This window comes from Trichosurus vulpecula, chromosome 6, assembly GCF_011100635.1.
Source record: "Trichosurus vulpecula isolate mTriVul1 chromosome 6, mTriVul1.pri, whole genome shotgun sequence".
NCBI lineage: Eukaryota > Metazoa > Chordata > Mammalia > Diprotodontia > Phalangeridae > Trichosurus > Trichosurus vulpecula.
In genome coordinates this window covers 242,110,697-242,182,785 of record NC_050578.1, presented here as the reverse complement: position 1 = coordinate 242,182,785, position 72,089 = coordinate 242,110,697, and positions in this window count along the sequence as shown.

Below are 72,089 nucleotides of genomic sequence, written 5' to 3'. Positions count from 1 at the left end.
CTCTAAAAGATGAGGGTCTCCCCTTTTCCGCCAGTCAGCACTTACTCTGGGCCCCAAGGGAGCTAAGCTGCATTTCTTTCAAATCTGCCCCTTCACTAATCCCCATGGCCTTTCTGAGAGTCGAGGGATGGCCAGCCTTTTTTGTTGGTTATTAAAGGAGGCAATTTAGAGGCTCATGAGATCAAGGTTTACAGAAATTTTCTAAGCGTGCCTATTCTTGCCTTCTTGCATATCTGCTTGGCCAGGTACGTAGAATGTTTTCAAGTTGAGAAATCCAGTTCAATTCGACAAGTGTTTATTCAGCCCATAAAAGGTCATCTGCTAGGTACGGGGATGCAGAGATGAAAAAAGGCCCATTTCTTGTCATTAAGGAGCTAACAATCTAATTCTAAGGTCATTGTGGGGTAGGATAAGCTAAGTGCACCAATAAATATTAGAAATAAAATGGTCAAAAGACATGAATGGAAGATCAGAGATTTAAAGCTGGGAGGGACCTTAGAGCTAAGTACAAATCTCTCATTTTACAGTTGGAGAAACTGAGGCCCAGTGATCAAGTGCTGCATAGGCAGGAAAAATCTTAGGTAGGATTTAAACTATCAGGCATAAATAAAATGTGTAAAAAATGAATACATATCATTAACAGATATTTATAGTTAACTGAATTTGGAGTCAGAAGACCAAGACTTGAATCTTGGTTCTGCTACTTATTACCAAGGTGATGAAGGACGAGTCATTTTGCTACTCTGTCCCTCAGTTTCCTCATCTGAAAAATGATGAATTCGATATTTATTTGATCCAATTTAAGAATTTAAGGCTGAATAAAGGAGAGCTTAGGGAAAGCATTCTTAAATAGTATTTTATTTTTTCCCAATCACATGTAAAGATAATTTTTAACATTCATTTAAAAAAATTTTTGTCAAATTTCCTCCTCCCTCCCCCTTTCTTCTTCCCCTTTCCCTCTTCCCTTCCCCTCCCCCCTCCCTAAGACAGTAAGAAATGTGATATAGGTTATACTTGTGCAATCATGTAAAATGTAAGGGAAAGTGTTTTAAGACAATTTGGCTAGAAAGATAGTGGTGAATAGAAAATAACCTTTTACAGGGATGGCAAGTAAAGAGGCAGTTGTGCTGTAAGAGAAACTGATCCTGGAGTCCAGAGACCTGGCTTCCAATTCTGGCTCAAACACGTGTTGCTGATGTCCCTCTCAGCTCTCAAGTTCTGTGATTCTGTGACTTACAATTTTCTGTTGTTGTTCAGTCATGTCTGACTCTTCATGACCCCATTTAGGGTTTTCTTGGCCAAGATACTGGAGTGCTTTGCTATTTCCTTATCTAGCTCATTTTATAAATGAGGAAACTGAGGCAAAGAGGGTGAGGTGACTTGTCCAAGGTCACACCACTAGGAAGTGCCTGAGGCCAGATTTGAACTCATGAAGATGAGTCTTCCTGACTCTGGTGCGGCAGGCTCTCCACTGTGCCACCTAACTGTACTAATACCTATTGATTGATTATATGATTGTTGCTATTACCTGGTGGCCCCATTAGCCGTGTAGCCATGGCCCAATCCAAACCACTCTGTGGACCTATAGCCACAAAATTATAACTTGCAATTCCCCACTAGTGCATTCACCTTTGATAGTTCAGATTGATATACTTAGCTTGGAGCAAAGGTATTTACTGAAATGGCATCTATAAACAGTTGTAACAAGCGTTCCCACCCATAAATTTGGGGTGCATGCTCCCCAAAACGCACATGTTGGTGGGAAGACTGGGCACCTATATTAAGTATACTAGTAGAAAGATACACATACAGGAAACATACATGGCCAAGGTAACTCCCACCTCTGTCATCCCAGGGCCTGGATGGCTTTTCTTTTCTCATGGTGTTCTTGTGCTGCTATTCCAGAGAACACTGGTGTATCTACTGCCCAGGTCACTCCACTGAGGTCTCTGGGCATGCTCCTTTCCATAGCTAAACTTCTCTCCACAGAGGCACTATTTGGTCTGCTCTCTATTAGGCACAGTGTCTCTTCCTAGACAAGTTTCTCTGCTTCAGGGTGCTATAACCAATGGGAGTGAGGAGAAAGAAAGCCCTCTGCCCCCCACCTCTGAACCCTGGAAAATGTATAAGGGTAGGCTGATCTGATGGAATTCTGGGTGGCCATTAAGCTGATGAGAGTTCTTAAATCTTTCAACGGTTTCTTTATAATGTTATCATGTAAATGATTTTCCTGGTTGTCCTCTTTTTATGTATCAATTCATAAAGGTCTTCCTAGGTTTCTCTGAAACCTCTTTTGTCATATCTTAAGGTACAACAGTATTCTCTTACATTGATATAATTCCCAAAATTCAAATCAAATAAACTCTTAAGATTCTACCTCATACCCCTCAGATCAGCAAAGGTCACTTAAAAGAAAAATGTTGGAAAGGCTGTGGGAAAATGGGCATGTTGATGAACTGTTGGTGGAGATGCCAATTTGTCCAGCTGCTCTTGAGTCTACCAGACTGAGAGAGAAGGGGTTCATTTTTTTAAGCACCCACAAGCCATTTGTGCCAGTAAGAAAGACCTTGATTTGAATCTTGCCTCAGGCACTTAATAGCTATGGGCAAATCTCTGTGCTTCAGTTTTCTCAACAGTAAAATGGGGGGGGGGGGTGTTGGATTTAGCAGCTTCTAAAGTTCCCACAAGCTCTAAATCTATGTTTCTATCTATAGAGCCTAGTCTGATGCATAAGGTGGGTGTCCAAACTGATTAATCTCTGTTTCAATAACAACAGCAAGATGAAGTGATTTTCTTGTGTCTCGGGAATATTGGCTCAAATGCTATTTCCAAATAATTGGGGCAGGGAAGTAAGAGGAAATCTACAAATATTTTGGGCATCAGCAATATCTTTGGAACAAGCATGCCATTTCCCAAAGGGATTACGTTGCAGCACACATTACATTTGGTTGTGTGAAGAAACGACTCTTGGAGGTGGGCACAGCTTTCTGTGACTGAACTCCAAAAGTTTTCTTCTTTCTCTTTCCCATGACCTAACACCAATCTTAGTACTGAGGGTCAGTCAGCCAATCTTAATTCCATGCATTCAACTAAGATAAGGTCTGTATTGTGAAAAAGGCAGCATAGGGTAGTGGAAGGAGCCCTGGATTTGGAGTGAGAGGAACATAGGTCAAGAGTCTATTTATTTTTCACTGGCTGTCCTCCACACTTGAAGTGCCCTCATCCCTTACCTCCATCTTCCAGCTTCCTTAAAATCCTGCCTCCTGCAGGAGGCCTTTCCCGTTCAATCTCCCTCTGTGGCCCTCTCAGTTGCTAGGGTCATCCCTTTGATAATGCTTTCAATTTACACCGTATATATCTTGTACAGGCATAGTTATCTGGATGTTGCTCCTTCCATTGGAATATGAGCTCCTTGAAGGCAGGGCTATTGTTTTCGCCTTTCTGAATGTTGTCTAATCTTGCCCTCTCTCCCAAAGCCAAGATGCTATATAGCCCCTTAAGATTCTATGGTGCCAAAAATATTTATAGTAGTTCTTTTAGTGGTTGCAAAGAATTGGAAATTGCAGGGATGGCCATCAATTGGGGAATGGCTGAACAAGTTGTGGTATATGAATGTAAAGGAATACTACTGTGCTATAAGAAATGATGAGCAGGTGGATTTCAAAAAAACCTAGAAAGACTTAGATGAACTGATGCTGAGTGAGGTGAGAAGAAGAACCAGGAGAAAATTGTACACAGTAACAGCAACATTGTGAGATGATCAATTTTGATAGACTTAGCTCTTCTCAGCAGTTCAACGATCCAAGATAATTCCAAAAGGCTCATGATGGAAAATGCTATCCACATCCAGAGAAAGAACTATGGAGTCTGAATGCAGATCAAAGCATACTATTCCCCTGCCCCCCACTTTTTTGCCTTCTTGTAGTTTTTTTTTTCCTTTTTTTTGCTTTCTTGGGATTTTTTCCTTTTGTTCTGATTCTTCTTTCACAACATGACTAATGCGGAGATATGTTTAATATGACTGCACATGGATAGACTATATCAGATTGCTCACCATCTTGGGGAGGAGGGAAGGGAGAGATGGAGAATAAAATTTGGAACTCAAAAGCTTATAAAAGTGAATATTGAAAAATATCTTTACATGTAATTAGAAAAAAAATAAAATACTGTGAAGTAGGGAAAAAAAGATTCTATAGTACCTTGAGTAGTTGAGAGATTTCCAATTGCCATCATCTTGAGCCCCCACCAGTTATGTTTGTTTCTGCATTTGTTAGGAGTTCAGTTACCAGCATCCCAGTTTCATATAACTACTTAACATATATTGGCTCTTGCAAAAAGATTTTTACTGCAAAGATTTAGAAGGAGGGTATGATTTCCTGAAAGATTTCTAAACCATTCCTTCTGCTATACCACCTTCGTCTCTAGGGGAATTGGCTCAGAATTAAACTCAGTTCCTACATAGCACTGGTCCCACCAAGTCCATGTTCAGAAACATCCTGATTTCTGCATGATCCTTTCCAGAAGGCTAAGGTCTCAAAGGTGGGTCCCAAAGATTTATCATTGCTTTTCAGGGCATTGATGCTGGGTTGGCTGCAACATCCAGCCTGTATTCCAATATCCCAATTCTGACTCCCAAATGCCTGTGCCTTGTTCACCCATGATTAGAAACTCTTCTTCCCATACCTGCAATGAAAAGGAATGAATGAAAAGGCTAAGAAAACCCCATTTCTCAGGAGTTGTATGGCCTCACAGAGGGAAGGCCCCAAGGTCCTTCCTCTTCTTGCATGGTCCCTCCCTAGACAAAGAGCTCTCCCCCCTAGATAGAATGAAGCAAAGAAATGACCCTAGCTGACTCAAGTTTTTTGGAAGACATAATTCTGGCTATGCAGCTAATAGTAAAAGGCTCTTTCCAATCCAACTACGTTGTAGAGTAAGAACCAGTTCCAGAATGTCCTTGGATGTTCCACAGTCTCTTCAAGTCACATCCTTTAAATGTCCCCACAATTTTCCTGAAAGCCTTCTTCCCATATCCTCCATGGGAAGAGGTTATAATAGCAGAGGAAGCTGTGCCTGCACTGGCATCCCCTCCCCTGTTACATCTGTATGCATGTACCAGTGACTAACACATAGGAAGTATTTAATAAATGCTTATTGATTGATTGACTGATTTTGAGTCTCTGACCCCTAATTTTCTCACTTATAAAAAATAGTAAATTGGTCTAGAAAGGTGCTAAGGTCCCTTCCAGCTCTCCACAAAACTCCTATGTATTAAAAGAAAGTAAGACAAGATAAGTTCCAGCGTTTCAGATGAGAGATTTTATATAGGCATAGACAAGTTCTATTTGGTTGATCAAATGTCTTCAGAGGGAATAGCACTGAAGAAAAGGCATGGGTTTGGGTGTCAGAGGACATGGGTTCTTTATACTGCATCACTCTACCTCTCTGGGTTCACATCCCAATTCTGCTGTTTGTCAGTCAAATTAGCATTTATTAGGTGCCTACAACATGCCAGGCGTTATGCTAAGTCCTAGGGATACACAGTTTAAAAAAACCAAAAATTAAATAAACAAACTAAAAATAGTCCCTGCTCTAATTGAGTTCGCAGTCCAGTAGGAGAAATAACATGAAAATAATTATGTATGAACAAAATATACAAAGAATAAAAAATAAGGGGTATATGGGATGTCTGGGAAGGACTAGCATCTCAGATTGAGGGCTTGCCAGGCCCTTTTCAAGACTGCTCACCCACTTTTGGTATCTACCCAAGCTCTCACTTGTGGCTGCAAGAAGCCATAGCATGCACAGCAGCCACACTTCAGTAAAATTTGTCTCAGTAGATGAGCTATATACCAGGTTGAGGGTAACAGACAGGCTTCAAACCTGTTGGTGAGTTGGGGGGAGGTTGCATCTACCCTAAGTATTAGAAGACTTTCCCCAGTGGGATGGATGGATGAGAACAATTTGTTCCAACAGCCAAGAAGGCAGCTAAAGCATGTGCTGTGGAGCACTCAGAGCTTGATCAGGCATCAAAGATTGCCAAGGTCATCCACTGCATCCTGAGTCATTGCCAGCCATCTTAACTTTTGTCTTTTCACTGAACTTCACTGACCCAGGAAGAAAGAGTGAGGCTGATGATAACTTTGCACAGCTCTGCCTCACTTAAATCCAATTTAATTGCAAGTCATGGCATCATCTTCCTGATGTCATGGTCCTCTTTGAGAATGCAGGACAACCACAACCAGAAGCCAAGCAGAGCCATTTATATTTAATAGTGGAGGTAATAGGGAGCCACTGGAGTTTATTGAATAGGTTGGGAGGGAGGGACTAGGTCAGAACCAGTGCTTTGTGTCCTTGGGCAAGTCATTTTTTTGACTCATTACTAAAATGAGGAGTTTGGACCTAATGACCACTAAGCCCTTCTGGTTCTAAATCTGTGATCTATGCTTTATGCTATCTGCCTTTGCCCTTCTCCTTCTTTAACTATCACACCCAGCCTAGCAAGGGTCAAGAGTAGGAACAACTCAGCTCCCCATGCCCTCTACTCCTATTACTTAAAAAAGAAAAAGATGATTTAACAGCTCTCAGGCCAATAGTGGATGCTTTCATATGGATGAAAAAGTTTTCCTACAAGCTAATCAGTCATTCCTTTCTGGATTAATTCAAGTTATTAATTGCCCATCTGCCCACTCATCCTACCCTGGATAATCAGTATTTTTCACCCATAGCTAGTATGTGTCAGAAATGGAACTTAATCCTGGTCTTCCTGACTCCAAACCCGGTCCTTTACACATAACGCCAAGTTGCCTCTGGGTAGGGGATACGAAGAACAAGAATTGGAGAAAAGCCATTTCTCCTCAGGCTGTGTAAAGTTTGTATGTTTGTTTTTTAAAATCAGGCTCATTCGATTTAATTGAGATGTTTAAAAAATGATCAAGGAACTAAACTAGGTGCTGAGCATATAACGAGGAAAAAAATACCAGAATTCCTAAGTTCAAGGACCTACATTCTACTGAAAGAATGCACATCCACATGTAAACAAAAATAAAGCAACTCTACCACATACTGGCTGCGTGACCCTGGGCATGACACTGAGCCTTTTGGTGCTTTAGGCAACACTCTAAAATTTTAAATGGCAGGTAAGGAGCTGACTACTATTGGTAAAGAGTTTTGCTCTGGGGGGGTTCCCCATGCTAATGAAATCACAGGTCCAGGTACTACTTCCTATGCAAATTCTATGCAAATTAGTACAAAGTAATTTCAAGAGCAAGAGAGTACCAATAACTGGGGGGTGTCAAGAAAGGCCTCAAGTAGGAAGTGCTACCCAAACCATACTTTGAAAGAACCTATGGTTAAGTGAGGTGGAGGTTACTTATTACTCTCTGGTCACATTTAGTCTTCCTCATCTCTTTCTATCCACTCTTTTCTACTTCTCTGAGTGATTTTACATATTCTAGTTCCAAAATAAACTTGATGTTAATTGGCTTCTTTTGACAGAGGCGGCACCTAAACCGTCTGAGACAGAGTATAACAGGCTTCATTGTTTCTCTGAATAGCTATGAACCATGAACTCAGCAACTAAATTTCCCAATAAAGAATGATCAGAAAGGAGATTTAAAAATGGAATATTTATATGACATTATAGTTTACTCTAAGCATTTTCTTTTATGGCTCAAATCCTTGGTCCAAAATAAATGATCCAAAATTCATTATTTTGGGTACAGCGTTTTTTCTTAGCTCTTGTGACAATATTCAAATTTGCTTAAGCATGAATCCCTTTCTGTTCTTTTGCTAACCTTTGTCCTAAGAGTCAGAGTCAGAATCTAATGAGCAAGCGAAACTTGATAAGGGGCGAGAGCTCAATGACAAAGTGATATCAGAGATTTTAATGAGAGAAAATACCAGAAGGAAAAATGGCAAAAAGTAATGCACAATTAGCTTTAAAATAACTATAAATATTTACATAGAGACACTGTAGAGTCAAGTCAGACCAAATCCTCATTTTTGGCTCCTAAAAATTAGCTTTCAAGTCTAGTTACATGGACATCATCTGCAGCTTTTTGTGTTCTCCTGTCTTCAGTGTGGAACAGGGAATGGAGTCTTGAGCTTAGAATTAGGAATGTGTGGTTCGAATTCCACCTCTGACAATTATTGGCTAAATGACCATGGATAAGTTATTTTTTTCTTTCAACTTCAATTTCCTCAGGTATAAATTGGGGATCATGAAACCCATAATACCTAATGACAGGGCTCTTTTGAAGTCCAAATAAAATTATATAAAATAAAATATAAAATAATAAAATATAAAATATAACACTTTGCAAACCTTTACATGCCATATGCATATCAATTATTGCTGTCACCACCCTTACTGCTACTTTTATCATCACCACCCTCAAATCTTCTTCTTTGTAAGTTTCTTTGATTCTGATGACCTGGTCTCAGTGACGCTGGAATGCTGTTCTTGGAGTCTAGATACCTAGATTTAAACGCTGTTATCTACCAGATGTCTTATTGTGGACAAGTCACTCCCCATCTTCGACCTTCAGTTTTCTCATTTGTACAATGAGAAACTGATCTCTAAGATCTACTGATCTCCAGAATCTCACCTCCTTCAAGATCACAGAAATCCTGACACTCTTATACCTCCTCAGTAGCCCTTCCCCCAGAGCCCATTTTCCCTCTAATTAGACAGAAGGGAAGATGGATAGTGAAGAGTTCCTCCCAAATCATCCATTTAAGGATGTCTCCCAGGGCAGCCACCTTATCATTTCCCATAAGGCTTTGCTCCTCTGGAATTTGTTACCCTTATCAGCTTTTTTTTTTTTTTTTAGTGTTGTTTTCCACCATTATTTTGTGAACTCCTTGAGGGTAAGGACTGTCTTTGGTTTTCCTTTGTATCATTTGCATTATGGGACAACTAGGTAGCACAGTGGGAAGTCAAGAAGACTTGAGTTCAAATTTGGCCTCAGAAATTAGTCACTTAGCTCTGTTTGCCTCAGTTTCCTCATCTGAAAAATGAGCTGGAGAAGAAAATGGCAAACCACTCTATTATCTTTGCCAAGAAAATCCCAACTGGGGTCATGGAAAGTTGGACACAGCTGAAAAATGACTGAACAATACAGTGAAATTTCTTTGTATTCCCCAAGTTTAGTACAGTGCCTAGCATATAGTAGCTGCTCACTAAATATTTATCAACTAACTTCTGGCTCTAAACTTGATGAGGAAACTATAATAAGAACATGCCCATTTGTCTACACACCCTATGATACCTAAGCCAAGGGCACAGTAGGAAATGTTTCCCAGGATTCCATTTCCCTTGAAACTCAGTGCCAGTGACTCCAGACAACTGCATCACTGAATACAGGTTTATTGTTAAAGGAGACTTCTGGACTGGAGGAAGAAGAGACACATGAAACAACACAGTAATGGCGTTCTTCAGGAGCCCAGAAATCCCAGTGTCTTGAGATGAATGAATCAAGGAAAGGAGAGAGATGGGCTTCAGAGAGGAGGCAAGCCCAGAAGGATGTTCCAGGCAGAGATATGGGTACTCCATGGACAAATATGATCAACCCTTGTTCCCTGGGCCAGACTTTGCCAGACCTAACCCCATACCAGAATTTGAGTTTTTAGGGGATTGTCTCTTAGTTCTTACTACTCCCCACCCCCGCCCCGCCCCGCACCATCATCATTGCTAGAATTTATATAACACTTCAATGTTTGCAAAGTGCTCTATATATGCTCTCTCATTTGCTCTTTACAATAACCCCGACAGATAGATGCTATCATTATCCTTGTTTTTCAGATGAAGAAACTGAGGCTTGGAGAAGTTAAATTATTTGTCTAGGGCCACATAGCTAGTAAGTATCTGAAGCAGGACTCAAAATTCAGTGTTTCTGATTCCAAGTCCAGGGCTTTATCCACTATGCCAATCAGCTGCCTCACCTCATTATATGGCAGATCTGGGTTCAAGTTCTACCTCTGATATATACTGGCTGGGTGACCCTAGGCAAGTCACTTTTAAGCACCTCTCTGATTGCAGAAGAGGTGCTAATCTACATTGGCAGAAGGTGTGTCCTCCCCCAGAGCCTGCACCCATGAGATCACAAGTCTATTCCAAAAATCTATTTCACAGGGTCGATAGGATGAAAGTATCTCGTAAATATTAAAAACACCAGAGAAATGGGAGCTATTTTTATTATTCTTGCTTACCCACCACCCTCACCCCAAAGGCATTCTTTTGTTTTTAATTAATATTTTATTCAAATGTTTTGCTTCAGTAACTTACCTTCAAGAAATTACCTTTTTGTATAAAGTTGCTGGTTCCTAAGGGAGCATATAAATAGATGCAGAAGTTGTAATTCAACTGAAAGTTCATTTAGGGCATGAAGCATCAAGGAGAAAAAAGACCATCCACCGAAAGGGTGTTTTGTTTTATCTTTTTAACCAAGAAAACCAGGGTTGCAATCCAATTACCCAGAAATAACCCTCCTAAACACACACACACACACACACACACACACACGCCCCACATTAGGAAAGATAGATCCTAAGGCCCTACTGTTGAATTCCCAGAGAACAACTCAGACTTGAAGTAAGAAGTAAAAGTAAGGCCATAGTTCATGACACCGTGCTTTCAATCTTTGATGCCCAGATACTGACCATTATGGGGAAAACGAAACATGGAGCATCACCTTCAGAGCTCAATGAACAACCCAGAAACCCTTATTTGTTGTGTAATTAAAGGCAAAAGGAGCATTTTCCTTCTCTCTCAAATCTCAAATATTCTACCAGTTATAAAATTGAGAAACTGAGGGTGATGTTATTCCCACTCAACCATCCCTCCACAAAGGAAGTTTGATTTGGGGGTAAATCAAGCAAATTGTGCCAATGTTGAACCCCTGTCTAAATTTTCATTGACCTTTCCTTGTAACCAGTTCAATAAGTTTACACCACATAGAGCCATGTAGATGTAACTTCAGACTGACATCAGAAGAATATTGAAAAAAGGATGTTCTTTTGTCTGCCTCAGATTTCTGGGGGGGGAAAAGCCCTTGGCTTAGGTCTGTGACATCTTTTTCATAAAACATTTAATGATCTCCTCTCCTCGACAGCTAGATGCCAGTGGCCCTCTCCTTAAAAATAATCTTTTATTTACTGTGTATTTATGTTGTCTCTCTGATAGAATGCAGACTCCCAGGGCAAGGGCTGTTTTATTGTAGTCCTTGAATCTCTAGACTAAAGACAATGCCTGGCACAGAGTAGGCACTTGGTAATAATGTTTATTGATTGATTGATACGTTTGGGGGGGAAATGTCTTTTCTGTAAATCAGTGAGGAGCTTCAAATAAACATTGCCTAATGACAAGGTGGCCACTGGATACAAAGACAAATACTTCCTAACAATTGGAGTCAGAGTCAGAATCAATAAACATTTATTAAGCACCCTTTATGTGCCACACATTGTTCTCCACTCTGGAGATATTTCTTTTTGAAGACAGTCCCTAGCCTCAAGGAGCTCACAGTCTAATAGGAGGAGATAATATGTAAAAAGATACTGAAAAGTGGTGGAGGCTAGGAGAGAGAGGGTACCCAGCTGGGGGTGGGAGGGAGTATGATGAAATCCGGCAGCCAGGATGGGAGGTGATTTGAAGAGATGAGAGTTTCAGATGGAGCTCTTCCAATATGGAACGAGCTGCCTTGGAAGGTGGAGGGCTCCCATATTTTTGGGATGTTGTTGAGGGTATTATTATTATTCGGGGAGATGCTGGACTAGATTGCCTCCAAAGCCCCTTCCAACACTTCAATTCATGGACTCTGTATGAGTGGTATCTTCTTGAGGAGAGGAGCCCCTCTTATTTATTTTTATACTACCCCTTGCCTTGTGTCTAACTTGTACTTTGAGATGAATTCTTCGAGGAGGCACGGTTTTATTGATGAGGGTAATCCCTCCAGCAGCAGAGATTGCAGGCTCTCTGTGCCTCGGTGTTCTTTATAAGTTTCTGTGACTGAAAAATATCATTACTTGATGACCAGCTTGGTGGTGAGTCTTTTCAAATTTAGATCAGCTGGTCCTTGGATAACAGACACACTGGCTAGTGCTGGACTGTGACCAGTCTTTCCAGCTTGGCTGGACCTTTCAGAATGTCTGTACCTGAGGACAAGAGCCCCATCTTATCTAACTTTAAAACAGTCTTCAATAATAACTCAAGATCAATTCATTGGTGCCATGCTGAAGCATCAGAATAGGACTTTAATGCCCGGCACAAAGCAGATACTAAATCAATGTAGGATGAATGTGTGGATGAAAGAATGAAATCGTATCTGAGAGCATCAATCCTTTCTCTGTGTAAATCCTTTCGCAATTGAAAACAATTAGCAACTTCAGGGTCCTTGCTACTAGTCTGGAGCCTATGATATACTTGATGCATATTCCAATAGAAAAGGATGAGAGAGTGGAAATGAGGAGGCTTATTTATATTCTCACTAATCATAGTGATTCTAGTTTGTTTGTCTTTTTACTACTAAAAAAGGATTTAAGTGAAAATCCATTAGGTCCACCAATTTCCATAGCAGAAATAATAACATATTTTCAGCAAGGTTGGTGTCCTTGCAAATCATGCCCAGAAAGGATCTACTTTTTAAAAGATACATCAGATATCACTGTAGAAAGAGGTAGGTATGCATGCCTGAAATTCATAACACATAATTGTAGGCGAAGAATTTAAGACAATTTATATCCACATTTTCTTGAAAAAAAACGTGTATATACACAAATATATACACACTTGTGTGTATGTATGTGTGTATGTGTGTATACACTCTTAGAATATAAGCTCAGCATATTATATACTGAGGAGAAGACTGTGATTTCAAAGAACAGGAGGCTTCTGGGTAACTCTGGAATGCTGCTAATTAATAAGGAAACATTGACCTGGAAGGCAGTATCCAGGACAGAGATTTCCATTTAGAGGATGATCAGTCAATCAATAAGCATTGGTTGGTTGGTGGCTAACTATGTGCCAGGCATTATGCTAGATGCTGAGGATACAGAGGAAAAAAATTAGCGTCTGCTCTCAAAGAGTTTACATTCTAGTGAGGGGGAGGAGAGAGAGAGAGAGAGAGAGAGAGAGAGAGAGAGAGAGAGAGAGAGAGAGAGAGAGAGAGAAACAGAGACAGAGAGAGACAGAGACAGAGACAAAGAGAGATCTCACAGATATATGAATGGATACATACAAAGTAGATAAAAGGTAATCATAGAGGTTACTTAAAGCTCTAGCTCATGGGAGGGACTAAGAAAGACTTTCTGCAAAATGTAAAACTTAAACTAAGTTCTGAAAGAAGCCAGGAATACCAAGAGGTAGAGGTGAGAGGGAAGAGTGTTCCATTCATGGAGGGCAACCAGGGCAAAGGCATGTGGGTAGGAAATGGACAGTCGTCTGTGAGGAACAATGGGAAGGCAAATATAGCTTGATTTTTAAAAGACATGCAGGGAAATAATATTCCAGAAGCTTATAAAAATGGGAAAAGTCTAGATTGAGAAGAGAATTAATGCCAAATAGATGAGTTAATAGTTAATCCTAGAGGTCATGGGCATCTACTGGAGTTTCTTGAGTAAGGGCGTGACATTGTCAGACCGGAGCTTTGAGATCACTTTGACAACTATGTGGAGTATAGATTAGAGAGAAAATGGCTATTTCATTCCCTTAGTTTGAAGTTTGAGGCATCTTTGTCCTTATGAAAGTATACCAAGTCTAATATCACCAGTGTTAGGAGAAGAGGGTTCTTATATTATCTCTGCCAATAATAATAGCAATAACCATAACAATCATAATAACTCTCTCAAAGCCCAACTACAATGTTGGGAATACAATGGAGACTGTGTTTACCTTGAGATTGTTAAGGTATACATTACAAGAACTCTGTAGTACCAGTCAACTGTACTCTCACAGTACCACTCAATGGGTTACCATTCTGCTCAGTGTGATCTGGTGATTCCAAAGAACCAAAAAACATGTATAGTGGGTTTCAGGCCAAATCTGGGCCATTTTGAGTGCTGCATGTGTCTGACTTCAGGTGGGTGTGTTTTTTAGTGGGAATGATTTTAAAGAGGAGGCATTGCCTCAATAAGGCAGCCCAAGACTTTTCCATCTGATTTTTTTTAATTTATTTTTTAAAATTTATTTATTTATTGAACATATTTGGTTTTCAGCATTGATTTTCACTACAGTTTGAATTACAAATTTTCTCCCCATTTCTACCCTCCCCCCCACTCCAAGATGGCATATATTCTGGTTGCCCTGTTCCCCAGTCTGCCCTCGCCTCTATCACCCCACTCCCCTCTCATCCCCTTTTTCCTTCCTTTCTTGTAGGGCAAGATAAATTTCTACGCCCCATTGCCTGTGTATCTTATTTTTTAGTTGCATGCAAAAACTATTTTTTTTTGTTTTGAACATCTGTTTTTAAAACTTTGAGTTCCAAATTCTCTCCCCTCTTCCCTTCACCACCCACCCTCCCTAAGAAGTCGAGCAATTCAACCTAGGCCACACGTGTATCATTATGTATAACCCTTCCACAATACTCATGTTGTGAAAGGCTAACTACATTTTGCTCCTTCCCAACCCATCCTGCTTTATTGAATTTTCTCCCTTGACCCTGTCCCCTTTCCAAAGTGTTTGTTTTGATTACTTCCACTCCCATCTGCCCTCCCCTCCATCATCCCCCCTTTTATTTTTTTTCTTCCTCCCTCTTCTTTCCTGTGGGGTAAGATACCCAACTGAGTATGTATGGTAGTCCCTCCTCAGGCCAAATCTGATGAGAGCAAGGTTCACTCATTCCCCCCTCACCTGGCCTCTCCCCTCTTCCCACAGAACTGCTTACTCTTGCCACCTTTATGCGAGATAATCCACCCCATTCTATCTCTCCCTATCTCCCTCTCTCAGTATGTTGCTCTCTCATCCCTTAATTTCATTTTATTTCTTTTAGATATCTTCCCTTCATCTTCAACTCACCCTGTGTCTGCTCTCTCTCTTTTACATATATATATATATATATATATATATATAAACACATAAATATACATACATACACATAAATACATATACACATAAATATATACATACATACACATTCACTTATATATATACATAAACATATATATATATGCATATTCCCTTCAACTACCCTAATACTGAGGGTCTCATGAATCATACACATCCTCTTTCCATGTAGGAATGTAAACAAAACAGTTCAACTTTAGTAAGTCCCTTGCAATTTCTGTTTCTTGATTACCTTTACATGCTTCTCTTGATTCTTGTGTTTGAAAGTCAAATTTTCTATTCAGTTCTGGTCTTTTCACTGAGAAAGCTTGAAAGTCCTCTATTTTATTGAAAATCCATATTTTGCCTTGGAACATGATACTCAGTTTTGCTGGGTAGGTGATTCTAGGTTTTAATCCTAGCTCCATTGACCTCCGGAATATTGCATTCCAAGCCCTTTGATCTCTTAATGTACAAGCTGCCAGATCTTGGGTTATTCTGATTGGGTTTCCACAATACTCAAATTGTTTCTTTCTGGCTGCTTGCAGTATTTTCTCCTTGATCTGGGAGCTCTGGAATTTGGCAACAATATTCCTAGGAGATTTCTTTTTTGGGATCTATTTGAGGAGGTGATCGATGGATTCTTTCAATTTCTATTTTGCCCTGTGGCTCTAGAATATCAGGGCAGTTCTCCTTGATAATTTCTTGAAAGATGGTATCTAGGCTCTTTTTTTGATCATGGCTTTCAGGTAGTCCAATAATTTTAAACTTCTCTCTCCTGGATCTATTTTCCAGGTCAGTGATTTTTCCAATGAGATATTTCACATTGTCTTCCATTTTTTCATTCCTTTGGTTCTGTTTTATAATATCCTGATTTCTCATAAAGTCACTAGCTTCCACTTGCTCCAATCTAATTTTTAAAGTAGTATTTTCTTCAGTGGTCTTTTGTACCTCCTTTTCCATTTGGCTAATTCTGCCTTTCAAGGCATTCTTCTCCTCATTGGCTTTTTGGAGCTCTTTTGCCATTTGAGTTAGTCTGTTTTTTAAGGTGTTGTTTTCTTCAGTGTATTTTTCAGTCTTTTTTTGGGTCTCCTTTAGCAAGTCATTGACCTGTTTTTCATGGTTTTCTCGCATCCTTCTCATTTCTCTTCCCAATTTTTCCTCTACTTCTCTAACTTGCTTTTCCAAATCCTTTTTGAGCTCTTCTATGGCCTGGGGCCAGTTCATGTTTTTCTTGGAGGCTTTTGTTGTAGGCTCTATGACTTTGTTGTCTTCTTTAGGCTGTATGTTTTGGTCTTCTTTGTCACCAAAGAAAGAATTCAAAGTCTGAGACTGAATCTGGGTGTGCTTCGCTTCCTGGCCATATTCCCAACCAACTAACTTGACCCTTGAGTTTTTCAGTGGGGTATGACTGCTTGTAGACTAACGAGTTCTATGTTCCACGTTTGGGGGGGGAGGTGTCAGCTCTGTCACCCCAGCACTCCTCCTTCCCCAAGAACCCCCAGCCGAACTGGGCTTAGATCTTCAGCAGGCTCTTCACTCCTGCTCTGATCCGCCACTTAATTCCTCCCACCAGGTGGGCCTGGGGCCAGAAAGCAGCAGCAACTGTAGCTGCCCCACCTCCGCTATGCCCCCCGGGGCTGGAAGCCGAACCGCGAACTCCTTCCACTCCCGCAGCTTTTCCCACTAACTTCTCTGCAGTCTTTGGTGTTTGTGGGTCGAGGGTCTGGTAACTGCCGCAGCTCACATATTCAGGGCACTAGGGGCCCCATCCGCCCGACTCCAAGTTTGTTCCACGCCGCTCAGGCTGGGCTCTGCTCCACTCCGTTCCCAGCTCCCAGCTCCCAGCTCCCAGCTCCGTGTGCAATAGACCTCACCCAGAGACCATCCAGGCTGTCCTGGGCTGGAACCCTACTTCCCTCTGCTGTTCTGTGGGTTCTGCCGTTCTAGAATTGGTTCAGAGCCATTTTTTATAGGTTTTTGGAGGGACTCCATACGGAGCTCATTCTAGTCCCTGCTTACCAGCTGCCATCTTGGCTCCGCCCCCCTTCCATCTGATTTTTATCAATGACTAAGATCCAAGAATGGAACCAAAATTACTATGATGGACTACACCACAACATCACCTCCCACCTATACTATTGCAATGGCCTCCTAATTGGTCTCCCTGACTCCAGTCTCTCCCCATTTCAGCTTATCCTTCACACTGCTGCCAAAAATAATTTTCCTCAAACCTAGTTGTCATATCACTCTCTTACTCAGTAAATGCCAGTGGCTCCTAATTGACTCTGGGGTAAAGTATAAATGCCTGTTTAGCTTTTAAAGCTTTTCACAACCTTGCCCCAATAATCTTTCCAGACTCATTATACATTACTCCCCTTCCTGCATTCTTCTATCCAACCAAACTATCCTCCTCACTGTTCTTTATCCACAACACATCCATCTCTCCTCTCTGTCACACCTTTGTACCAGCTATCCCTCATAACTGAAATGTACTCCCACCTCCCCTTAGGGAATCTCTTTCTTTCTTTAAGCTAAAACTCAAAACCACCTTTCTACAGAAAGCCTTTCGTAGTCCCTTCAACTTCCCTAGTGCTCTCCTTTCCCTGCTCCCTTGTATTTATCCTCATTATGTCTTCTGATGTATTCTCTCTCCAACCCACAAGGAAAAGGATTTCTCCTTTCACAAGCTCTCATAGTAGTGAGTACTGAGTAATCACTCCCCCAATGTCTTATGCAAATAGGCTTGAGCCCCAGGTTACATTCATGTATGTTCATGTTGTCCATCTAGTTATACCACTGGCTCCTTGAGAGTAGGGATTATTTCGTTCTTTGTATTTGTAACCCCAGTGCCTATCACAATCCCTGGAATCTAATAGGTACTTGAGAAAGCTTGTTGACTACCTGATTGATGGATGAGATAGTCTCCTGTCACAGAATTATGGAATCTCAGAATTGTGAGCTATCTCAGAGATTCAACCTATTTCTAGCCAAAAATGTTCTTTAAAGAACATTAATGATGGATGATGTATCGTTAATGCTTATTCTTGTTGAATATCTTTCCAACTATTGAATAATCTATCCATGTCCCATTTTCTTCCTATATTGAATCAAAATTTACAAGGGACTGGCTTGAATCAGAACAGATAGGTAGAATTATTATTATCAATAGAACTATTATCAATCAAAAGAATTATTATCAACATTTTACAGATGAAGAAACTGAGCCCCAGAGAAGTGGTCCATCAGAAAGAATGATGGATCTGGAGTTAGATGACCTAGATTCAAATCCTGGTTTTGTGATCTTGGACAAGTCACTTTCTCTCTCTCTCTCTCTCTCTCTCTCTCTCTCTCTCTCTCTCTCTCTCTCTGTCTCTCTCTTGTGTGCATGTTTTTTTCTCTCTCTCTCAAATGAAGGGGGGATGATGATGTAAGTGTTCATTCAGTTTCTTCCTGAAAACCTTAAGCCTATGCTACATGAGGATGGATTGAAATAACTGGAGATGCATAGTTTGGAGAAACAAAGAGTTGGTGGGTGTGTTGGAAGAAAGGACATGGAAGATATTATTACATGTGTTGAAAGAACTTGGGCTCCTTTTCACTGGAGGCCTTTAATTAAGGGCTTAATGATCACTTGACAGGGTCAGAGAAATTTCTTGCCCAAGTAGAAACTGGCCTTAATGACTCCTGAGGGTCCTTCCAATTCTGAGCTTCTTTGATTCTGGGATTAGATGATTTCTTCCACCATTTCCCTTTCTAAATCCTATGATTCCTTTTCTATAACTAAAATACTAATTTTTCTACCTTCCAAGGCCAAGGCATTTTTTCGTCATGAGCATGTTTTCCTGAGAGATGGCAAATCTACCTAATTTTGCCAAAATGATAAGGTAAGACAGATAAAGACCTCTTAATAATAGCTCACATGTTACAGCTCATTGCCAAGTAAACAGAACTTGTAAAATTAGCAAAGTTCCTTTCTTTTTATTTCCATACTTTTGCTTCTTGCTGGGAACCATTGTTACAGGGGAGGCAGTATAATAAAGTAGAAGGATCTCTGGGTTGGTAAGCAGGAGACTTGGGTTCAAATACTAGCTGTGCCAATTACTACCTGTTTGAGCGCTGGTAAAGTGCATACATTTAAAGCTTAAAGGAACATCTGAAGCCATCTATTACAACCCCTGGCCCCTTCATTTTAGAGAGAGAGGAAAAACTGCAACCCAGAGAAGGGAAGTCACTTGTCCAAGGTCCCAAAGGTGAAAGGACTGGGATTTGAACCAGGGTCCTCTTCCAGATCCAACGTTGTTTCTGATAGACTACTTCTCTAGCACTTAACTTCTTTACCTGTAAAGTAGAGATAATAATACTTATTCTACCTATCTGTTCTGGGTTGGGCCTGACTTGGGCCAGTCCTTTGGTAGTTTTGTTTCAATATAGGAAGAAAATAAGACTCTTCTAAGTCATTCAATATTTAGAAAGATGTTCGATAAGAATAGACATTGAGGACCTTCAGCTGCCTGTAGCTCCCTTACCTGAGTTACACATCATGATTCCCCAGTCTACATGAAGAAGTAAATTCACTTGCCTGAAATCATAGTAATAGATTTGAGATTCGATTCCACATCAAATTCAGTGCCAATTCCCCTCATTAGAGTCAAGACAAAGCAGAAATTCCACCAATAAACAGTCTACCAGTAAATCTCTACTTATTTCTATCTCTGCCTTAACTCCATCTTTTCATCTAATAGATGATCACCACCCTTCTTAAGTTTTGGCAGGACTAGAGATTTAGTTCACCCATAGAACAGGATAGAGTGCCCTGAGCTCAGAGGCCATAATAGAAGCTTGTCGATGATGCTGTGCTTCACACCTAACAGACTCTCAGTAACTGCTTACTTGAGTGATAAATCAACTATGACAATGACATGGGAAATAATGAGGCACTTGCCCCTTAAAGACTCATCTCATGGGCCTACAATGACCTCCCCAAATCAGCATAACACGCTCATGCTCACTTGAGTGGAACAATCCTTTTGTTAAATTATTGTTGGTTTGTTTTTGTATTTTGGACTTGAGCTGTGATTCCATTGGTGTCCAGAGTCTCCGATGAGAAATTTCCTTTAGCAGTGTAGATCAACACCTATTTTGCCATTTATGGCATTGAGGAAGACCCTTGGGGCACTAAGGACTAAGTGACTTGCCCAGAGGCACACAGTCAATATATGTCAGAAGGAGGACTAGAGATTTGGTTCAATTTTATAGCTGCATGTGACCTTATAGCTCATCCAGATCAATCTCCTCATTTTACAGATGAGGGAACTGAGGCCCATAGAGCTAAAGGTCTCAAATTAATGGCAGAGTGCCTGCCTCTTATAATACGTCGCTTTCTTCAAAGTTTAACTTAAGACACCTCCTGTAGACTTGACATATTTTTAATATGTAATCATGTGTGTGCATACGATTTCTACTAATAGACTACTAGTAATAATCCTTGAGGTCAAGGACTGCTTCACTTTTGTCTCTGTATCTCTAGTAATTATCACAGTGCTAGCATGTGGTAGGCAATTTAAAATTGCATCTTGCTCAATTGACTGGAACCCAGATCTTCTGATCCTTGAGGACTGTTGCTCTTTCTACCACTACATCCTCAGTGATTCAGAACAGCGATCCCAAGACCACACCAGAGAAGACCTTTGGCCAGGAGGCTCAGCCTTCTCCCTATTGCTGCCTCAGTATGGAGGACACACCACTCAGAGGCTTCTTTCCATGATTCCTGGAATATTTCAGTCCTGAGGAGAATCTATAGGTCAGGGCAGGGCCACCATGAGGGCAGGTTCCCATGCAACAGATGGAGCATTTCTTGAGAGCTCTAGCATTGTACCAGTTAGCAACACAATGTTAATATTGCATTGTGGGTTTTCTAGGATAGACACTGAGACAGGTAGCATGGTGTATTGGAAACAGAACTGGATGTGGAATCAAAGACCTTGTGTTCAAATCCATGCTCTGATTGTTGCTATCTGTGTGACTATGGGGAAATCCCTTCCCCTCTCTGAATTGCAGCTTCCCAACTAGTCCATCAGTAAAACAAAAATATTAAGCATCTACTATTTGCCAGGCACTATGCTAAGCACTGGGGATACAAAAGGAGGCAAAAGACAGTCCTTTCCCTCAAGAAGCGCACAGTCTAATGGAGGAGGCTCGTAAACAAATATATAGAAACAAGGTATGTATAGGATAAATAGGCAATAGTTCAGCTGGAGAAGGGTTGAGAAAAGCTTACTGTAGAAGGTGAGATTTTAGTTGGGACTTAAAGGAAGCCAGGAGGGGAAGATGAAGAAGGAAAGCATTCCAAGAATGAGGAGCAGTCAGAGAAAATGTATAGCACAGCCAGGAGGCCAGTGTGACTGGATTCAAGAGTAACTGTTTGGAAATAAGGTATAAGAAGACTGAAAAAGGCAGGGGAGGGGCTAGGTATGAGGGCTTTGAATGACAGAGCATTTGTGTTTGATCCTGAAGGTAAGAGTGAGCCTCTGGAGTTTATTGAGTAGGAGTGTGACATGGTAGGAGCAGTGCTTTAGGTAAAAACACGTTAGTGGCTGATGAAGGATGGATTGGAGCGGGGAACGTTGAGGCAGGCAGACCCACAGCAGGCTGTGGCAATAGTCCAGGTGAGAGGTGATAAAGACCCACAACAGAGGGGTTGCAGTGTTGGAGGAGAGAGTGGCAAATTCAAGAGACATTACAAAGGTGAAGGGAAGATTAAGGGAGGCAGTGGTCAGAAGCAAAACAGACTTTTGAGAAGGGATAAGATATAAAAAGAGAGAGAGAAGGATAAACTGTAGGGAAATACACAGTTAGTAAATGGGATGAATTCATCCATAAGACAGAAGCAGATAGCAGAATGGTTAAAAACCAGAATCCAACAATATGTGGTTTACAAGAGATATGCTTGAAACAGAAAGACACACACAGAGTTAAATAAAGGCTGGAGCAGAATCTATTACAATTTAGCTAAGGTAAAAAAAGACCAGGATAACAATTATGATCTCAGATAAAGCAAAGCAAAAATTCAATCAGTCATTTTTCAGTTGTATCTAATTCTTTGGTGACCCCTTTGGGTATTTTTTTGGCAAAGAAAATGAAGTGGTTGCCATTTTTTTCCTCCAGCTCATTTTACAGGTGAGGAAACTGAGGCAAACAGAATTAAGTGACTTCCTAGGGTCACACACCTAGTAAGTGTCTGAGGCCAAATTTGACTCCTGAAGATGAGTCTTCTTGACTCCAGGCCCAGCACTCTATCCATTGTACCACCTAACTGCCCTAAAAGCAAAAAGACCTAATTAAAAGAGATAATCAGGAAAGCCACATTTTGCTGAAAGGTACCATAGACAATGAAGTACATCAAATATTTTACAGCAAGATTCTCTAATAAAAGCCTAATTTCTCAACTATATATGGAACTCAGTTGAATTTATAAAAATTAAGCCATTCCCCAACTGATAAATGTCAAAGGATACGATCAGTCAGTTTTGAGAAGAAGAAATCAGAGCTATTTATAATCATACAAAAGTGTTTGAAATCACTATTGATTAGAGAAATGAAAATTAAAACAACTCAGAAGTACCACTTCACACCTATCGGAAATGATGAATGCTAGAGGGGAGGAGGAAAAATAGGCAACTAATAAACTGTGGTGTGCTTCAGTATTTGACCTTCTAATGAGTAACCTAAGTTAATTTCTTTAAGTATTGACTGATTTGATCTCCTAGCTAGCCAAGGGACTCTCAAAGTCTTCTCTAGTACCACAACTTGAAAGCATCAATTTGGGATGCTCAGCTTTCCTTGTAGTCCAACTCTCACAGCCATACATCGCTACTGGAAAAAACCATAGCTTACACTAAACAGACCTTTGTTGGCAAGGTATGGCTATGCTTTAAGTACACTGTGCAGATTTGTCATGGCTTTCCTTCCAAAGAGCAAATGTCTTTGAATTTCATGGCTGTAGTCGCCATCTGCAGTGTTCTTAGAGCCCAAGATACAAAATCTGACACTACTACTTCCATTCCTTCTCCTTCTATTTGCCATGAACTGTTGGGACCAGTTGCCATGAGCTTAGTTTTTTCTTGATGTTAAGCTTCAAGCCAGGTTTACATTCTACTCTTTCAACCTCATCAAGAGGCTTCTTAATTCTTTACTTTCTGCCATCAGAGTGGTATCATTTGCATATCTGAGACTATTGATATCTCTCCCAGCAACCTTAATTCTGGCTTCTGATTCATCCAGCCCAGCATTTTGCTTGATGTACTCTGCATATAAGTTAAATAGATCAAGTGGCTCTGCACAGTGTTGTCTTCCTCCTTTCCCAATCTTAAACCAGTCAGTTTTCCATGTTTTGTTCTAACTGTTGCTTCTCGACCCACATACAGGACTTGCCATGTTTTTTGTGATCCACACAGTCAAAGGGTTTAGTATAGTCAATGAAGCAGAAGGAGAGCGTTTTCTGGAACTCTCTTGTTTTCCTCCAATAATCCAGTAAATGTTGGCAATTTCAGTTTCTAGTACCTCTGGCCTCTTCAAAATCAGCCTGTTCTGGTAATTCTTGGTTCACATATTGCTGAAGCCTAGCTTACAGAATCTTAAGCATAACTTTGCTGGCATGTAAAATTTTCAGTAATTTGAGCATTCTTTGGCATTGCCCTTCTTATGACTGGGACATAAACTGATCTGTTCCCAGTCCACTGGCCACTGTCTAGTTTTCCAAATTTGCTGATATATTGAGTACTTTAAAAAGCATCATCTTTTAAGATTTTAAATAGCTCAGCTGGAATTCCGTTACCTCCACTAGTCTTATTATTAGCATGCTTTGTAAGGCCCACTTGACTTCATTCTCCAGGACACCTGGCTCTAGATCAGTAACCACATCATGGTGGTTATTGATGATCTTAAGATCTTTCTTATATAGTTCTTCTGTGTATTGTCACCCTCTTCTTATTTCTTCTGCTTCTGTTAAGTCTCTACCATTTTCGCATTTTGGTCACACTCATTTTTGCATGAAATGTTCCCCTGATATCTCTAATTTTCTTGAGGAGATCTCTTGTCTTTTCCGTTCTATTGTTTTCTTCTATTTCTTTGATTGCTCATTTAAGAAAATCATATCTCTCCTTGCGATTCTCTGGGATTCTGCATTCAATTGTTATAATTTTCCATTTCACTTTCTTTAGTTTGGTATTTTTTATGTTAAGCTTCAAGCCAGCTTTTATACTCTCTTTTTTCAACCTCATCAAGAGATAGCTAGGAAAAAGAATTTTGTCAAGATAGCTTGCTGGTGATAGGAAACACTCTTGTTCAACAACCCCAAAGACAATGTCTATGCATAAAGTTGTTTTTGGAATCATTGCACAAGAGTGTTTGCTATGACCAGCAAGCTATCTTGACAAAATTCTGTTACCTGGCTATCTCACACTTCAAATATTGTTACTTTGCTGTAGTAGTATATACTTTAACCCATCATTCGCACCATGGGGCCAGCTATGGCACACTGGGAAGATCTCTGGATTTGGAATCACTGAACTGAAGCTCAATCTCTTACTATCCATATTATCTCAAGAAAGTAATTCATGTCTATGGGCATCATTTTACTCATCTGTAGAATAGATAAGTTCTAAGGTCCTTCCATCTCTAAACGTGATCATATCACTTAGAGCTCTAGATTAACCTGGGTCCATGTTTGATCTTGGATGCTTATCAGCATTAAGAATATTTTCTATAATCTCCATATTGCTTTCCAGGCTCTGTGCCTTTTCATTGGCTGTGTCCCATGCCTGGAAGTATTCCATCTTCATCTCTGCTTTTGGATTTCTTCCCTCCTCATCCACCCATGGCCAGTGCCTACCCTTTGAGGTTATCTTCTCATTTACACTGTACAAGGTGTCCCAAAGGTTTTGCTGAAGTTTGAGCTTTGATAGCTTAAAAAAAAAACTAGAGATCTTGCATTCGCAGCACTAGCACTGTGCCTTGCACATAGGGCAGGCATAATAAATGGTTGTTGAATTAAATTGCTTTAAGCTTTATGTTGCTTCTTCTATCAAAATGCAAGACACTTAAGAAAGGCAAAAACACAGTCCTTGTTCTTAAGTGGCTTGCATTTTAATAGAAGAAGCAACATACAAAATTGTGGATACAAAATATATACAGGGTGTCTTAAAGTCTTAGTGAAGTTTTAAGCTATTAAATCCAGAATCTGGGTTGGGGATAGGATTGTCAATCTGGCTCACTTCCAACTTCTCTTTGTGTCCTCAGTACCCTTGCAAACACAAGCCAATAAGGCATGGGGACAGAATAGATTTATTACACACAGCAGCTAATGTAGAATATTCTCATACCAGAGCTCATGGAGAGTCAAAATATATTTCCCTTCAGTGAGTCGCAGCTTCCCAAGGGACCTGTATAGTCACCCTTAACTTCTAGTTCCCCATCCCAGAGTTGAGCACTTCTTCCCCAAATGGAGAACTTGGTATATCAAAAGAGTCAGTCCTCTTCCCTCAGACCTATACAGTCCATAATACTCACAATACTAACAAGAGTAAGATACAGAATTACTCTTCCACAGTACAGCTTGGGTCTTATTGCTCCTCATTTTTGGCTTCCAAAGTTGAGCCAAGAACACTTCTAATTAATCTGCTCTTGCTATTCACTCTAGCCACCCATTTCTGGCTACTACTGGTATTTCTCAAGCATGGGCTTATAGATCTCGGGCTAGAAGGGACCACCTATTGGACAAAATTCCCCTTTTCATAGAAAATACAGCTGAAGACTAAAGAAGTTAAATAATCTACACAAGGCCACATAGGCAACAACTGTTATAGGCCATAATTGAATCTGGGGTCCTCTAACCCCATAGCCAGGACTTTTTCCACTGACCAAAAGCCAAAGACACTTTGGGGTGGGATTGTTTTCTTCTTCTTCTTCCTTTTTCTAGAAGGACTCTGAGGTCTGCACTTTTTATACTATGACACAACTTTTTGCTGTCTCCATAATACTCATCTATCCTTGTCAAAACGTGGAAGCCCCAGAAAGTTTTTTTGGTTTGGTTGGTTGGTTGGGATTTTTGCAACATGTTGCTGCTCTTTTCAAATGAGACCATCTGGGTCAATGACTTCTGGGGCTATTCACATGTTTCCAGGTGTGTTACTAGTTAGGACTACAATCCCGCCCCAGTTAACTCACACAAGGGTCTCTCAGGCAGATGTGCCATCCCACTCACGTGCCCTTCTAAATAGAGATCCCTGGTTTTCCACTTTTAGAAGATTTATGGTGACTTGCTTCCATCCATCTCTTGCCTGTCTTAGGGTTCTATAACTGAGAAATGGTGATAACGGTGGAAAGCAGATGGTAACAGGAAAGAGTAATGGCAGACTAAACAGAAGTATTTTGTTTCAACCTGGAATTGCAGAAGTCAGACCTGAGTAGTGATGAAGCACAGAACTCATCCTCTTCCTGCTGAATTTTTTTGAGTATGGAGGAAAATGCATTCATAGCCCCTTTCCATCTCCTGTCACCTCTCTCCCTCACCCCATGGTTAAAGTCAGGCTGTGAGGTTTGGAGAAGTCAGAAACACTAGGAATATGGGAGATGAAAGGGCAAAGCTGTTAACAGAAGGTACCCAAAGTGGAAAATGGTCACACCTTTATCATGTTGCCTTCTTCCCTAAATGAGGTAATCTATGTAAAGTGTTTTGCAAAGCTTAAAGAGCTATATAAATGCTAGGTATTATTAATAACAATAATTCATTAATAATAATAATATTTTATGAATACTTCACTTCTTCCTAACTAGATTGTAAGCAGTCTGGGAGAGATAAAAGTGTCTTCCCCCAGTGGAATATAAATTTCTTGAGGATACTTTTTGGGGGGGAGGGTCTTTAGATTTTCAGTACCTAGGACTGTCTCTTAGATCATAAATGCTCAATAAATATTGTCAAATTGCATTGAGTTGTATTTGGGGGAGGGGAGGGAATCCATGATACGTAGCACCGTGCTCTTCATGTCAAAGGGGATTCAATGGTTCTCTTATCTGTGGCTATATCTAGGACACAACATCACCTAAAAAAGAAACTCCTTCCCCAAATGTGAGAGATTAGGCCAGTCTCCAGAATCCATTGAATCTTTTTTTATTCTATAATGACAAACACTAACTGTTGTGAGGTTGGCATCTGCCTTGAACTGAACAGAGACCTCCCTTTTATTCCATCATGATCCCCAAGGAACCATCACACTGGAATGACCTTTGGGTCACTGCCAGTTTGGGGTGGAGTCAAACCAGTGACTTAGAGAAGGAGGAGTGAGGGAGGAGGGAGGCCCTCTTTAGTCAATTGCCAATCCCCAATGCTTTCCAGACTCACTCTAATGAGCATGTGTATTTAAATATTTTATTAACCATAAGCCATCCAGAAGAGGAACCACGATTTTCTTTTTAAATTGAACTAATATTTGGAAAGGGTGAGCACCACTGAGCCACAAGCACACTGAGAAGGGGCTGGATAGGGAGACAATTGTGTTTGGTGCTTTCTCCATAAAAGGAAGCAGACAGTCTGTTCTTTGAAGTATTATAATTATAAAGCAATTTGCCACTCCTAATGGGAGGACTTTTCGTTCATAAAATATTAACAAAATATAATATCGGTGCAATAGGTTAGAAATAGTCTTCGTTTCTCCATAAAAAGTCAATTTGTAACCACCAGGAACATCTTCTTTAGGACGACGACGTCTGAATAACATCTCTGTGCCCATATCAAAATGTAAGCTTAGAATTAAGCACAGCAAACCTCGCCTCTCTTTGGCTTATTTGGAGCTTAGTGCTTTCTCCCATAAACATGCTAATTTGTAATATTGTTCTGTTGGGTGACAGAGCACTTCTCAATTGAATGAGCATTTCAGTCCAAGGCAGTTTTGTCGTAATGAACATTGCCAAAGAACTAAATTGTCATCATGTAAAAGGACTCGATTTTGGGCTGGGGACTCTAGTATGCACACCACCAATCTCTCTCTGAGCTGGGGGAGCAGTTGTACTTTTTCACATAATGGAGAGAAATGAGATCTGTCTATGAGACTGCCTTTCTCTCATCAACATCAGTACTCAATTAAACAGAAAAACATGGGGAGAGCTACCCAGGATGGTAAACTCGGCAATAGGCTTTCAGTACAAAATGGGTTTATATGAGGAAATGGGGCAATTCACAGATTAATTAATTCTGGGGGCGTTTTTCCTCCCATTTTTTCCCTTTCTTCCTATCATTCATCTTTTCTGGTTCTTTGTTTTCCTCTCTTAGTTATACCTTTAGGTACCATCCTTCTAATTCCTATGCAATGCTCCTAAACTTCCCTCATCAATTGTATGCTATAATAGGAATTAGAGGAATGGTACCCAAAGGCTTAGCAGAGGCCATGTGCAGAAGTAGCTAGGGCACCGGGAATAGAGTCAGGAAGAAATGGGCTCAAATCCCTCATCTAACACCTAATTAACTTTGTGCAAGTAACTTAACCTCTATGTGCATCAAGCAACTCCTTAGGATTTATCTGCTCAGTTTGTATCACTGACAAGAATCACAGCCTTTTGGCTACATTAGCATTTTATTACTTATGTATTTATTAAGAATGGAAAATATGCTCATATGAATCTCTCTGATCTTATCAGGGTGGATACAGCCTCTAAAGATGCAGACCTGAACCCAACCATACCTCCCCATCCTTGTCCAAGTCCTCCCATAAATTTAACATAGGGGGTTCAGTTGATCCAATATATACTGGGGACCTTTCTCACTTTATCTTGAGGGATAACCAACAGCCAGCCCATGAGTTCCTCTGGTACTTTCAGGAGATGAAGAAGGATCAGGAAACATAGAATTGCAAATGATATAGTATAAGTGGAAAGGAAGGGAAAGAAAAGTAAGAGAAAAGGAATTGGAAAGAAATTCACCTGTCAGTTAATTCTTCTTACTCTTGCTAATCTATTCTGCACTATATGCCCATCTCAAAACTGGTTATTATGGGCAGCAGGCTGACGATGGTTTTATACTGGTAAAATTGTATCAAGTACTATAACTTATAGTATATTATTTGTCTAGCAGATATAACTCCATAGACTACACATGTCTAGTCATGCCAGATGCTTATTTTCTTAGAAGAGTCCTAAAGAAGAGTGATAACTAACGAAAATGTCTAACCCCTCCCAGGACCACTGCTCACCACTGTATCATTTTTCATTGATGATTCCAAGTAAAGAAACAACCACCCCTAGCAACTTTATTTTTCCACCTTCTCCATTAGAAATAATGTATAGAAAATCCATATGTGGTCATTTGGAGATAGCCCAAGGGCTGCATCCAGGACACACATACCTTCTCTAATTTGCATTTCTTAAATGGATCATCAAAACATATTGATCTTAATCAGCTCACAAAACCCAATACTTAAAGAGGCTCCAAATCAACCAGGCAGGTTTACAGAAAGTACAAACAGTATGTGAAGGTCCAGATCCTGGAAGAAGTCAACCATTTCTTAGACGACAGAAGATGCACTAGAGAATGTGGTCTGAAAGTGGAGAGCTGACACTTCTGTCACTTCTGGCCCCTAGCGATCTATAATTAGGTGACCTCGATCAAAGATCTACATTTAAATATTAGCAACACTCAGTTACTAGTGTGCTAGCAGGGGGAGGAAAGGGACTATGCTTCAACGAAGCGGGAAAAACCATTTTCTATGAAATGTCATGTGTTCTGAAACACTTTCCCAAGTCTGTTATTTTCCAGAAATAGAGTCTCACCGGTGTATACTCAAGTTTATCCGGCAGTTGAAGGTGGCAAGCAGGACTTGAAGAAACATGGCTCCAGCTAGGTGCTGGTGGGCTGACAAAAAGCATGTTGCTATATATCCCTGTCAGCTGCAGGCCCTATTAACTATTTTTAATGAATCACCACTGCTTTTACCTTTGCCATCAGCCATGACCTTCACCATTTAGAAACACATGGTCTCTCATAAACGATAGCCCACGACATATAAACTCGAGAAGAATTCTATCACGGCTCAAACCACAATATCTATCACTAAAACAAACTGCTCATTCCGGCTGAAGAGACACTCATATATATCACCGAGCCAACCTTCCATATTTTGAAATTTACTACCCTGTGTTGGGCTGATTTTTTTTAAGGAGGCCAGGCAACCTTGCTCACTTAATACTTTTGATAAACTTCTGCTGACAAGGAGTTTGATTAATGATGCTTAAAAGAATTGAATCAAGACTCGGAAAGACAGGGCCGAAAAAGCAGACTGCTGGGCTGATGGAAACTAACGTCTCTACAGAAATATATGATGGACCCTCCTTTTTGCCATGCCAAGTAATTACTCGCACAGGCCTGTTGTAATAATTCCTATTACTGCCCAAACGGAAAAGTCAGTAACTCACAGCCCTGGGACAAGGTGAAGGGAAGGCCAGAGTAGCATGGATCAATATTTCATTTACTCACTGAGGTTACCTTCTATGCCTGTATCAAATTCTTTTACAGAAAGCCATGAAAGGAATGAGGTTTGCTGCAAAACACCAATACAGGAGCCTCGTTTCCTTGGGGGTGCTTTTGGAGTAAGCAGAGAAGCAAACCTTTCAGCAAAACAATATGCACTCAAGGTCACTCATTACTTGCTACTGTTGGGAAATAAGGTGCCATTAGCCTGATATGAGTAATGGACATCAATCAACTACAGACCAGAAAAAGTAGGTTTTCAACTTGGTTGCATGGCTGAAAATGAATGAGCCATTTTAACACTTTCTGAACAATCTGGCAATTGTGAGAAATCCTTCTCTGGATGTTACATCATCTGTTTACAAATTTCAGGAAAATTTATCCGCTCCCTCCAACCTTCTGTAAGGGCCCCCGATGCCACCCAGAAACTTCACTTTTCCCCCCATTTCCCTCAATCCTGTAATTGAATATAAAAGGAATCCTATAGGATAGTCATTGAAAACTGGGATCTTGCAATAGTTTTTCCCTTCTTCCCCATTGTTGCCCACAAGCCTTTAAAATAGTTGACAATTTGTGCTTCCCATCTTCCTGTAAGTTTTTTGGTTTTCCTGCTGTCTATTTCTTTGCTTATGTTTTGATAACAATGGCTAGAAAGAACATTTAGCTCCAATCACTTCAAGGCCCCATAGGGATGCTGTAATATGATTTTGCCTCTTTCTCATTCTCACAATTTGATCCTACGTTGCTCTTGCATAGCCCAAGCAGATATAGAAGTCACAGAGCCATAGAATTGCATAATTTCTGAGTTGGAAGAGACCTCAATGTCCATCTAGTACAATCCAAACCCCTGAAGGAATCCTCACCGCAACGTGTCTGCTACATGTTCATTCATCTAGCCTTTACTTCGACATCTCCAATAAGAGGAAAGTTGCTCTTTCTTGAGGTGGCCCATTCCATTTTGGGATAATTCTACTTTATCAGTTCTGTCCTTATGTGGAGTTTAAATCTGCCTTTATGCAAATTCTACCATCTGATCATCCTTCTGCTTTCTAGGGACAACCTGAACAAGCCCAAGGCCTAGTCAACGTGACCTTTAAATATTTGACGAGTGCCGCCATGCCCCACTTATGTCTTCTCTTGGCTAAATAGCCTCCTTTCTTTCAATCTAGCCTCATATGGCATGAATCTCAATGTGATTCACTCGCCAGTTTGCTCTCTTGATATTACCAATGTGGTTTCTAAGATGGGGTGCTCAGAACCCAGAACTTTAGCTGTGATCCTGGAAGAGGTGAAACATACATTGACTTTGGAACTGGAAGTTAACTTCCATTTTCATTATACGGCATTTTAGAATAGAATGGGTTTCAATGATACCCCAGGCCTCCTACAGGTTTGGTATAATAACCAATTTTGTCAATGAAATCCCACAGCATGATTACTCCTGTGACACTCTACTTTGACACCACCCATAACCTTGGTGCAAGCCCTCATCCTTTTATACCTAGTCCATTCAAAAGCCTTCTGGTTGATCTCTTTGTTTCAAGTTTCTCCCCACTCCAGTCCATCCTCCACTCATCTGCCAAAGTCATCTTCTTATTAAATTATCAAATAAATGCTTTAGCATAGGTTTGATGACAACCACTTCCCTATTCAATAAACCAGTGGTTCCCTATCACCTCCAGGATCAAATATAGAATCCTCTTTTAAATATTCAAAGCTGAATGCCCCCTCTACCTTTACAATCTTCTTAGACCCTACCTCATCCTCCATTCCCAATGCATGTTCAGATTCAGTGACTCTGGCCTCTTTGTTGTTCTTCTCACAAGACACTGGGCATTTTCACTGCTGTCCCTCATGTCTGGGATTCTCTCCCTTTTAATCCTCACCTTGGCTTTTCTGGCTTCCTTCAAGTTCCAGCCATAATTCTACCTTTTACAGGAATCCTTTCCAAATCCCCCTTAATTCTAACTCCTTCCTACTCTTGGTTATCTCCTAACTATTATAGATAGATAGATAGATAGACAGATAGATAGATATAGATAGATAGATGGATAGATAGATAGATGGATAGATAGATGGATGATGGAGGGTAGATAATATAGATATTATGTATGTATATGCATATATACATACATGCATATTTATACATATACCTATGTTTGTATATGTATATATACTATAACATATATAATATTTAAAACACATATAGGCATGTATACATACATACATGCACATATATCCTGTTTCCACAAAGTTTTTTTTTTTCCATGTTGTCCCTCCATTGAACGGTGACCTCTTTGAAAGCAGGGGCTGGTTTTTGTCTTAGCTTTGTATCCCCACTGCCTAGCACAGTGCCTGGCACATAGTAGGTGCTTAATAAATGTTTATTACCTGACCAGCCTGTACCATGTATTTCAAGGATCAAAGGCTGCTTCCAGGAAAGTGACTCCAGTGGTTTTACCATGTTTGTCTACCCTTTCAGTGACCAAGCATAAGATGGTGTTGTGGCTTTCTCATCCCTATTTTTCTGGGATACTTATATTCCTAGAAAAGTGACTATAATACCTAACATGAAACACGTGATGGGCTTATTGACAAAAAGCCTAATATTTTCTTCCCACCTTTTATGAAGGAAGCACACTTTCATTAGTAGTTTAAGTCTCCACTGTACTAGTTTGTATACCATATAGATCCATTATATTGTGCTTTTCAGTAAAAGTATCTTTTAGTCCATTATCATATGGAAACCTCACATTAATCAAGGAATTCAAGCATTATCATTCCCACCTTACAGATGAATAAACTGAGGCTTAGAGAGTCTGAGTGGTTTGCCTGAGATCATAAATCTATCCAGCAAGGAACAGGACCAGAACTTGAATTCAGGTATCTGTAACCCTAATGCTCTTTCTGAGAATAACTCAGTTCTAACCCACAATTTCTTCCATGTCGTGAAAGAAAATTTCAATCTGGGCCAGAAGGGCTCTAAGCTGCCAGTTGGACCTCAGATTCCCTCCTCCTCATGGGAACCAAAGGTCAGCCAGCTGTTGGGGATGAGCCCATCCAGTGTTCAGTTCAGTATCTCTGAAATCAGTATCTCAGAATCAGTATCTTACATTCCTAGCATTAGGAGATCTGCAGGATATGTGTACTCCCCCTGCCCCTCACTGCTGACTGGGACCCTAGGAGTATTCCAAGGGAAATTTAATCCACATGTGCCTGATTCATGTTTACTTAACTCATTGGCATGTTGTAGTCCAGGAGTTGATTGATGTACAAGGAGTCTTCTGACCTTTTTGCCTGAACCTTCACAAAGCTGCCTGCCTTTGAGCTGGAAAACTGCCTTTTGGAGGGAAGGGGTGGTGGTAGTGATGAGTGCAACAGAATCTCCAACAAGAATGGAAAATTCTCTGCTCGGCTGGAAATGTAGACCCAGAATCCAGGTGGGATTCTAAACTTGCCAGTTGTGGTCCCAAGGCTTTGGAATGAGGGAGTCTCTTCTCTGCCTCTTCTGTTTCATGTGGATGCCTGTGGCCAGCAAAGGATGATGACATCCATCTTTCAGAGCATCAGCTACATGAGCCTGGCTGAGTCCACCTGTCTTTGTCTGTTGGTTTTTTTCTTTCTCTTCCCCCCTACCCTCATTTCTTTAAAGTGGTCCTGAACAAAAGAACTTCCTTTGGCAAGTTTAAAATGTGAGCTGAAGTCAGCAGCTGACTTGGAGCCCTGCTTTGATTCTGATGTGAAGCATCTCAGCTTGGCTGTCACTGCTTGCTAAGCATTTCAATGGCCTTTCATCAGAGGAATTCGTTTGGGATTATGGCAGGAGATCATAAAAGTGATCAAGGCAAACGACTCTCTCCTTTGGCCCTGTTGCGCTATGGGAACTAGGACAAGGATGCTGCCTGGGACTATAGGACCTAGAGCTGGAAGGGCCCATAGTGCATCTGGTCCAATTGCCTCATTTTGAAAAGGGGAAAACCAGGGCTCTGAGAGAGAGAGAAAGACAGAGAGAGAGAGAGACAGAGACAGAGACAGAGAGACAGATAGAGACAGAGAGAGAGAGAGACAGAGAGACAGAGACAGAGAGACAGAGAGAGAGGCAGAGAGAGACAGACAGAGACAGAACAAAGACAGAGAGGGCATGTCCAATGCCAAAAGTCACATGGGTAGTTAGCAGCAGAGATTGGATTTGAATCCAGACTCTTTAGATGCGTGCTCTCTAAACTCCATTCATCATGTACCCCTGCAGTTAAAAAAAAAGTATGCACCCTGATATATATTATTGAATTATTTATAAATTATATACATGTGCAACTGTACTAATAATTATATATATATATATATAAAACTTACACCAAAGTAGAAATTGTTAAAAAGGACCAGGGAGAGGTGAAATAATATTTGATCCCATAGTCAATAGGAGGTCTCTGAAGTTGATTGAGTAGGGAGCTGACCTGGTCAGATCTGCACTTTGGGAACTGTGTAGAGTAGATCGGAGTGAAAGGGATTTGAGGCAGCCAGGCTGATTGGGAGCTTATTACAAATAGTCCGGGAGACACTTCGGAATTAGAGAGGTGTCTGTGGGAGCAACAAGAAGGGGACAACTGTGAGAGGTCTAGTGGACGGAGAATGGACAAGATTCGATGACTAATTGGCTATGAGGGAGGAGTTGAGGAAGATTCAGAAGTTGGGAGTCAGGTCACCTGGAAAGGTTTTGGTCACTTTGAAAGAAATAGGGAAAATGACAATGACAATGGCGATGATGATGATGATGATGATGATGATGATGATGACAATGACTAATATTTATGTAGCATCTACTATATGCCAAATATTATGCTAAGCACTTTAGAATTATCTTATTTGATCTTTACAATAGCTCTGTGAGGGAAGTGCTATTATTATCCCCATTTTACACATGAAGAAACTGAGGTAAACATAAGAAGAGAAGCTATGGGAAATAAGATCATGATGATGTATCTGCTTCTTGCTTCTCCTGCCCAATTCACTCTGTCCCACCTAAAATGAAAAGGGGAATGAAAGGGACAGGGCTGATAACAGGTACATGTCAATGGGTTTATTGAATGTAACCAAGAGCTGTTTACCTCCAGATGGAGATTATAAAATGTATAAGGTTGAAGAGTAAATCTAAAGTCTGTTTATTGGTGATATTCTCATGAACTCTGTTGACAAGAAGTGCCAAAAACAATCACTGAGTCATGCAGATTTGTTTATGGAAACACAGAAGTTGATAATGGCCATTCAAAACCAAGTCATCCAAAAATTACAGAAGGGTCTCCTTAAGGAACCTGGATCTAGTAATCAATGCAGATTATACATGGAAGCAGTAAAAAAAAAACAAACCACATTAACACACCATTACAGGCTGCAAAAAAATGAGTATATTCTGAATACCTAGAAAGATAGGACCTGTTGGCCAGAATTACACACAAGAAACTCGTTATCTTTCATGGATTGACAGGTGGTGAATCTCTGTACTACAAAGACAGACCAAGAATACCTGGAAGAACTCAACCAACAAATTGTACTTGAATCAGACCATGATCACAGTCTAAACGGGTGCCTAAAATTAGATATACGTAAAACCTTAAGAACAATATTTTAATAAATGACCCAAGCACTCATAATCTCTAAGTTGCCTGAAATGAATTCCTCAAAACAGAGCCTGCAAAGAAGAAATCAAAACCACATGGGAAGAGAATTAGGCAATCTCCTCTCTGTCATTCTATCTGCTACTGGAGTTGCATGGAGGATGCTTTTCCGTGAGTCTATGGAAGATGAGCTTATTTCCCTAGGCATTTATCCAATAAAAAAGCAGTAATTTTATCCCCCTGTTCAATAATCTGCAGAGCAGTAAATGGAATAGAATAATAGCGGGGTAGAAATTTTTCCCAATCATTTCGATTTTAATTCTTTTGAAAATGTCCCCTGAATAGTTCCTGAAATATAGTAGACATTGAATAAATGTTTATCAATAGTCATAATGGGGCAGCTAGATGGCACAGTGGTTAGAGTGCTGGGCCTGGAGTGAGGAAGACTCATCTTCCTGAAGTCAAATCTGGCCTCAGATGCTTACCAGCTATGTGACCCTGGGCAAGTCACTTAACCCTGTTTGCCTCAGTTCCTCATCTGTAAAATGAGCTGCAGAAGGAAATGGAAAACCACTCCCATATCTTTGCCAAGAAAACCCCAAATGTGGTCACAAAGAGTGGCACACAACTGAAACAACTGAACAACAACAACAGTCATAATGACAGTACTGTTTCCTTTGTGTCTCTTAAAGCACCCAGGACAATGTTGTGCGCAAAATAAAAACATCATAATTCAGAAGAGTCATCAGATCATTTATTTAGAGGAAGAAGGGACCAGCTAGTTGAACCTGCTCATTGTACAGAGAAGGAAACTGGGGCCCAAAGAAGTTCGCTTTCTTGTCTACAGTCACATAGACATTGAAGAGGTAGGATTCCCGACTCCTGGGGTAGGACCCTTGGTATTACAACATGGTATTTCTCAGGCTATTGCTTGACTGGCAGACAGCTGCTCTTCACATATGCCTTAGCTATGCAGATACACCCTGAATTCCCTCTCCACATCTGCTGACCAAATGAGCAACATATTCAAAGAACCTGAGAAATTTCAGTAGCTATGATCATCGGAAAGGACACAATTCAACAAGTATTTATTAAAGGCTTACTACATTTATGGTGCTGTGCTAGGCACTGGGGATAGAAAGATGAAAAACTATCCTTGAGGTGTTTACAATGGGGATGTTAAGGTGGGTGAAATAAAACATATCAACAAATACATGTAGTACAAAGGAGAAATAGACACCAAAGAGATGTTTAGACAACATCTTCCAGGAAAATTTGGGGAGAGATGTGTCACTTCCCAGCTTGAGGGGGTAAGAGAGAGAAGAGACAAAGGTGATGGGGATGGGAGTAGGGGCAATTCAAAGAGGACTTGGCAGCATCTGAGCTAGGTCTCAAAGGAAGAGAAGAATTCCAACGAGCAGAGACGTGATCGGTCTCAGGAATGGGAGACATACTGTAAATGTCCAGGAGAAGAAGAGGGCAGTATGAGTTGGGGAAACAACTGGTAGTCTATTTAAAATTTTATTGATTTTTTTAATGTCACTTTCCTTTCCAAATATCTCCCCTCTCTCCTTATCTCCCACACTCAGAGGATCATCTCTTATAACAAGGAATAAAAAAGAAACAGAGGCGGGAAAACAAGTCAGCAGAACTAATATATTATTCAAAGTTTATATGATGTTCCACACCCATAGGGACTCACATCTGCAAAGTAAGGATGGAGGTACAGATTCTCATATCTCTTTGGGGTAAAGTGAGGTCATTACAGTTACATGGTGTTCAGTTTCTATTTTGTTGTTATATGCTTTGTGCACATTGCTTTCTTGTTTTTGCTTGATTCACTTTGCATCTATCCATATAAATTCTCCTAGACTTCTCTGTTTTCTTCATATATGTGGTTTTTAACAGTGAAGTAATATTCCATTACATTCCCCATCTGATGACTCTCTACTTTGTTTTAGTTTTTTGCTGCTGCAAAAGAGCTGCTATCAGTATTTTTATGTATTTCTTTCTATTGTTGAACTCCTTAGGACATATACCTACCAATAGGATGTCTCAATCAAAGGTTATGGTTATCATAGTCACTTTCTTAAGAATTCTAAATTGTCTGCAGAATGGATGGACCAATTTACACCTTCCCCAATAGTGTATTAGTGTAGCAGCTTTCTACAACTCCTCCAGCCTTGACTATTCCCATCTTTTGTCATTTTTGCCAGTTTCCTGAATATGAAGTGAAAGCTCAGTTTCACAATGATCTCAGTTTCTCTTATTATTAGTGATTTAGAACATATGGTTGTTAATGGTGGGGGTGTTTTTTGAAAACTAATTGTTCACATCATTTGATCACTTGCCCTTTTGACAATGGCTCTCAGTCTTATTAATTTGCTTTGACTAAAGTGTAGAAAACATGATGAAGGAGAAGAAGAAGAAGAATAAGAAGAAGAAGAAGAAGAAGAAGAAGAAGAAGCAGTAGCAGCAGAAGCAGCATCAGTAGAAGTAGAAGAAGGAGGAGGAGGAGGAGGAGGAGGAGGAGGAGGAGGAGGAGGAGTAGGAGGAAGAAGGAGGAGGAGGAAGAAGGAGGAGGAAGAGAAGAAGAAGAAGAAGATGATGATGATGATGATGATGATGATGATGATGATGATGATGATGTTAGGTGGAAAGGTAGATTGGGCCAGATTGTGGAGGGTCTTAGATGTCAGTTTAAGGAGTTTTCATTTTATCCTAAAAACAATAGGGAGGAACTGAAGTTTTTGAGTAGGAATATCATGATTAAATATCTATTAGGAAACCAGTTTTACTAGGGTAGCTGTAAGAAAAATGGCTCAGAAAGGAAGAGACCAGGAACAAGTTGAACATTTAAGAGACTATCATCATACTCTAGGCTAAAGATAATGAAGGCCTGAAGTAGAATGTTGGCAGTGTGAATATAGAGGAGGGAAGAGAAAAATTTGAGAGATATTGGAGAAGACAGCATGTGGCAACTGACTGAATGTAGCAGGAAAGGAGGATAAAGTGAGGAAGACAATCAAATACATTTGGGGTATAGTAGAAAGAGGACTGAGTTTGGAGTCCAAGGACTTGGGTTTGAATTTTGGTTCTGGTGTTACTTTGAGCATGCCTTTTATCTCTATTTCCTGTCTTAAAATAAGGGAGTTGGATTAAACGATTTCAAAAGCTATTTTAGCTCAAAATTGCTATGACCCCCAAATTTTAAGCTATTAACCAAAATAAGAAGGCTGGCATGATAGGCAGCCTTAGAGAGCTCAGTTTTCAACATGTTGGATTTTAAGTGCTGGAGGAAATCCAAATGGAAATGTCCAGCAGACAGGTGGAGATGGGCTGTTGAAGCTCCCTCAGGAGAAGGGCTAGTCTGGGCACAAGGTCCAGGAATCCTCTAGCACAGAGGTGTCAACTAAAGCCATGGGGTCAAATGTGATCACCAATGGAGAAAATGTGGAGAAGAGACCACTGAGTACAGCAGACCCTTGGGGGAGGGGGGATATAGAACTCTATGATCTTGGTCAAGTGGTCTTGTTGATCTTAAATTAATATACAAGTGTAAGTTGTTGTTATGTCCTCTATATACATGTATGTATGTATGTATGTGTGTATGTATGTATGTATTTATATATGTGTGTATATGTATATACATATATAATACACATACCTGATATATATATGTATATATATATTTCTTTTAATTAATTTATTTATAAATGAACTATTGGAGATTTCAGCTATGAGGAGAAAAGATTTAGGAGGCTCAAAGTAGCTATCTTTGGGTATTGTGCTTGGACACAGAGAACAGAACTAAAAACAATAAATGGAAGTAGCAGGAGCAGATTTTGGCTTTATTTGAGTAATAACTTAACAATTAGAGCTCTCACAAAGTGAAATGGGCTACCTAACTAGGTAATGAGCAAAGACTGGGTTACCATTTATCCCTGTATGTTGTAATGGATATTATTCAGGAGGGAAGGTCTGGATTAGGGAGAGAAGGGAAAAGAACAAGTAACAAGCCTATTATGTGCCAGACATTTTACATGTATTATCTCATTTGATCCTCACAACAATCCAGGGAGGTCAGCGCTACAATTATCTCCATTTTACAGTAGAGGAGAGTGAGGTTAACAGAGGTTAAATGATTTGCCCAGGGTCCTACAGCTAGGTAAGCGTCAAAGGCTAGATTTGAACTCAGGTCTCCCTGACTCCAAGTCCAGTGCTCTAACCATTGAGCACCTTTGTGGTCCCTTCCAACTCTAAGACTCTGTAAGTGTTAGGGAGAAGGTGTATAGCAAAGCAGAGACATCGAAGGATGGTTAAATCCTGCAGAGGCCAGCAAGTAGGTGGTGAGATTTGATGCAGTTTCCTACCCTTCAGAAGTGCTCCATTTTGAAGGCCATTTCCAGACTCCTATCAGGACTCTTCCAGAGAAATTCCATTAGAATATAAACTCTTTGATTGAGGGGAAGGGCTTTTTGGGGGGCCTATCTTTGTATCTCCAGCACTTAGCATGGTGCCTAGCACACAGTAGGTACTTAATAAATGCTTGTTGATTGAATTCCTGTAGTCACAATGATTTGGCTGTTGAGCATCTTCTCAGGCTCTTCTGTTTCCATTAGAATGTAATCTCTTCGAGGGCAAGGACTATTTAAAAAATTTTTCTTCCTCTCTCTAGCATGTAACACAGTGCCTAGTACGTTGTAAATTCTTAATAAATGTTAATTAATTGATGGATTGATTCTGTTTGACCCTTGAACACCAGCTTCCCTGGCCTCCAAGCTCCAGAAATGTAGGAGGTAAATGCATTCTCGAATGGTAACAACACTTAGTTTCAAGGTCAAGACCCTGAAATCCATGATACCCTTAGATCAAGATGTTGCCAGAGGTCTGAATCAATACCATAGATCACAGGCAAGGTGACAAAGAAGAGGCTTTTGTCCAGACTATGTTTCAGAGACATGAATTCTAAAGCATAGCCATTTCATTCAATAGGACATTTTCTGAGCCCAGAATTGGGCTCCTGAATGCCCCAAAGCTCGATGTCTGGGAGAAGAAACTTATAATGACTCTGCAGAAATAGTGATGTGGACCAAGAGACAATTGTATTTCCCTGGAGACGAATAGTTTCCTGTTTCAGGTTCCACATGGCTTAGAAAAAGATCAAAGACAACCAAGGAAAATGGTCTCTCTCTCCTGGATCCACTATGATCCACAAATCAGTAAGGGTACACTGTCAAGGGAAGGCAACATAATCATATCGTGTCCGAATTTTATCTTTTCCAGACAAAAACAAAAACAAAACGCAAACCTTTGTATTTAATACGCACGGAAAAACACTTGCTGCTGCCAAACTTGACATGCATCTTCTAAACCAGTCTCACTAAATCAAATCAGGTATGAGGCCAAAATACTGACTTTGAAAAGTTTAATTTCTGGGCCGTCTGCAGGGCAAACCTGAAGGGAAGGGCCTTTAATGTCTTAAAAGCTTCTATGTATAAAGATAAAAGAGAAGGTAGCTTGCCAAAAAAAGAAAGAAGAGAAGGAAGGAAGGAAGGAAGAAAAAAGCCTTTGTATATTTCTGCTGTTTAATATGGTTCTTTTTTATTTCCACTATAGAATTCAAAAGGAAAAAGATTTTTTGCATCATATACTGGATAAGGGAAATGGTCGGAATGACTGATTTATGTTCATCATCTTTTCAAGCCATCTTTCAAGTCCAAGGATTGCAGATCTAGGGACCTCAGAGGACATCTAGTCCAACCCTTTCATTTTACAAATGGAGAAACTGAGACTCAAAGAAGTGATTAGCTCAATGTTAAACAATGAGTAAATATGAGTTAGGATTTGAACCCTAGGATTTAGATTATACAGAGAGAGGTTATCTAGTCTGAATTCCTATTTATAGATAAGAAAACATAGGTAAGTAACTAGCGAAGGATCATACAGATCATACCAGCCCCCCCATTCAGTCTGAGTCATAATAATCATGGACTTTGGATATGAAAAGGATTTTGGATTCATTTCCTTATTTTACAAATGATGAAACTCAGCCCAGAGAGGTCAGATAACTCACCCACTGTCACATAGCTAGGAAGGGTGACCAAGCGATGTTAACATAGAAATAATGGGTTAGATGGGGCCCCAAAGGTCGTCAAGCCCATTCTCCCCTTCCTGGCAGACATCCCATATCTGTAACCATTCTGTTTGAAGTGATTTCAAGCAATGGAGATTCAATGGCCCTCACCAGTCAGTTTTCCCATAGATGAATGCCAGGGTATCTCAAGTGTTCTCAGATTTGGGTTTCTTCCATGGTCTTGAGTATGGAGTTGCCTCTGGTAAGTTTCTGTATTTGGAAATCCTTCGCAGGATAATAAGCATGAAAATATTGGCATTCAACATTCCAGGTTCATAATTGCCTTATCTATTTCTGCTAAATTTAAAAAAAATTCTTTACGGTGCTAGCTACATGCATACCAAGTATCTACTTAAGAGGAAAAATACAATTTTCACCTGCATGTTAAAATGATAAAATGATTGGAAAACTAAAAGAGAAACCACTTGGTCATAGCAAATAAAGTTATGCCTTTTTTTAAACCAATGCACGTTACAAATTCTATCGTGTCATTTATATATGATCTTATAATGTGTGCCCCTTCTCTACATGTACCATTAAGTTTTCAGGCTACGAAGGCAGTAACAACAGCAGCCAAGACACTTTCTTAAGTCCTTTCCTGCTCTATCGTGCCCTCTCTTTGATCTTCTGCCAAGCTTTGTGAAAGATGCCAAATCCAACAGCTCAGCGTCTCTATATGGCTTCTCCTGGGACCTAAGGAATTTCAGCTGCTGGAGAGCAACATCAGATACAAAAGATGTGATCGTCACAGATTTTGGGAGATGTCTAGAGCAGACTATTCGAATCTTAAACTTTAGGAATTTCTGGTATTAAACTCCCGGTAGTGAACAGCCCTTTGGCTGCATGTGTGTGTGTGTGTGTGTGTGTGTGTGTGTGTGTGTATGCATATCCTGGGCACCATATATATATGTATATATATCCTGGGCACCCAATCCCACAGGCATGTAAACAACCCAAAACCCTCCTTCTCTTGAAATTGCTTTGAATACCAGATCGTAGTTGTAGAGATGGAAGGGACCTTAGAAGTATTTAGCCCAGACTGTCTTATTTTACAGATGGGGATACTCAAACCAGAGATGGGAAGAGACTTTCCCAAGGTCACACAGGGATTTAATGGAAGAACCAAAATCAGAGCCCAGGTCTTCTGACACCAAGTCCAGTTCTCTTTCCACTGCACCATATGATATATTTTTGTATTTTAATGTATTTATATATATATATATGATTTTTTACATTATAAGTATTATATATGTATGTATTTTTATATAACTGTGTTCATATTATATTGTTATCTCTTCCACCCCAACTCCTGCCTCCCAATATAGAATGTAAGCACCTCTAGGGCAGAGACAATTTTATTTCTGACTTTGTTTCCCCAGTGCTTAGCACAGTGCCTGGCCCATAATTGGCCAGTAATAAATGTTTGTTGAATTGCATTGGAGTGGACTGGAGATCCCTTGGGTGTATAGTTGGATGAGATGGTTCCTTTCATCTTTCAAATTTTGTGATTCTCTTATTGTCTGGAATCTATAGGAAGATACAATGTCCAGGTGGTTTTACAAGCTCTGTGATGGCAGGTTTCATTTTTGGCTTTGTATCTTCTCCACCTAGCATAACACCAGGCACATAGTAGGCTCTTTAATTGATTAGTCGATCAATTATTTCGAACCATGAAAATGAGGGAGAAATAGCCAGAAAACAGAGCCCTGGTTTTCCAGTTGCACTGGCATTTCATCTAAGAACAGTTTCACTCACTCTTACTCATAAATCTCTAGTATCTGCCCCTTCCCCCAACCCACTTCTCTTTACTTCTAGCTTTCTTGCTTCCTCACTACAAGGACCATATTAGCATATGAAGTGTGATGCTATTGATTTTTTTAATAGTCCTTAATGGTAGAAATTGTTTTTGCCATACATCTGAATTTTCTTTTCAGAGCTGTTTCCTTTCCTCTTCACTTGTTTCCTATATGACATCATTCAACTGTATAAAAATTCTCAGTCCCTTGAGAAAATTGGTAGATACTGATACGGAATTGAATCACCCAAATACAAATACCCACAGAATTATTCTGGGAGTTCTGGATCAACGGCAAACTCAATTGGATCACTAGCCAAGAAAACCAATATGTTTCTGAGCTGTACTAAGAGAAATATGATGTCTAGAAGGAAGGAGGTGATAATCCCTTAATACTCTTTCATGGCCAGACCACATCTGGAGTTTGGATTCTGGGCACCATATTTCAGTAAAGAGATTAACAAACTCTATAAGAGGATCATCAATGGAGAGCTGAAAGGGATCATTGAGTCCAAATCGCGCCCCCCCCAAGTCAAACAGAGTATGACATGTGAAGCTAGACCCTCTGAATACAGAGTCAGCATGGTTTCTGTTAAATCACCCTACCATACCAGATCAACCAGGAGGATGCAGAACCTCAACATCTTGCTATGGGTTATTTGAGGAGCTGAAAGTGTTGAACCTTGTGGAGAGGAGACATGGTGAGGGAAATGGATTGGGGGAGGACTGAAGGATAATAGCTATCCTCAAGATATGAAGGGTTGGAATTGGAATTGTTTGGCTTAGTACCAAGAAGAACTGGAAGCAATGGATGAAAGATGCAGTGAGGTAAATTGAGGCTCCACGTAAGGAAAAGCTTGCTACAAATAAAGCCACTTCAGGAGTAATGGATTCCCCTTCGCTAGAGGTATCCAAGAAAAAGCTGGATGGCCAATTGTTAGGGATCCCATAGAGGGAGATCCTGTATAGCCACTGGATGGCTTGTATTTCATGCATTCATGGGTTATTGTCATGTCTGATTCTTCACAACCCTACTTGGGGTCTTCTTGGTAGAGATACTAAAGTGATTTGCCATTTCCTTCTCCAGCTCATTTTACAGATGAGGAAACTGAGGTAAACAAGGCTAAGTGACTTGCCCAGGGTCAAACAGCTAGTAAGTGTCTGAAGCCAGATTTGAACTGAGAAAGACGAGTTTTCCTGATTCCAGGCTCAGTGCTCTGTGCGCTATGGCGCCACCTAGCTGCCCTGACCATAGATCTAAAACTTGAAGCGACCGTAAGGGTCATCCAGTCTAACTTCCTTAGTTTACAGTTGAGAAAATGGAGACCCATAGAATTTAAATGACTTGCCCAAGGTCACATAGTTAAAACTTTCACCGTTTCTCTGACCCCAAATCCAGCAATCTTTTCACTCTATGATGCTCCTAAGGACAAAGAAATGTATTCATTTATTCATTCCTTCAATCAATAAGCATTTATTAAGTCCCTGCTGTATTCTAGACTCTGTGCTATAGTCATACAGCTATTAACTGGTTTCCTAATTGAAATAGCTCCGTGACCCTAATTCCTCTGCTGGTGATGCACAGGCTACGGATCAGCTTATAGGTCAGCAAGCCTGTGTTTAGCAGTTTTAAAAACATAACCTGTGTGTATTTTGTTTGCACATAGCTAGTTGTTGGAATGTTTTCTCCCCCATTAGACTGTGAGCTCTTGGACAGCAGGGTCTATCCTTTGTCTTTCTTTGTACTCCTTGGTCTTAGCACAGCTTCTGGCACATAGTAGGCTCTTAATAAATGCCTGTTAACTGGACCTGACTTGAAGAGGCAGGCATGCCCATTAGAGAAGACTAAAGACATTTGATTTAGCCTCAATGACCAGGATTCTCTTCTAAGGTGAACAGATCCATTTGGAACCCATCCTTCATTGCCTTTTGGAGGGTAGGCTTTGCTGATGTGAGCTGCTCCCTGCTAAAAAAAAATTAACTTGTTTCGTTTGGATTCTTGATTAGATAATATCATGTGGGATGTCACCCTTCTCTGCTGGCCTTATAAAGCAAATTGATAGACTCTCTCGGTTCTTTTAAGCTCCTTTTCTTCCAGAGAGATCCTGAGAGTGCAGCAGATGGTAGGGACAGACTTCTCTATTGGAGAAGCACATGGCAGGAGGAGGCATGTGCTCATTCATGTGGTCTGCACAATGGGAGTTCCAGAACCCCATATTTCTAGAAAATTTCCTGGGAGTGCCTTCTTGGCCACTCCAAGTTCAAAGGTGCTGAAACCTAGCCTTCCAGGGAGAGAAGGGAGAGTTTACCTGTCAAATAGCCCCAAATTTATTTTCCTTAATGCAGAGTCCAAACAACGGAGTGGTATTGAGTCTGAGGAGGCAGCTGAAGATGTAAAGGATAGCTCTCTGGCCTAGGGTCAGGAAAACCTGAGTTCAAATCCAGCCTCTGACACTTACTAGCTGTGTGACCCTGGGCAATTCGCTTAATCTCTATTTGCCTCAGTTTCCTCAACTGCAAAATGAGGATAATAATAGCACCTACCACTCAGGGTTATTGTGAAGATTGAATGAGATAATATTTGTAAGAGTGCTTAGCATAGTGCCTGACATATAGTAAGCACTACATAAATACTTATTCCCTATTCCCTTAAGGACTTGAGATCTCTGGGTTTCACCAGAAAAGGAGGGATATTATATTGATTATTTGTGGGCTATTGTGAACCTTCATAGTGTTTTCCACATTTGTTTACAGGTCACTTTGAATCTTTTCTTTCTGCATATTCTATATGGTGAAATAAAGGCTTTCATATTCTTTCTAAAAATGGCACCTTTAGGGATTTTACAGAAGCTAAGGACACTTTTGCCCCCATATGTGGAGAAACAGATACAGAATATTCTGAACTGTCCTATGGTGGGGTCAAGCCAATATTAAACCTGGCCCATACAATTCCAGAGCTCAGGGCTTGGGGTCATGTGGTGCACACATTTTTAAGTGGGTTCCACTGGCTCAGATTTTCATGAACAATTACTACTTTACCAAGAACATCAAAAACTGTCCAGAAACTCAGAATTTGGACTCTTAAACCCTAGAGACAATGAAGACTGGCCTTAGAATAAGAAAGAATTGGTTTTTAGTCCTGACTCTCTGATACATGTTGACTGCGTGACCAACTCCGCAGGAATGGCCAATCCACATTGGTGGAAGAAATTTTCTACCATGGGAGTTCCTCCTACTGATCAAATTATCTGTCTAAATCCACTTTCTCTGCTATACCCCTCCCCCCAATGGTCTTTATTATAAAGTCCCTCTGGAGCAGCCATTCAGTGAGCTTTTATTAACTGCCACCATGTTAATCATTAGATGGACAAATACAATAGTAAGATATATCCTGACCTCAATGAACTTATATTCTGCTAGGTTTCTAGGATATTGCTAGGACTCTCCTCATTTTTAAACCTGCTTTTAATTTTAACTAAGTATTAAGAGGCTAAATAGTTGTGACATTTGAAGGACTTTGGGCCATGTGAAGAGTGTTCTCACTTTCCTGTTAGACACCGTGGGCCTTTGTGAGATGAAACATCCACTCTGGAGGCTGCAAGGGAAATGGGAAATCCATTGTGTTGAGGGGGCTGGAAACTAGTGAATAATTGATAGTTTAAGTATTTTCACCTTAAACCTGCACACCCAGGGACATGATGTAATCCTGGACGCTGTGGGAACAGCTGCATTGCCTCTCATACTCTGGACGAGACAGACCTCTCAGGTATTTCGATAATTAGCCCTTGGAGGAGCGGAGACGATAGATCTTCTCCTACATCTCTAGAAAGGGAGTTGTCAGCAGAGAGCCATCAATTTAAATAGCTAACCAGCATGGCCTGGACAGTTCCATAATTACATCTGGCCGGAAAGCTCCGTGCCAGCCACAGACTTCTGGTGGGGCGTGCCTGTTCTCTAACTCTGTTTCCAAGAGGTTAGGTATGTGTTGATGTAGCCTCGTGCTTCTTCCTTTGGATTCCTGTGTCTCAACTCATTTAAATCTTTCAACAGAGCTGGTTTATGTTTGCAAATGTGTTTTTCCTTTTTGTCTCCCTCTGGGTCATCTGTTAGGATCTGTCCATAGTAAATTTTCATTACCCTGGATGTATGGATCCAAAGGAACAAGCAGGTTGTGTAACCCCTCCCCTCCCCCCGTGTAATTACCAAGAAGAAAAATGGTCTGGATGATGTCATTGATACAGGGGAGGAGAACGGGGCTGAGTCCTGGTTTGATGGGAACATCTCGCAGCTGCCTGCCCAGGAGGGAGCGATTGCAAACCTAAGTTGGAGCCAAGAATTTGGAGGCACCGGCTTCATCCAGGGAGTGAAACTCAGCAGGGAGAAAGAAGGTGGAGGGAAGGTTGGTGATAATTAAGATGAGAAAAATGGTAGCAGGAGAGCAAAGGTCTCAGCAGAAACAGGGACCAAAAGGACATAATCATGGATGTTCAGACTTCTCCCATTCGCCTGTCTGATGCTTTCAAATTTTCAGTGGCATGAAGCATTAGGCCCAATATTTTCTGACAGGGGCTTCTTGCTGCCTCTTCCTAAGTCACCTGAGCATCAAGAAGATTGTATGATGGAGTCATACCCTCCAGACATGGCCTTCTTTGGACTCGGGGCTATGGGGTGAGAGCCCTTCCATCCATCCCTATCTGGAGCATTGTGTTCAGTTCTGTGGGCCACATTTTAAAACAAATTTGATAAGTTGGAAAGTACCCAGAGCAGGGCAACTAGGATAGTAAAGGGTCTCATATTTGTACTATAAGAAGATTAATCAGTTGGAGGTCTTGGTGATAGTTAGCCTGGAGAGAAAGAGGCTTGTAAGAGGAAGGAAAAGATAAACAGGACACAATAGCAACCTTCCAAGATTTAAGTAAATATTGTACAGAAGAGACTTTAGGCTTGCTCTGTAGCTGCCCAATAGAATATAACCTCCTTGAGGGCAGGAACTTTTTTGATTTTTGCTTTGTATCCCTTATTGTTATTCAGTCATTTTTCGGTCACGTCTGACTCTTCATGACCCCATTTTTGGGTTTTCTTGGCAAAGACACTATAATGGTTTGAATTTCCTTCTCGCACTCATTTTATAGATGAGGAAGTTGAGGCAAACACGGTGAAGTGACTTGCCCAGGGTCGCACAGCTAGTAAATGTCTGAGGCTGGATTTGAACTCAGGTCTTCCTGACTCCAAGACCAGTGTTCTATCTACTTTGCCACCTAGCTGCTTTGTAACCCTTATAACTAGCAATCAATCAGCAAGCATTTATCACATATCTACTATGTGTCTGGCACTATTAGGCACAGGGGATACAAGTATAATGAATGCACCAATCCCTACTCAAAATGAGCTTACATTCTAAGAGTACATAGTGAGTGCTTTAAAAATACTTCCTGACTGATAGATCCTACTTGGCTCCAAAGGGGAAAACAGGTAACAGTAGTAGGAAATTTCAAAGAGGCAAATTTAAGCCTTATTTCTGGGGGAAGGGGGAAAGGGGAAGGAAGGAGGGAAACTTCCTAACTATTAGAACTACCCTTGAGAGACAGAGGGTTCCTGCTCCCCAGAGCTCTTCAAGCAATGGCAGGCAGGCAGGCAGAAAGGAAAGAAGGAAGGAAGGAGGGAGGGAGAAAGGAGGGAACATGGGAAGGAAAGAAGGAAGGTAGGGGAAAGAAGATGAAAGGGAGGGAGAGCAGGAAGGAAGGAAAGAAGGAAAGAAGGGAGGAAAGAGGGAAGGAAGGAGAAAGGAAGGAATGTGGGAAGGAAAGAAGGAAGGTGGGGGAAAGAAGATGAAATGGAGGGAGAGAAGGAAGGAAGGAAGGAAGGAAGGAAGGAAGGGAAGAAAGAAGGAAGGAAGGAAAAAAAAAACAAGGAAGGAAGGAAAAAAGAAGGAAGGAAAGAGGGAGAAAGAGAGGGAGGGAAGAAAAGGAAGAGAGACAGAAAGAAAAAAGGCACATATTACGTGCTTACTATGTTCCAGACTCTGTTCTAAGTACTGAATGACCATTCATCAAGTATGTTACAGAAATATAATTCAATTTCTAGAATGCGTTAGATAAGATGTTCACAGAAGTCCCTTCCAGCTATGAAATTTGCTGATTCTGTGATAGCTGTATGGAGATCTTAGTTAGCAGACAGAGGTTTCAGCAGCAGGAAACCTGGAGCTGTCAAGGTGGGAGAATGAAAGGTGTGCAGACATGATCTTTGGAAAGAAATAGGTATTGATCCTGAACTGTGAGGGTAGTAATTAATTTCAGCCTTTTGGGTGGTAAGTTGCTGGTGATACTTTAGCTAACATCATTTAGCTGTGGTAGGTGGGAAAGCAATGTAACTCTGTGTGTGTGCACTTGCATACATGAGAGAGAAAGAGACAGAGAGATTAAATGACAGCTAGAAGAGGGATCCTCAATGGAAGGGATTAATGGATTAAGTTGCCAAGAAGGTGCCAACCAGCGTCAGCAGAGGGAGTGTCCTTATCTGGGTGTTCTCCATATCCATGACATTATAAGTCTAGTCCCTATCAATGTTATAGGTACTGTCATGTCAAACAGAAAATGAGCCCATGTGATGATATTGGTGGTCTCTGGTCATCCTAGGGTCTCTTCTTTGTTTTTAATGTCTATATGATTCCTAACAGGATCCCTAGCAACAGAGGAGAGCTAGGTGTGTGTCCTATGTAGTTGTCACTGAGGCATGATCTCAGAAATTACATGTGTCCTTCTCTGGATTTGAAGAGCAAAGTAGAGTGGGAATTTAGGAAGATCCATCAATTAATCAACAAACACAATGAAGTGCCTACTATGTGCCGGACACTGTGCTGGCTACCGAGGCAAGAAACAATGTGCAAATTAGACACGATCTCTATTCTCAGGAAGCTTAAAGTCTTGAGCAGACCCTGAGGAATCGGACCAAAATGAGATGGATTCCCACAGACCTAGCTGCTACTTGTTTGAAGCTTCATACCCTGGCTCACCCCCAAAGTTAGGCCCAACTTCCAACATCTTGGACTTTAACAGTAGGTCAGATTTGCAAGAAAGCTTTAGGGAAATAAGAGCTTAATTCTCCACCTCTTCCAATTGAAAGTATATCTCATTAGGCAAAATGCAGATACAGAAAGTCATGACATACAGAATGTCTATTCTTCTCCACTACTAGAGGAAGTTACTACATGAAGACCATGAGTTATACTTTCTCTATATAGTCTCCTAATGTTCCTAATAGGCTAAACATGGTGAATAAATGATAAGCAACAAGGGACTTTGACTTATTTATTAACTCTTCCTAAAATTGGCTAGTTCCAGCTCAGTTATTAACTTCAAATGTGAACTTTAGGTAAGTCATTTAAATTATGTGAGTCTCCATTTTTATAATAACAAAGAAGTTGGACTAGAAGGTCTCAGGGCTCCTTCCAACTCTAACATTTTCTAGTTCCGATAAATGTATCCTACATTACTGTTATGGTGGTCTTTGTTCCTTTCAGTCATTCACTTCATTTCATTTCATTTCACATTCACATTCATTCATTTCACATTTACTTCCCATCTACGCCTTTCATAGCCTTGTAGTATAAACAACATGGCAGATTGCACAGACCTAGAAATAGAAGTGACCTCAGAGGCTTTGTTCAGCTCCCTCCTTGTACAGATGAGGGAACCGTAAGACAGGGAGAATGGTGAAGTGAATATGATTGGCTTCAATGACTGGAAAACTTGTCTATAGGACTCAATTATGCATCTGACATGTACTGACTCTGTGAGCCTGAGTAAGTGATCTAGGCAACTAAGACTCTAGGTTGCAAAGAAGATGCCAACAAGCATCAGCAGAGCGAGTTTCCTTACCTAAAAGTTCTCAGTATCAATGGCATTACAGGTCCAGTCCCTGTCCATGTGGTAGAACCATCATGGTGAACCAGTCTTTATTCCTCTAATTGGGCAGCTAGGTGGCGCCATAGTGCATAGAGAGCTGGGCCTAGAGTCAGGAAGATTCATTTTCGTGAGTTCAAATCTGGCCTCAAACATTTACTGCCTGCATCATCCTGGGCAAGTTATCTTAACCCCATTTGCCTCATTTTTCTCATCTGTAAAATGAGTTAGAGAAGGAAATGACAAACCACTCCAGTATCTTGGCCAAGAAAACCCCAAAATGGGTCATGAAGAGTCAGAAATGACTGAAAAACAACTAAAGAACATTCCTCTAATCAGTAGTGTAGATGGATAAGCTTTGGTGAATGATTTACGTCAGGCCCTCTAAAGACACGGCTTAAGGGGCCATGTGGTAAAGCTGTTATGTTGGGGTTTGGCACTCTGTGCTCTGTCTGAACTATGCTACTCTATGCCCAACAAATATGCCCTGTCCTCTCATGTCTCCATGTTTTTTTCTCAGGCTATGCCAAAGACTTGAAATGTCTTCCTTCCCTCTTCTTGCCTGTCAAATTCCTACCTCTCTTTTTAATCCTACTATAAATGCCACCCTAAATGCAACCTCCCTCTAGGAAGTCTTTCAGAATCCCTGCCCTTCAAATCAAAAAGGATCTATCCTCTCCCCAAGACTACAATAGCATTTTAAACCATGTAATATACTGATCGTGTAGTAATTATTACGTCCATGTTCTAATCTAATTGCCTCACTAGACTGTAAGATCCATGAGGACAGGGGACATAGTTCCTCTAAACTGTTTTTTAATCTCCCCCAGTGCCTAGCACTGTGCTTTGGTACAATTACAACTTAATAAATGCTTGTCATTGCTATAGACAGTATGAGAAATTAATGAGGCCACGGTCCAACTATTCCTCTGTAGTAGCAGTCATGCATCCTAGGTCATAGAATTCAGAGCTAGAAGAAAGCCTGGAGATCATTTATCCAATATCCTCAATTTACAGAAGAAGAAATGGAGGTGAAGTAAGTTGTTTGAGGTCACATAACCTTGGCAAGTAACAGAACCAGGATTTGAACACAAGATGACGGACTTCAAAACCAGTGTTCTTTCCTCTGCACTTAGGAGGACATCAACTGCACCTAAATTACCAGTGACCTTTTTCATGATTTTTTTTATAGGTAGAGAAACTCTGGTTTTCTAACACCATCAAGGCCCAAGGATACCAGTAATTCCCCTTTAAATATTGTATGGGTTTCCCTAAGGATTTCAAAGAACTTCTTGAAAATTCTAACTAATACACAAGTGTTAAGGTCAGGCTGGCTCACTGCTTGAAGTCAGCCTCGTACCTTTGTAACTAAAGAAAAGAGGAGACAAAAGGAAAATGATGGAAATGCATTGTACCATCCTCCAGGAACCACGTGGGCAGCCATGGTATAATAGTAGATTAAACATGAATAAAATAAGAATTAATAAAATAAGAACAAACAGACCTGGGTCCAAATCCTACCTTAGACACTAAGTTTGTGGCCCTAGGAAAGTCACTTACCCCTTCTGACCCTCAGTTTCTTCATCTATAAACTGGAGACAATTAGATCACATACCCCACAAGTATGTACACAGAATGTACCCAATGAGATAATATACATAGAAGCTTTACAAGTTTTAGAACCATAGAAATGGTAGTGATGATGATGAAGATGATGATGAAGATGACGATGATGATGATGAAGATGATGATGACAATAGAATGGAACCATGGAGGAAAAGTAACTCTCCTGAATGGCCCCTAGAAGTACAGAACCTCTTGGAGGACAGGAAGTGTTTTATTTTGGTCTTCATTCCCCAGTGCCTGGCACCTTGAAGATACTTTATGTGTTTTCATAAAATTAAACGAAACTTCTTGGATTGGGGTCAAGACAGCCTGGCATTATTTGCTCTTATAAATCTCAGGTTACTGAAATAAGTGTGTATATAAGTTAACCTGGAGGTCAAGGGGTTGACTGAGCTAAAATTATGAAGTACAAATGTGACTTCAGTACCTCAGTTTCCTTCTCCTTACCCTCTCCGTCTCTCTCTTTAGCTGCCTCTGTCTCTCAGCACCATCTATATACCTCTTGTTGTCTCCCAGAAACCACCCAAAACTGGTCAGAAAAGGCCCTCAAAATGATTCATTTGGAGGTAAAATTGATCGAACATCCTCCCTGTGCTACTCACTGCCTGGAATGCTTTGTATTTTTACAGGGATTGGAGCCTTCAGAATGCTCAACCCTGATACCTTACCCAGTCAGTCAATAAGTATTTATTAAGCACCTATTATGTGCCAGACACTGTGCTAAGTGCTGTGAAGCTGCTGAGCTAAGAACAAAAGGTAGAAGACTGTCCTTGTCTTCAAGGAGTTCACAATCTAATAATCAATTTTTTAAATAAATCAAACAACACCATATAACACAAAATTGATGCTAACTGGAAGGAAGGATGGTTCATAGGCTGCCCTTGGAAAGGCAAAAAAAAGTTAGTAGAATTGTTTTGACTATGTGTCCAAAGGCAACAAGGAGCATCATCTCATGGGGTACTTGGCAATCTCATACTATAGTGCTGATTATAAGAATTTACCAAAAGCCCACCATGAAAATAATTTTGGTTTAAGAGTCACCATCTATTACAAAGAACAAAGAAAGAAAAATACCATGCAGAACTTGAGAACCCACCAAGTTAAATAGACATATACTTTTGTACTTGGTGGCTTTGATGGCAAAAGTGGGAATAGGTAAGGCTGATGAAAAATATTTTGGAAGATAAGGTTCAGAAGTAAAGCATGAAGGAAGCAAAAGCTTCATGGACCCCACAGAAGCCTCTTGCCAATAAACTATGAATATTTTATTTGAGAAAAGAATCTGAAGTCATAGGTCATGGTAAGCACCAAATAACATCCCAAAAAATGAAATCTATTATATTTTAATGACAAGAAATGACTCATTCCTGATGTGGGAGTCATTTCTGAATTAGTGGTCTATATACAATCTGACCAGATGGCTCACTTGTTCTGGTGAAGATCAAAATTAATACAGAGCTAGAAGAAAGAATAAAAATGAGAAAAAAGATATAGTGTACAGTTCAAAAGATTCCAACCTGAATTAGTTAAAGATATTGTTGACTGACCAAGCTTGTCCTAGAAAAAGAGATGATCCCACCATTCTCTGAAGAAGTGGGGGACCATTGGTATAGGAAACTATATGTGTGTGTATACACACACACACACACACACACACACACACACACACACACACACACATATATACGTCCTATCAGACTTAGTTATGGGTTGGATAATTTTGTTGAACTGCTTCCTTTTCTTTTGCATTGTTATTCTTTGCTGCAGAAGATTAGGGTAAGGTAAGGAAGGGAAAAGGACATATTTGGAAATAAATGAAAAAAAATGTTAAAAGAAAATGATATTGCTACATTAAAAAAATTCTATGGGCATTATTGAGGACATATCCACCATGACACAATCATCCTGGTGTGAGTGGCACATGATATATCCTCCCCTCCATTCATATCCAAATGATACTTTAACAGTTTACTAAGGAAAAGCAAGGTAGGTAGAGGTTTTTCATTATTCATGAGGTCATAAGATCATAGATTTAGAGCTAGAAGGAACCTCAGAGGTCACCTAGGTCAATGCCCTATAGTTTTTTTTTTAAAAGATTAATAAATGAACCAAAAAGTTTAGGTGATTTGCTCCAGGTCACACAAGCAACAAATATCCCAAGCAGGATATGAACCCAGGTCCTAGGATTTCAGTGCTCCTTCTACTAAGGAGATTCAGTATATAAAATACTGTGTAAAATATTAAGGTGCTAAATAAATGTGAGTTATTATTAATGATAATGTTCATACTCAGTACTAGAACTAGCCATCATCAGAGGAGAAATTACATGTGTGTATGTATCTTTGCACATAGAAGGTCCTTAATATTTCTTGATTTGAAATGTTTCTTCCCCTTATCTGTTTTCCAGGCTCTCCTCTCTTTACTTTTCTAATGTTCAAAGTCAAATAGTCTGTAAGGTAGATGAAGAGACATTTGGTTTATATCTGCTGGGTTACTCCACCACTGGTTTCTGTGTCTGCTGAGTTTGCCAATATTCTGGAGATTGTTCAGCTAGAACCGACTGAAAGGACACATTCTGGCTGAATCTAGGGGCCAAATTAACGAATTCAACAAACAACAATTCAATAGATATGTATTAAATGCCTACTATGTGCAAGGCAAGAGGAAGTCCAATGTAGTGGATAGAATATTAACTTTGAGATCCAGAAGACTTGAGTTCAAACCCCACATCTCTGATATGTGACCATGGGCAATCTCTCTGAATCTCAGGAATATCTTTAAAATAGTAAGTTATGAACAAAACAGCCATCTCCGTTGGCAGAGTCAGTTTCCACACCTGTGAAGTCACAGGTTATTGACAATGATAAATGTCTAGTAGAATATAAGGTCTATGAGAGTAAGGACTATTTCATTTTCATCATTTTAAATCCAGCACCTAGCACATAGTAGGTACTTAATTAATGCAGAGACTTCATTTCTGTCTTTGTATCAACCAGTTCCTAGCACAGTCCCTGACACATAGTAGTCACTGAATAAATGCTTGTTGGTGGGATGGTCAGTTGATTGATCTATGATCACTATCTATCAAATGTGTTCCAGGGAAAGATCGTGACAATTAATACTTGGAGGTAGGAGGGAACAGGAAGAGATCCAGATCCCAGTGGGACACTTTGGCTGGAATGTTATGTGTGTGAAGAGGTTTAATGTGAAATAATTCTGGAAAGGTAATTTGGGGATAGCTTGTTAAGGGACTTCAGATTCAGGGTAAGCAATGTTATTTTATCTCAGAGTCAAACACAATCAGCACCGGAGAATTAGGAAGATTATTTTGGCATCCATGGGATTGGAGAGGGAAAAACCTTAAAGCAAAGTATTCACTTTGAACGCTGTTCTAATAGCCAGAGGTGGTGAGGGATTGGACTGGGGTGGGGGGGGAGGGGTGATAGTGGGAATACTGAGGCTGGGACAGATGTAGGGGAAGTGTATTATGGAGATAAAAGAATAATAGGATCTTAGATCTGGAGACGAAAGGGATCTCAGAACTCATTTTGTCCAACTCCCTTCATTTTACCAATGAAGAAACTGAGAGGAAGAAAGGGGAGGGAAATTAGCATTTGTTAAGTGCCTAATAGGTACCTAATATGGCACCGTTCTTGGCACTTCTTTTCACATGTATTATCTTATTCGATTCTCACAACAACTTTGCAGAATAGGTGCTGTTATTATCCTCATTTTAGGGTTGAGGAACTGAGGCAAACAGAGGTTAAGTGACTTGCCCAGGGTCATACAGCTAGTGTCTGAGGTTGGGTTTGAGCTCAGGTCTTCCTGACTTTAGAGCTAGCACTTTCTCCACTGTACCACCTTAAATCCAACTTGGAATCATAATCGATTGATGGTAGAGGAATAGGGGAGAGAGGGAAGGAAGACTCAAAGATGACTCTGAGGCTTTGAGCCTAGATAAGTGGGAAGATGGTGGGTGTCATTCCCAAAAGAGTGCAGTTGTGGTACAGTAGAAAGTACACTGCCTCTGGAATTGGACAGCATGGGTTCAAATATTGCCTCTGCTGCCTATTTCCTTGGGCAAATCACTTAACTTCCCTTGGCCTCAGTTTTTTTTTTCATTAGTAAAATAAAAGGGTCTTTCTACATGGCCTTCGAGTTCTAACTCTATAGTACTGAGAGGGAGGGAGAGAGAGAGGGAGGGGAGGAGGGAGAGAAATATTTATTAAGCTCTGTGTGTCAGGCACTGTGTGCTAAGCACCGAAGGTCATTGAGTTTGGCAGTTTCCTCTTCTCCTCCTCCTCCCCTCCTCCTCCAGAAGTTTTGTTCTCTCTTAATTGGAGTGATTGAAATTTATATTTAGTTATGGTTTTCAAGGGTCTTCCTGCATTTAAACTTATGGAAGAAAGGAAAGAAGGAAGGAAGGAAGGAAGGAAGGAAGGAAGGAAGGAAGGAAGGAAGGAAGGAAGGAAACAAGGAAGGAAGGAAGGAAGGAAAGAAGGGAGGGAGGAAGGAAGGAAGGGAGGGAGGAAACAATTCCTTACCTGATGGCCAATCCTTCTGTTGATGGACCTATCTAAACTTAGCTAGGGCAGTACAATGGAAGAATCACTGGCTGTGGAGCCTCTAGAACACTGCTTTCTCTTGGGTCTCCTCCTGCTTATATGACCATCCTTCTTGATCTCCATTGTCCTCTTCAATTCCCTTAAGTATCAAAGTCCTATGAGGCTTTATTCACAGCCTTTTGTTTTTGCACCATCTCCCATGGCTTCAGCTATCACCTCCATGTAAATGCCTAACGCTGGAATCCCTGTAACAAATTCTGATAAGATCCTAATCTCCCTCCTGAGCTCTAGCCCCCAAATTTCCATTTGCTTCCTGGATATCTCCACTTAAGTGCTCCTCCAGTGTTGCAGACTAATTATGTCCCAGAATGAGCTCATCATCTTCCCCAAATCTGACCTCTGACCCATCAAAACTTGTGGTTCATTTGTGGTACCTTTGAGAACCTTGGGTTGCCTCTGTTTCAGAATGGGGCATGAGTGTGACTTAAAAGAGTACACTATAGCTAAAGAAAATCCTGTTTCTAAGAAGATTTATGCTAGTTAACATTTTGAATACGTAACTCATTTTACTTTTCAGAAGCAAATTGTGATATTTTTGTCTGTTACCTAGGGGAATATTTTGCTCCTGTGTTTTGAATATAATGTTCCTAAATTCAGGTTAGAAACAGGATTGTACACAAAGCATAATGCACATTAAAAATTAATTCTTTATGAAGTGATAGAAAGTAGATTTCATTTCCAAATTGCATTCTTTGAACTGAAAATGAGCATATGATGGCTGTGTCCATATACATCAGTGAAGTTGAGAACAGAGAACAAGATCTGAATAATTCAAGAGGGAAGAAGCGCTAGTTAACTTCACAAATATTTATTAGAAACACATTATTTTCCAGACACTGTGCTAGGCACTGCACATACAGAAGCAAAATTAAAAACAAAGCTCTCTCTGCTCTGAAGCACCTAACATTATCCAGGAGGCAAGGTAAAATATATACAGAAAAGTAAATAATATGCAAAAGAATATGAAGTAATTTCAAGAAGTTTTGAGTACTGAGGGGATCAGGAAAGGTCTTGAGTAGTTGATAGCACGTGAGATAAGATTTTCTGGAAGCTAAAAGACTCTAAGAGTCTGAAAAAAAAAAAGAATCAACTCTAGAGTACGTAGGAGAGTCTTGGGGAACAACTTAGATGAATCTGGATTATCCAGATAATTGCCTCAATTTTCTTTTTCCCCTTTGGATTTATAGGTGTAGTACACACGAGGTACTGGGGAATATGTTAGCTAATGAGCTGGGAAATTTTCTCAATTCCAGGCCATAAAACTGTCTATCAGCACCTAGACAGACATAAGATATTTATTTCAATTTAATTCAATAAGCATTTACTGTGCACCAGTTCTGGGAAGGGCATTATACTAGGTGCTGGTCAATTCCTGACCCCAGGGAGCTTTCCATCTCCTAGGGGTGAGACTGTGGATCGATGAGATGGGGTGGGAATGGTTCAGCTGAAATATATCACGGAAACAGGTTAAGTGAATACGAGATAATTTGAGGAGGAAGAGAGCACTGACAGCTAGGGGCATCTGAAAAGGCTTTCTGTAGAAGGTGGCTCCTGAGCTGAGCCTTGAAGAAATAACTACTGCAACAACACCACCACGTATAGAGTGCCTACCATGTGCCAGGCGCTTGTGCCAAGCAGTTTACAATTGGGATCTCATCTGATCCTCACAACAAGCCTGGGAGTAAAGGGCTGAGAAAGGCTAAGAATTCTAAGAGGCAATAAGGAGGTGCCTTCCAGGCATGCTAAGAGGCCTGTGCAACAGCCTGAAGATGGGAGATGATGCAATGCCAACTTCAGGGAATGTCAACTAGACAAGTTTAGTTGGAATATACAGTACATGTGGGAGAGTAATATGAACTATTTTATAATCTAGTCATCCCTTCACTCTACTTCAATAAAGGCCATTTTTATGGATTTGCACTAGGGAAGTGGCAATGTGTGAACCCATCAATGTGAAGCCCCTCCCAGGTCATGAAGTAGGTCATTCAGAACTGCCACTGGATGTCAGGACCAAAGGATTTCCCTTCATTGACATCTTGGTCAGAACCTGATCAGCCACAAAACAATACTCTAGGCATTGGGCAATCTAGGGAGATCCTTAAGAGCCCCAGATACCTAGAACGAGTCTATCTGACTAGAGGGCATTGGGTTTCATAATTCAAAGGGGGTAATTTCTATACTCTGGGGTTTTTTGATGTTGATTACCCTAATGTGACACAGACTCAGATTCCCAGGAAGTCATAGAATTACAAGATCAAAGAATTATGTATCCGAGTACAATCTCCTAATTTTACAAATGAGGAAACAGACCAACAGAAAGGCCTAGTAGGGCTGGGGCGGGGGATGGGCAGAGTGTTACCCCACTAGCAAGTGTCTGAAACAAGGGTTTGAAAGCAAGTCTTCCTAATTTCAAGTCTGATGCCCTATCCATTCTGCCATACTGCTTCCCACGTCAGGCATGTGAGGAGGTAGCTGGGATAGAGCCCCAGCAAAGACTAGGTACCATCCACTCTAGTATAAAATTAACTTTCACTTCAGTTTGGGTCTGCCATCACATTCCTAACATTACCAAAGTTGAGAAGTGGAAGGGACCCTGAGAATTTTCCACAATCTGACTCCCTCCAGTTTTTTCCAGACGTTTTGTGCTACTCCTTTTCATGCCCTCTCTATTTCAGGCAAACTGACCCACTGGCTCTCTGTTCCTTTTGCACGGGTTGTCTCACATGGCTGGAACACTTCCCCTCTTCATCTCTGCCTCTTAGAGCTCTTGACTTCCTTCAGGACTCAGGGGCCCTCTCCTATACAAGCCCTCCCTAAAAATCCCCACAGTTGTTGATTGATCTCCCTCTTCTCAAAGTATTTTCTATTTCCCTCTCTGTCTACCTGTCTATTGCCCTCAGAAGAATGGAAGCTCCTTGAGGGTGGAGGCTATTTTCTTTTGGTCTTTGTATACGCAGTACAATGCCTCACACATGGTAGGTCCTTAATAAATATTTGTGGAATTGAATTGAATCTAGTTCAATCAGCACAGGAATGCCCTCACTGTAAGAAGCAATCTAGATTCTATTTGAAGAATTCCATTGAGAAGGGAACTCATTGCCTTCTGACTCAGCTCATTCCACTCTTGGATACTTACGTGGGCTCATCATGACATCATAAATAAGGTCCCCAGAGGCCATCTAGTCAAACTCTTGACTCAACAGATAAGGAAACTCAGCCCACAGAGGTTGTTAAGTGACTCAACCAAAGTCACACAGCTAGCAAACAGACATCCCTGTTTGGATATTTTCCTCCTGTTGAACCAAAATCTGCCTCTCTGGAACTTTCAATTTTCCATATACAGTGCCTTTTTTTGCTCCCTGAGGCCAAGCAAAAAAAATATAATTTATTTCTCTTCTAGACCCTTCAAACATTTAAAGATCTCAGTTACTGCTGCCTGCCTCCCCCAGCCCTGACTACTCTTTAACTGCTGCTGTTCTCACCTCTGGACTAACCATCCCCAGATCCTTCCATGAATTCTCATATAGTATCCCATGTAGTTTCCTCTTGACACCCCAGACATATTCTTCTGAAGGGACACTAGTTTATCTATTTGTCATTTAGTCATTTTCAGTCATATCCAACCCTTTGTGGCTCCTTTTGGGGTTTTCTTGGAAAGATACTGGAGGAGTTTGCCATTTTCTTCTCCAGCTCATTTTACAGATGAAGAAACTGAGGCAAACAGAGTGAAATCACTTGCCCGGGGTTACATGGTTAGTAAGTATCTAAGGCCAGATTTGAATTCAGATCCTCCTGATCCCAGGGCCAGCACTCTATCCACTGCCGCTTAGCTGCCCTAGTTTGTCTATATCCTTCCTCAAACATGGTGCCCAGAACTGAACACACTAGTCTTGCTGGGGTATGAATAGGACAGCTATCCATTACACTATCACCACCCTGGTTTTGTACACTATGCCTTTTTTAATGCAGCCTAGTATGAAATTAGCTTTGGGAGGCTACCATGTTATGTTGGCATCTCATGCTGAACTTGGAATACACTAAGATCTATAGATCTTTTTTTAAAAAAAATAGTATCTATTGTCTTTCCATTCCTATTCCATCCTGTGCTTGTGAAGTTGAGTTGTTTTTAACCCAAATGCAGAACATAACTGTAAGCATATTAAATGTTGTCTTACTGGATTTGGCCCATTGTTGAAACCTATCAAGATCCTTTTGGATCCTGAATCTGGCTGGCATCAAATGCATTAGCTATACTGCCAAGCTCTTAGCTGTTTGAACATTTGATAAGGATATCATGTATGCCTTTATCCAAGTCACTGAAAAAAAAATGTGAAATGATGAAAGGCCCGGGTCAGAGCACTCCATTAAAGTCTCCCTTCTCCATCTGACATGCACCCTTTGGAGCTAGACATTCAACCAATTCTAAAGTCACCCACTCGTGAGAGGTAGCATGGTAAATTGGAAAGAGAATTGGTTCTGTAGTCAAAAGGTGTGGGTTCAAATCTGACTTAGGTCACTTACTACTTGTGTGATATTGGGCAAATTACTTCCACTTTGTAGACCTCAGTTTGCTCATCTATAAAATCAGAGTGTTAGACTACATTGCTTCTAAAATCCCTTTCAGTTCCATATCTATGAGACTATTATCACCTAGACTACATTTCTATATCGTGTCCACAAGAGCAGCATCAGAGACTTTGTCAAATACTTTGCTCAAATCTAGACAATTTATATTTATTCCATCAAATAGCTAGCATGTCATTTAGCTTGTTTGTATCTTTTTGGTTCCTGCTTCAGTCATCCAGGCATCAGTCCTCCTTCCTGGTTCCGCATCATCTGCAAATTTGACAAGCATGTCATGTACGCCTTTATCTGAGTCATTGATAAAAATGTTAAACAGTACAGGGCCAAGTGCAAATCTCTGGGGTGTCCCACTGGAGACCTCTTTCCAAGTGGGCATTGAATCACTAATGACTACTCTTTGACTGCTGCTATTCAATCTCTTCTGAACCCACCTAATTGTTCTATTGTCTAGCTAACATCTCTCTATCCTGTCAGTAAAATGGCATGAGAGACTTTGCCAAATGCTTTGCTGATATCTAGGTAAATTATATAACCAGCACAGTATATGCAGTCCATTGTTCTAGCTTGTCAAAATCCTGTTGGATCCCAACTCTATTGTATACTCTTGTGACTATCAGGGCTTTGTCCAAGTCATCAGTAGAAATTTTGAGCTCAAAGTTCTTGAATGTTTGCATATCCAACTATTCAGTCTTGATGGGGAAGAAGAATCTATTGGGAGTCCAACCTCCATGGATTCTTATGCATTTTACATCTTAGAAAGGCAAGTTATGCTACTTAGCATGATGGCTTCTCATATTCCCTCTGAAAGCTCCCTTGGCTTTTGTATGCTGCAACAACTCCATTTGGCATAGAGTCAGATGTCAAGATAAGTACCACTGTACATTGAACAGCTTTTAGGCTTTATAATGAAAAGCTCAACTACTCTAGCTGAGTTCACATCTAGTTTAGCTCATACTTAGTTAACCAATGTCATTTAGAGTCACTGAATTGAAAGTCAGAGTCCAAGAACTTGGATTTGAATCCTGACATTGCTTCTTACTATCTGTGTGACAGTGGTCCAGTCATTTAACCTATTTCTTCCTCAGTTTCCTTGTCTCTAAAATGAGCCAATAGGTGTACTCTAGATCCTTTCTGGCTATAAATTCTGTGACTCGATGACCTAAGTTCTAATCCTGACTCCACCACTTACTAGCTATGTGAGTTAGAGACTCCACATTATATCTCTTTGCCTCAGTTCCCTTACTTTTAAGGGGGCCAAATAGATGATTTCTAAAAGTTACAACTCTAAATTCTACAATCTTAGTTTAAATCCAAGTGATACAATTTGCCCTCACTATTACTAATGCTTATAGTCGTCCTATTTATTTTAAAGACTCTATCCGGTTCTACTATGACCGTCTTCATCATCGCTAACAATGCTGTACCTTGTATATAGCAAACATTACATCAATATTTGTTGAATGAATGAATGGGTAAATGACAATGATATAATTTTGCAGTCACAGGCCATTAATGTTTAGCATTCTTCAGTGCTTCTGTTGGTAATATCTAGTATGCGACTTTGAGAGTTGTAGAGTTGATTATCTGATTATAAATGAATGAGATTTCCAAATGGTGATAGGTGGCAATGTGGTAATATATGATATTATAAATAGTAATAGCACACATATGACTCATACTTAATTCTATGACTCATACTTAATTCAGTTCCATTCAAGCCAACAAACATGCCTGAAGGGCCTATTATGTGCCCTTTGCCTTGTTCAGTGCTAGAGATACAAAAAGGCAAAAGTGAAGAATCTCTGCTGCCCTCAAGGAGCTTTTATTCTAGTGAGTCAGCCAGTCAAAAGGAGTTCATTGAGTGCATGCAAATTGAAAAATTGAAAGATAGCATTTTGGAGAAGGAGGGAGCTCTTGGGTAGGGGGATAAAAATAGCCTCAAGAAAAGCCATTGACCTGAACCTTGAAGGAAGCTAGGGCTTTTAAGAGGGGGGAGATGAGAAAGGAGGGGAGTCTAGGCAGGAGACTACTGCAAAGACATGCTGAGTCTGGGGGATATTCAGAATTCTTAACACCTCATACCATTAGCTAGTACCAATAGTATTTACTTTGAATTTGTCAAAGAAATATTTTTACAAACACTTCTTCCTATGTGTTATGTCAGAATCATAGCATCCTAAAACATTGGAACTAAAAGAAATTCTTGATGTCACCCAATCCAATCCCAGTAGACGATAAGTCCTTTGAAGGTAAGGACAAGTTCCATTTTCGTCTTTGTACCTTTAGCACAGTGCCTGGCACATAGTAGAACCTTAATGAATGTTTATTGAATTAAATTGAATTAAGCATAAGTTGATAGTAGACACAATAAATGCTTATTGAATAGAATCTCAAATGCTATCAGTTTACAGATGTAGAAATTGAAGCCCTGAGAGATTGTGATATGCCCTTGGTCCCACATCTAATTAGCAGCGGAGCTGGGATTGGCCTCTAGATCTCCTGACTCCCACACCAGTCATCTTTCTACTATAGTACTTTTTTAATATTGAAAAGAAGTTTAAAAAAAAGGAAAAATCTTGCTAGCACCTTTGCCAAGAATATTTCCACTAACTTCCCTATGATCAGGTTGGAATTCCATCCACAAGATAGAAGATGTGACTCCCAGAGACCCCCTAAAGTTTTCCTATTTATTCAAATCATCTTATTCTCTGAAGTTAGTTAGAAGTGGGATAGAAATCTTGCAGGAGCAGACTTTCTCATTAGATTCCTGGCATTTCTTCCTCGGGCCCAGCCAGAACCCTGAAGAGCAAAGGCAAAATTGGAACCCGTTTATCTGAATATTTCAGAACCTCCAAAGAATTGCAGCTCCAAAAGCTGAGGAAAGGGTGATGTGAAATTTGTGTTTTTTTTTCCCCTCTTCCTTTGCTGAAAATCTCTCACCATCCAAATTCATTACTGAAAGAATCTGTTATCTCCAAGTGTGCTTTATTTTCAGGATGTCTGCGCAGAAACTTTTTGGTAGGATTTCAGGTCCAGAAAGCAATCTTATTAAACACAGTGGCCATCCAAGTGCAATTTAAAGATCCCATGGCAATTTTCAAAAAGAGCAGGAATTAATCCCTGCATCTTGGCCAATAGCAATAAAACTGTTTCTAATTTCCAAAGCTAGGGTGTGTGAGCCACTGTCGAGTGTATAATGACTTCTCCATTAGCATACACGGCTTCTGAGCTCCCAGTCTTTAACTCATTACTTGGTAAAGTACTTTGGAATACCCCGAGTATGAAAAGTTCAATTTCAATATAATTCTCTTTTCTTCTGCCCCTGCCTCAGAGTAATCAAGCCCACCTGAAATAACACTAATGATTCCTCACCCCAGCACTGTTTCTCTGCCTGTGCTTTGTAGAGGACCCTTTGTTTTTTTCCTCTCCTGTGGCTCCCAATGGCACTGCTTCATGTTCAAATCATTTCCAACTCTTCCCCCCTCAGACTCACTAGCAAACGCTCCGTAGCTTCTGGCTACAAATGATGTTACTATCTGGGTGTGGGGGAGTAAATGAAAGTCTGATTTGTGTGACCAAGAATAAATGGTCCCTGTGCTGTTACTATGTAACAATTGTCCTTTGTGATTCTATTATTTCATGGGTTTCCTGATCTCTATGTTGACCTTGTCAACATAATAATAATAATTATTTTCATAATAAATAAATAATAGTAACCAAATGTGACTTACCTCCTGATGGAGCCTACGAAGCAATTAAAATACAAGAATGGAATCAAAAGGCCCTTCGTGGATGATATCTACATGAGGTCAGCCAACAACATGTCCACAAACAGGCATTGAATAATTCAATTTAGCATTCAATTATGTATTAATTGTCTGCTATGTGCCAGGAACTATGGTGAGTGTTTGTAGAAATGGAGGAACTCATGATGCTAATTTAAGACCTGGTCTTTGCACTAGATAAAATGTTAAAAGTGTAGTTCTTCAATATCTATGATTAGACATTATATTCAGGTGTTGGGGGCAATGATGCTCCAATTTTCACATAATTTTCTTTGTTGAATTTTTAAAGATATGTTAATATCTGTATTTGTTTTCTGAACTTAACCACCAGTGAAGATTATACAAAGAAACCATAGAGGTTGTGCAACATATAATCCCTACAAACATTTAGCACCTTCTGAGTACCTAGCAAGATGTGATCTGGTGTCTAGAAATATATTAGAAGATCATTATCTTTCATGGATTGACAGATGACAAATCACTATACCATAGCATAAAATATCTCAAAACACTATATTTTGTGTTATAATATACTATTAATATATAATATAGTACAAAGATCTCAAAGTACTCTGTAGAACTCAACCAATAAATTGTATTGGAATGAGACCAATATAATTCCATAGACCAAACTATTGCCCAAAATTATCTAGAGTTAACAGTGATTCATAAAACTTAAGAATAATACTTTTAATAGATGCTGCCATTCCAAATACTCAATGTTCAGGTTACATGGAATGAAATGCTTTCAAAATATACAGACCTGGCAGAAGGGGTCAATTTGATCTGGTAACTGGTCAAGATGCACATCATCCTTGGGGTACCATTTGCTCCTGTTGTTGTACCAAGGATGCTTTCAGAGAGCCTACAGGGGATGAATTTACATCCTACTAATCATGTGCAAAGGACTTAGAATATTGAATGAAAAGAAATAATAGCAGGATAGGGACCTGTTCCAAAACCAATTCTTTCTGAGTTCTATTGCAAGAGATGAGAAGATAGGAAGAAGAGGAAATGGGAGAGAATGATACAAATGATACTATCATAAATTGGTGACAACTGTCTGTGCTACAAATACAGACCTTAAAATCTTTAAAAATTCAACAAATAAAGTACATGAAAACTGGATACAGTTTGTCATAGACAGCACTATTACCCCCAATCCACCTGGATATGTACAAAAATTGAAGAACAATACTTTTAATAGATGTCACCATACCAAATATACATAACCTCTCAATTATGTGGAACAAAAAACTCTCAAAATATAGACAGTGAAAGAAATCAAAGCCTTGTGTGAATAAGTAGAGTATACATCATTCTATCATCCTGTCAGCTACTCTGTGACAACTTTCCTCATTAAACTGTGAGATCCTTGAGAGCAGGAGCTGTCTCCCTATGTCTGACACATAGTAGGTGCCTGACACATAGTAAGTTAATAAACATTTATTGACTGACTACTCAATGATGTTTTTAGTGAATCTACAAAAGATGAGCTTGTAATCCAATATTTTTTTCATTCAGTGGTACAACCAATTATTTTATCTACCTCATCCCCACTCAGACTCACTAGCAAATGCTCCATAGCTTCTGGCTACAAATGGTGCTACTCTCTGCTAAGTGAAAGTTTGATTTGTGTAACCAAGAATAAATGGTCCCTTTGCTATTACCATGTACCAATTGTCCCCTGTGATTCTATTATTTCATGGATTTCCTGATATCTATGTTGACCTTGTCACCTTAATAATGGCATTTTAGTAATGATTATTTTGTAATAGTCCATTGACTATTGCAAACAGTCCATGACTATTTTGCAATAGTCCATGAATATGAAGCATAAAACAACAGTAGGAGAGTGACTTGCCTTAGAACTATTTCTATTGGAACTCATTCAATATAAAGAAAACGAGAACGAATTAAGAGTAAGAATGTGGGTTGAATTAATAGCTACTAAGAACCTTCAAACTCTTAAGTTCTAGGATTTTGTACTACTGACCGCCACACACATGATGCTTCAGATTTCAGAAAGCAGTTCCCATTTCAATCCTCACAATAACCCTGGGAGGGAGGTTGATATTATGAATCCCACTTCGCAGATGAAGAAGCTGAGTCCCAGAATGGCAAAGGAGCCCCTCCTGAGAAACACAACCAGTAAGTGTTCGTTTACAAAGCATTTTGTACTTTCATTTTGTATTTCACTTGCTATACACAACACTCCTGAGAGACAGTTATTACTATACTCAGGTCACACAGCTAATAAGTGTTGGAGGGCAGATGTAAAGCCAAATCTGACACCGAGTCCCACACGCTTTTCGTTCTACTTTATTTCCTTTCTGCGCAGTGCTATACCCAGACTGCTTAGCCCCATTCTGTGACAAACACCAGTTTATCTTTTACAGTAATATGTCTGTCGTTACTGACTCCTCTAGCCTAATTGTGTTATCTTCCAGTTTCAGAAATGCAGTATAGCTTATATAGAGTTCTGAGGGTTCTAGGACTTAGTCTACTTCCAGAGGAACACAAATAACATCAGGTATGAATATTGCAGTGGGGAAGGGTATGCAAAAACCTTTTCTAATGATGTAGTGGGAGGGCAGGGAACAACAACCCTAGATTGGGGCTAAGAAGGCTTGGCTTCAAGTTCTGTCATTTACTGGCCATGTGTCTATGGACAAGTCACTTTCCCTCTTGGAGTGTCTTTTCCTCACCTATAAAATGAGTGTTTTGGACCACATGACCTCTAAGGTTCTGTTCAGTTTTCCAACCTATGATTCTAAGCTAATACTACCTACCTCACAGGGTCGTTGTTATTCAAAGCACTTTGCAAATCGTAAGGCATGGCATAAATGTAAGCTATTATTCTGAAATATTTTATTGTCATTTTATAGATCAATTCCAAGGGATATTTCATGAAACATAAATGGCTCATCTCATCTCAGAGCCTAGGTCTCCTCCACTGGAATCATCAAACACCAGAAGATTTCTCAAGTGAGTGAATTCAGGGCTTGCTTCAATGTTAACTTCTTGAGTCATATAGCAAGCTGTCACTAGGACGGGACTCACCAGAACTTTGTCCTTAAACCAACAAATTTAGCAGGAACCCACAGTCTTTGTAGTGCTTCAGCGGGTAGAAATAAGGTGATACCTAGTTATAAAGACAAATTCATTAAAATAGAAAATAGCATATGGTTGGATTCCTTCCCAACCTCCCTGCAGTGGCTGTACCCCAGGTGAACTCTCCAGCTTGACCCTATCTTCTTCTTCCCCTCCCAGCCTCTCTGGAAGAAAGTTCCCCTAACCTTTCCTCTATGGAGAGCCTATTTTCATGACATCCAAGATTTCTCCCTCTACACCTCCACAATTGATTTAATCTTAGGAAATTGATTTGGGGGAGCCCAAGTGTCTGAATCAATAGCTCCACGGCTCTGCTCATCATCTAGTCTCTTTTAAAGCACCCTCTCCCAAGGTGCTAGTTTGAGTCACATTCGGAGAAATGTGCCTTTTCTGGGCCTCTGGAATTTCCTACAGTGCCCTATGTCACCATGCTAGGTAAGGTTTCACTTTCACTCCATGGAACACCCAGGTGTCCAATCCCTTCCCCACTCACAGCTGTAGCAGAAAAGGGACATATGCAGCTAATGAAACTCGACTCAATATTGCCCAGCTGATCCACCACACCAGAGAGGAAATTCTAGAAGCAGTTGCATGTCTCCAAAAAGCAGTAAATTGTACCTGGACTCTGGTTCCTCCTGGACTATTTGTGTTGGATTTGTGTGTGTGCGTAACGGATCTCTTCCCGTAATGGAACCACACCTGGGCAGATGTTATGAGGATCTGGCCTTGCCCTGGAGAATACCATTCCCACACATGAGAGGAAATATGGGGGAAAGGACTGCATAATGTAAGGAAGAAGAGGTGTCTGGGCATACTCCTTTCAGGAAGGAATTATTTTGCTATTTTCCTGATCTCCTTTTATTAAACTTTGACAAAGATGATTTGACACTGAAATTTTTCACTCCATGATGTGAGGAATGTCTTTAGGATCATGTTGGATGACTTAGACCAGTGTGGTTGCTATGGTAAATAAGTACCTTTTTCATCAAAACAAGAATAAAATATTAAATAAGCTAGCTACCAAAGAGAAAGTAGGACTTAACAGATTGCGACTGAATACAAAGGAGTCTTAAAGGCAAGAAGATGCCTGCCAAAAACAACCCCAACTCAAACTAGGTTTTGCTTTTCCTTTTTTGTTGTTTTGTTTTGTTTTGTTTCTATTTTGCTGATCCTTTTCACAATCACCATTAATGATCCAATTCAATTGAGCAAACATTTGTTGAACACTCACTATGTTTAAGCCTCCACTGGGTGCCCGGTGTCCTTGGAATGTACTACCACCTCAAAGAACGCCTAGCTTCCTTCAAAGCTTAGCTCAAATGCTCCTTCCTATATGAAGCCTTTCCGGCTCATCTTCTTCCCCCTTCCCCCACCAGATGCTAGTAACTCTACCATGAAATTACCTTATGTTTATCTTGCATATATTTTGTGTATATGTATGTGTACACACACTGTTTTCCTCCATAGAATGTAAGCTTCTTGAGGGTAGGGACTTTTAAATTTTGTCTTTGTATCCCCAGAACCTATCACAGAGCCTGGCATATATTTAGACAGTTAGGTGGCACAATGTTCAGGAAGACTTGAGTTCGAATCCAGCCTTAGAAATTCACCTGCCTGCCTCAGTTTCCTCATATGTAAATAGGGGGTCATAATATCGCCTACTTCCCAGGGTTCTTGTGAGGACCAAATGAGATAAGAATTGTAAAGTGCTTTGTGAACCTTAAAATGCTATATTAATGCTTGTTGTTGCTGCTGCTGCTATTATTGGGGTAGCTAGGTAGAGCCGTGGATAGAACCAGGCCCTAGAGTCAGGAGGACCCAAGTTCAAATCTGGCCTCAGACACCGATAGTGGTGATTCTGTAAAATGAGCTGGAAAAGGAAATGGCAAGCCACTCCATATTCTTGCCAAGAAAACCCCGAGAGGGGTAACAAAGAGTTGAACACAACTGAAAAACAAAAATTATTGTCATTATTAATGTTGACAATAAATGATTGTTGACTGATTGATTGCCAGGGGCAGAAACAGATCAGAGTAAAACAGGATTATCTCAAAAGTCTTAGTTGAGTTTTGACTTCAGTAGCTTAAACCTTAACCAGCTTTACACTGTACAAAGACTTTTGGGATGCCGTCTGAAAGCTTTAAAGCTGGCAAGGACCTCGGAGGTCGCCAACAAAGGTATTTTAGAGGACAGACATAGCTTTTGTCCTCCAAAAGGTTACTTCTTATTTGAGGGATGAGGGCATCTATATGGAGATGTAACCTGTTTTGCACAAAGAGCTGTCCAGCAGATATTTGTATAATAGGAACACCTACCACTACCACCACCATGGCTACTACATACTGCCATCTTGTCAGGTT